Source organism: Rutidosis leptorrhynchoides, chromosome 5, assembly GCF_046630445.1.
Source record: "Rutidosis leptorrhynchoides isolate AG116_Rl617_1_P2 chromosome 5, CSIRO_AGI_Rlap_v1, whole genome shotgun sequence".
Taxonomy (NCBI): domain Eukaryota; kingdom Viridiplantae; phylum Streptophyta; class Magnoliopsida; order Asterales; family Asteraceae; genus Rutidosis; species Rutidosis leptorrhynchoides.
The window spans coordinates 421,210,181-421,282,269 of NC_092337.1; the positions used below are offsets into that span (position 1 = coordinate 421,210,181).

Consider the following 72,089-nt stretch of genomic DNA (forward strand, 5'->3'; position numbering starts at 1 on the left):
ATAATAAAAACGATCTTTTTATCTAAATCAATATCTTACAATATTTAAATTTCATCATGATACTTATACTCATTATTTCCTAATCGAATTGTTTAATAGGTTTTAGTCCTCTTTTATATCGCATTCATAATAATGATAATAATAGTAATTATAATAGTTAGATGATACTAATATTAGTTTTAATGATACTAATAATAATAGATATTATAATAATATTAATGATAATACTAATAATAATAATAATAATAATAGTAATAATAATAATAATAATAATAATAATAATAATGATAATATTAATAATAACCTTAATAATAATAACGATAGTAATAATAATAACAATAACAATTTTTAATGATGATAATACTTATATTAATAACGATAACGATAACGATAATAGTAAAAATAATAATTATTAGATAGTAATAATAACGATGATAATAACGACGATAGTAATAATAATCATTTTAATAATAATACTAAAATTAATGATAATTCAGTTGACTATATCTTTTAATCCGTTCATCAAAACCATACGCTTTCTAAATGAAAAGTTATTAATTTTTCGCCAGCTTTCCAACGACATGCATATCATATACCTTATCTCAGTAGTATATGTATTAAATTCATGAATTATCATAAAATATTTAACGACGAAACTAAGCATACAAGCATGCATAATCATATATACTCGAGCACTAGTCAGGGATACCCTATTAATATATAAAAGATAAGATATGAATGCTCACGTATCAATATTGAGATTCAATATTGCAGGAAAGTACGTAGATGCAACGGAGATGATAAACGCTAGGTTGACTCCACGAACAAAACCCATGAACATTACTCATAATCTCCATATCTATAACCCATAATTTCCTTAGCTCTATCCCACTAAAAAAAATTCGTTTTGAAAACACGCGAGCAAAACTTCGTCGTAGTATTTTATGTAATAATAATACTAATAATAATTCTAATACTATTATTAATAATAATATAATTAATCATAATAATAATAATAATAATAATAATAATAATAATAATATTATTATTATTATTATTATTAATATATATATAGATACGAGAGATATAGAAGATTGAATGAAATGAAAAAAACTGAAACGCGTTCGAGCTTTATAGCCATAATCTGGAATCCTTTGCTTCGCGATCGTGGTGCTTTTCAAGCATACACCTCCGCAATCGCTGAGGTTCCTGCCCCAGCTCAACCATGATTAAAAACGTGGGCTGACGACAGTTTTTATATTATTATATATAATATATTTAATTTATATAATTAATTATATATTATATTATATTTACGCGCATAGTAATCTTGTAATTTTTGTCCCGATGACTCGTACGTTGTCACTCGACTAATGCCCCGGTTCCGGTTTTATCAAAAGTATTTTCGTACGCTAAGAAAACTAGCACTTTACGTTTCGTGACTGTACTCTTGTCAAAATATAGACTTAGATTATCACTAAACTATATTACTTGAAATGTAATTTGTACGTTTAAGTGTTTTGGTCAGTTGCTTCTATACATCATCGACTCGTTATATATTAATACAAAATTATTTTTAAATCAAAATGTTTTATGACAAAATTATATTTAATCGCATTGTAAAATATGTATAAGTTTTCATTTAAAGACATAAGTTTGTACATATAATATAAGATTCAAAAATTTATTTAATAATATAATATTTTAGTTTTTCAAAAGTAATTATATTTTAAAATTCATTTATAATCGTTTAAATGATAGAAAATATTATATCATATTACGTTTACGTTTTTGAAACACTATATATATATATATATATATATATATATATATATATATATATATATATATATATATATATATATATATATATATATATATATATATATATATATATATATATATATATTTGCAATTTATAATATAAAGCTTTAATTAAGTTCTTCAAAATTCATTTAACAAAGTATCTTATAAAACGTTTTGATAATAAAGTTCTTTCTAAGCTGAAAAATGTTTTAGTAGAAAATCAAATAAATATGATAACTTTTGTTTTCCAAAACTAATATATATTTAAGAATCATTTTGTTAAAAGGTTAAAATAATGAAAATCGTTATATCATAAAATGTTTTCTAAAAGTAAGATCGTATATAATTCATAACAGGTTTTCAAGTTTTTAAATTACCGTTTGCTGGTGAAGCGTAAGATAAGGTTCGAAGATTAGATAAACGTATAAAATCATTTTAATGTAAAACGTCAATTTACCTAACTTATCAATATTCATTTTCTAAATTATCTATATTCCCCAATTTTACTTTTACATTAAATAATATGAAAGTTAAATAGTTTATCTTGACAAAAGTCACGAGACAATTATTGTAAGTCATGCATTGGAAATCAACAGGAATTTTCACCAATCAGTCTAGCTCTCGCTACTTGACACTTTGTCCTTACTCGAAGATCACTTTACCATTTATTCCGAATACCGTTAAAAAGGAAAGGTTTCCTAAATCAAAGTGGACCTCTCAACAGAGACTCGTAATCATACAATGTATCTGATAAATCAATCATTTGATATTATCTTCTAATTCCATCGATAAACATATTGAAACAAATACGTTCATGTAAAGTATTATACGCTTAATACTTTGTTAATATTCTCAAGTTATAATATATATATATATATATATATATATATATATATATATATATATATATATATATATATATAATCATATCCATTTATATAATGGTTCGTGAATCGTCGAAATTTGGTCGAGGTTAAAATGAATGTATGAACACAGTTTAAAAATTTTGAGATTAAACTTAACAAACATTGCTTATCATGTCGGAATAATATAAAGATAAAGTTTAAATTTGGTCAGAAATTTCCGGGTTGTCACAACATTCGTCGCCGCGACAGCTTAGTCAATGAAGTTGAAGCGCGACAAAGCAAGCTAGCAAAAAAGCTTCACGGCTTGAGAAAGAAAATGTGAAGTTAAAGAAAGAACTTGAAGCTGCGCAGACCGCACTCAAAGCCTCTGAGGCTCAAGTCACCACTCTTATCACGGCTGCATAATCTCAATCTCAGCATCCAACCGCAAACGATCAGTTTAAGTAGCTTGTCGCCTACTTACCCGAACTTGGTCATAAAATCATGGATTCCAAGCCCGTTACTGAGAAATTTCAATCATATCTCAACGCGGTTAAACTCCATGAACGTTGCGAGTGTTTAGCCACAATTTCAACTGCGTATGGTATTGGTGCACTATATCCAGAAGTGATTGAGAAGAAGATCTACGATACAGAGATTGCGAAAGATATTTACGCAGAAACCAGCAAAGCGGTAGAGCGTATTGACATTCGTGAGCTTATCGCGTTCAGCAACCAGGATGATGTCACTTTTAAAGATGTTGTGTAGTTAAAATTGTAACCTTTTAGTTATTTCGCAATAAACTTTGCGTTTCATTTTGTAACTTGTAACCGCCAACTTATGTGGTTTTATCAATGTTAATATTTTCTTATCAGTTGGAACTGTTTACTTTTATAGCGCTTAAGTTCTTTATCAATATTCATAATTACTAGCATTGTCCTTTACAATTTCATTGTTTATTATTGTGCACATAACAAACAATTACTTATGCGAAACAACTGCTCGTGCTTATGCACATTATGAATCTTCTAAGTTTGCCGAAACGATCCTTAGGAAAATATGTGTTTTATACGAAGCATCCAAGTATTGCTAAGTCAAATACTTTGGGAAATTTATAAGTATCAATCTTTTCGCATACCCTTTTCAATTATTGAAACAATAAGTGGGCTTTACCATCACTTACACAATTGCGAGCTTGTTACTTATGCAATGTTTTCAAGTCAACAAGTTTCACGTAAGCATATCTTTTTGATCATTATTTATTTCACACAAGATCATAAATGCGTTTTACAATACTAGGCTACTGATTACAATAGCATTATTTTCACATGATCAATTGCACACTGAATCTTATTATAATTCTGCATTAAGTGGGCTTTTCCATCACTTATGCCGTATTTATTAAATTTTTTCATTATTTCGTGAAGTCAACATGCATAATTTGCCATGTTACGTATCAACTATCACTATCGCAGTTTGCGCAATATAACTTTGCCCGCGTATAATGACATCAAAATAGAAACCAAAAAATACTTTCTTTATTTATTCACATTCTTGTATTTAATAAGCACCATACATTGCCAAGATACATTTGCCAGATTCTATGATACCCACTTCTAAACAATAATGTCTTCAACAACAACATTTGAACTATTGACATTCGCACTAACAACATTTGTGTTATAACATCTCATTTGAACTTCAAATTTTTGTTATCAAAATTGTTTGATCATCATCACATCTGCGTTAGCAACAATAACATAGCCTTCTGTTCCAATATTTTCATCCACCATTATAGATGCGCATAATGGTTTTGGAACCGCAGATGTAACCATCTCAATACCTTTGGAAGTTGCAAATTTTACCATGCCATGAATTGTTGAGGAAATTATACCCAGTTTACACACAGCCGTGCGCCCTAAAAGAATATTATCGCGCGGTACAGTGTTCATTACATACAGGTTTAATAAGGCCTTGCGCACTAACATTGCGTTTTGCTCATCCGTGATTTCAATTTCGAATTCCAACTGCCCTATAGGCCACGTGGATTCTCCTGAAAAACCTGACAAAGACATCGCGGTTGACTTGAGTTTTGACTGAATATCTTTTGGAAGTTTGTGAAAACATTGATTGTACATAACATCAACACTACTTCCAGCATCAACATGCACTTTCATTAATTGTATACCAGCTTACGCAATCTTGCACGATATTACTATTGGCTCCTCCGACAATTCGCAATCTTTTATCGACGTAAAAGTTATAGGCTCGAGCTGCCATTTTTCATAGTCTTCAAAAGGTTTCTGTTTTTGCACATTACCATTAATATTCACCATATTGATTACTTGAATTTCTTGCAAGCTGTCCTTCTTGCCTACCACCTTTGCACCCAAGTTCATGACTGCGGTGCTTTGCGTTCTTGTTGTACCACTGTATTAACATTTGGTGTCTTTGGCGTGCTTGCCAATGCGGGTATAGCTATTGCATCTATTGTGCTCGGTTCTTTGCTAAGTAACAGATGATTCAATTTCCCTTGCTCAACCGCGTTTGCAATTAGCTCAACAAGGTCGCGACATCTATTTGTATCGTGACCATAATCATCATGAAAGATACAAAATTTAGACTTGTCACGCCTATTATTATCACTCAACTGCGGAGGGTCTGGAAATGCCTTAGCAACACGCTCTTGTAGAAGTATCTCTTTTGGCGCTTTTGATAATGTTTAGATGATGGCAAAGGAATTATTATTCCATTGTCGCGTGTAATTCATGTCATGGTTATTATAACCTTGATTGCCACCATCCCCATTATTGCGTTGTCGATCATTGCGCCAACTTCCACCATTATTATTTCTTCGTTGCTGTCCAGATCCGCGGTTATAATCACGATACCCATCCTCGTTACCATCACGGTATGTATCATTATTATCGCGCCAACTCCTGTCCTTGCCCCAACTACAATTTTGAACTATATTGTTGTCTTCTGATATGCCTGAATCGGACGGTTTATTTATGCGGTGTCGTTAGGTCCCAAAACGTCAGTTCAGGATATCAATGGAAGAAGTTGATTGTTTAATTTATATATGTTGGGCCTAAATCTATTATTCCTTCCTATGGGTTAGCAAGGGCAAATATGACCTAGGGTCGTTCCTTGAGCGGTCGAATTTGAAACGGAGCTTATTCAGATAATTTAGTAATTAAGATTGGGTTTGTACACAATTTAGTATCCAAGACTAGTGGCCAGGTACACCTTGTGTGGAGAGGCAGGATCCTTTTGTTCCCAATAAATTGGCGACTGTTCGGAAAATCCAACAACCAAGTCTAACCAGTTTATTCTAGACACCACTTTATCCGAAATATCAAATTGTATAAATGCAATAGTTGGGTTGTTTAAATTTTTAACTGTATTTAAAATATTAAAGCAATATAATTAAAATAAGCTAGCTATCATGCAACAGCTAAGGACAGAGAAGACGTGGTTCGCCATGATTTTATATAACGTAGTGTTGGGATGATTATGAGACACTCCTTGGATAGATATACCTTGGTGTGAACACTAGATTCCCTACTAAGCGGTTTCCTGATTAGCATGTCACGGGGAACAAGGCTTTGAAGATTCTGATCGGATGGACTGTGCTCAACTCCCGACGCTTTGTCCGGTTTAAGGATATAAGTGGCCCATCTTTGTAGTGACCCGAACTTATCCATGATTATATATATATTAAATGAAAACTATTTTTTTTTGCATGATTAAATGTTTCCAATATGTTAAGCAATCAAACTTGTTAAGACTTGATTAATTGAAATGGATTTTGTGTTAACATTTGACCACCCAGTTTGTCCGATGATTCACGAACGTTATAACTTGTATATGACATGATATTATATATATGAACATATATATATGTTTAACATGATGAAATGATAAGTAAGTATCTTATTATGTATATTAACAATGAACCTTATACATAAAACAAGACTACTAACCTGAGAAATTCAAAACGATATCTATACGTAACGATTATCGTTGTAATAACGTCTTAATATTTATATATCATATTAAGATATATTAGTACATCATGTTATCATAATAATTTAATAATTTAACATCTCGTTAGATATAATAACAATGGGATTAATTACATTTAATGAAATCGTTAACTTACAGGTTCCGAAACAACATGTACATGTAACGACTAACGATGACTTAACGACTCAGTTAAAATGTATATACATGTAATGTATTAAGATGTATTGTTACACTTTTGAAAGACTTCATGACACATATCAAAGTACTTCTACTTAACAAAAATGCTTACAATTACATTCTCATTCATTTTCATCAACAATTCTACTCGTATGCACCAGTATTCGTACTCGTACAATACACAGCTCCTAGATGTACATACTATTGGTATATACACTTCAATGATCAGCTCTTAGCAGCCCTTAATGAGTCATCAAATATGTGGAAACCATTCTTTGTAATAGAGTATGAATCATTTAGCAAGATTACAAAAATATTATTAATCATTCATGACTTCTTTACAAGAAAACAAACTTACATATCCTTTATATCTAATCCATATATCACGACCTAAAACACATACAAACACCTTCATTCTTCAAATTTCTTCATCTAATTGAACTCTCTCAAGTTCTATCTTCAAGTTCTAAGTGTTCTTCATAAATTCTATAAGTTCTAGTTTCATAAAATCAAGAATACTTTCAAGTTTGCAAGTATACTTCCAAGCTTTCTAATCCATTCCAAGTAATCATCTAAGATCAAGAAACCTTTGTTACTTACAGTAGGTTATAATTCTAATTCAAGGTAATACTTATATTCAAACTTTGATTCAATTTCTATAACTATAAGTATCTTAATTCGAGTAAAAATCTTACTTGAATTTGTTTTCGTGTCATGATTCTACTTCAAGAACTTTCAAGCCATCCAAGATCCTTTGAAGCTAGATCATTTCTTATCACTTCCAGTAGTTTTACCTACTAAACTTGAGGTAGTAATGATGTTCATAACATCATTCGATTCATATATATATAACTATCTTATTCGAAGATTTAAACTTGTAATCACTAGAACATAGTTTAGTTAATTCTAAACTTGTTCGCAAACAAAGTTAATCCTTCTAACTTGACTTTTAAAATCAACTAAAAACATGTTATATATCTATATGATATGCTAACTTAATGATTTAAAACCTGGAAACACGAAGAACACCGTAAAACCGAACATACGCCGTCGTAGTGAAACCGGAGGCTGTTTTGGGTTAGATAATTAAAAACTATGATAAACTTTGATTTAAGAGTTGTTATTCTGGGAAAATGATTTTTCTTATGAACATGAAACTATAACCAAAAATCATGGTTAAACTCAAAGTGGAAATATGTTTTTCAAAATGGTCATCAAGACGTCGTTTTTTTGATTGAAATGACTACCTCTACAAAAACGACTTGTAACCTGTATTTCCGATTATAAACCTATATTTTTTCTGTTTAGTTTCATAAAATACAGTTCAATATAAAACCATAGCAAGTTGATTCACTCAAAACGGATTTAAAACGAAGAAGTTATGGGTAAAACAAAATTGGTTAAAAATGGTTAATTTGAATACGGGATGAATTGACAAAAATCTATACTAACGATATCCTAACTAACTTATATTGTATTATACATGTATTCTAACAAATATTATGTAATCTTGATAGACCATAGACACATATACTATGTTTTGACATATCATATCGACGTCATATATATATATATATATTATTTGGAACAACCATAGACACTCTATATGCGGTAATGTTCGAGTTAGCTATAAAGAGTTGAGATTGATTCCAAAATAATATATATACTTTGAGTTGTGATCGAGTTTGAGACTTGTATACACTGGGTCGTGGATTGATTCGAGATAATATATATTAATTTATTTCTGTACTACTAACTGTGGACAACTAATTGTGGACTACGAACGTTGGACTGTTAACTTAACACACTTAAATCATTAAAACATAATAAAACATATTGTGAATATATTTCGATCATACTTTGATATATACGTATATATTTGTTATAGGTTCGTGAATTGATCAGTGGCCAAGTGTTATTTTTCCGACGAAGTGATAATCTGTGAAAGTGAGTTATAGTCCCATTTTTACTATCGAATATTTTTGGGATGAGAATACATGCAGTTTTATAAATGATTTACAAAAGAGACACAAGTACTTGAAAATTACATTCTATGATTGAATTATCTTATTGAATATCACCCTTTTGTTTGGTAACCTAAGAATTAGTGAACGCCACTAATTGACGCGAATCCTGAAGATAGATCTATGGGCCTAACGAACCCCATCCAGGTTATGGATGCTTTAGTACTTCGATTTTTATATACAGATGAGTGTACCTGTATATTTGGGGATATTCTATATGCATTTGTTAATGTCGATTACCAGGTTTCTTCATATGAATGATTTTTATACAGATGAGTGTTCCTGTGTTATATTTTTTTGCAGATGAGTGTTCCTGCAGTTAATTATGAAAAATAAAATCTTATGGTCTATTAATATAATTTGATATATAGGTTAAACCTATAACTCACCAACATTTTTATTGACGTTTAAAGCATGTTTATTCTCAGGTGATTATTAAGAGCTTCCGTTATTGCATGCTAAATAAAGATAGGATTGGAGTCTGCATGCTTGTACAATATTGTTTAAAAAACTGCATTCGAAGACTTAAGTTGTTGTGTAATATTATTGTAAACTATTATGTAATGGTCGTGTGAAAACGCTACATTTTAGATTATCATTATTTGATAATCTTCGTAATATTTTAAACATTTATCGCAAACATAAAGGTTATGGTTTGTTTCAAAAATCGAATGCAGTCTTTGAAAAACGTCTCATATAGAGGTCAAAACCTCGCAACGAAATCAATTAATATGAAACGTTTATAATTATTATGAACGGAACATTTTAATCTTGGATGCAATGCATACCTTGGGCGCACGAATAAAGTAGCATAGCCATATATATAGAATATCCAACCTTTCTTAACACCTTAGTGTATCACCCAAGTGAGTGGTTATGATTGTGTTTCGATTCTTTTCTGTCAATGGTTTAGTAAAATCTAAGGGTTTGTAGACAAATTAGAACATCTAATAGTTCTCAGACATCCTTGAAGATTCATAAGCTTACTTTGTATTGTAGTGCGTTAAACTCCCATTTATGACTTAAACCAGCCCTTACTTAAATCTACCCAATAAATCCCTGAGTTATCCACCATGTACTAGACTTAAAGTGGTTCCATAGCTTCTAACATTGACCATGCCCAAGTGGTCCTATAGTACATCAACACTGTACTCTACTGTTACAACAGTATTTCCTCGAGTCTTATACTCTTGACCAATGTCTTGATCTGGTCCTACAGTAATTCTCCATGTACTATATAGTATTTCCGATGGGTTCATACCTTGACCAATGTATAAACATAGATAATTAATTACCTTATAATTGTCGACTTTATAAAAGGTTTTAATCACGTTTACTGGTGGAAGGACGATAATAACGAAGTTTAATATCATAGAGAGAAAATGAGTACGAAACGATAATCATCCCTAACTAACATTATTAAATCATGGCAAACAATCAAGCAATTACTCACACATCATGGCAACAAGCATTTCTAATATTAATAAATCACAAACATCCAACAAGAATATTATAATAAATTAATAAAAGAAAGGATAGATATTACCGAATAATGTCGGCAGAATAACACTTGTATTTCTTCATAATATCTGTAGCGTTACAATGCTCGATAGCTTCTACTACTAACTACATACTAATCTCCTATTGATCACTAGAGAGCGACAATAGAGAGATAATTATTTTCCTAATCTCTGTACTTTTCTCTCTCTAGAATATAGAGAGAGAAAGTAGAGAGAGAACTAATCTCCTATAGATCATTAGAGAGCGACTATAGAGAGATATTTGAGAGAGAAGTGAAGAATTGGTGTATTGAAATGGTGGGATGAAGCCCCCATTTATAGAAAATGTTTGGTGGCAAAATTGTAATTAAATTGCTGAAAAACCCTTGGCAGGCCGTTTGGCAAGGGGTTTGGAAAGCCGTTTTCCAAGGCCGTTTTTGATGCCCGTTTGCTCGGGCAAGTCGTTTTTGGTGCCCGTTTGCTGGCAGGCCATTTTCCATTATGGCAAGCCGTTTGGCAAGGGGTTTGCTGGATCGTATTGTAACACTCCAGCTTAACATGACCACAATATTGTCCGCTTTGCCCGCAGGCGCACGGCTTTTCCTTGGCGACCACACACGAGAAGCACTTTCCCAGGAGGTCACCCATCCTGGTAGTGCTCTCGCCCGAGCACGCTTAACCACAACGTACTCGCACTTTTACTCAGCCTGTGATCCCAAAACGCGTTGTGTCATTTAAGCGTGAGTATTACCTTATAATCCCATGATCACTCATGTTCGTGGGCGATGTGGGATTTGCCTAGGGTGTTACATTCACCCCCCCTTAGGGACTCATCGTCCTCGATGAGGTTTGCCCCACCACCCCCAATGGCACATGAGTGGCTCTGATACCATTCTGTAACACCCCAGCTTAACATGACCACAATATTGTCCGCTTTGCCCGCAGGCGCACGGCTTTTCCTTGGCGACCACACACGAGAAGCACTTTCCCAGGAGGTCACCCATCCTAGTAGTGCTCTCGCCCGAGCACGCTTAACCACAACGTACTCGCACTTTTACTCAGCCTGTGATCCCAAAACGCTTTGTGTCATTTAAGCGTGAGTATTACCTTATAATCCCATGATCACTCATGTTCGTGGGCGATGTGGGATTTGCCTAGGGTGTTACACGTATCTTGTCTTTCACCGTTTTCGCTCTAGAATCTTCGTTTTAGCTCCGTTTTTGACGATTCTTGCGCCCACGCGTTCGTAATTGAATATCATACAACATGAGATTAAGTAAATAAACTTTTTCAAAAATTATAAAATAAGTTATTTAAACGCGAGTTAATCGTCTTAGCCGGTTTTGCTCGTTTTTCCTCGTTTTTCATCCGTTTTTAGTGATTCTTGAAACATAGCCTTTGTAATTACTAAATCCACCAAATTAACCAACAAAGTGATTATTTTAGCGATAAAGTTTGGAACTTTATGGTTTTAGGGCTCAATATCGGGGATAAAAACGTGACTTTTTGGCCGATATCAACTTCTCCACAGCGAATATAGTCATATGCTTCTTGCATGACTTTACGAGGTACATCTCTTCGCAAACGACGTACAAGAGTTGGGTGCTTCTGCGGATTTATCGCATGCACAAATCCAGAAATTTTCCGGTCTTCATTGAGGTTTGAGATTTTCTGGCATTCATAAATGTATCTTGTCAACAAACTTCCCAACGTCTCTTTGAAGCCATGCTTGATATCATGGCACTCAATGTGCGTCTTCTTTTGCGGCAGCAGATTTTGAAATTGCAAAAGGAATTTTTCTCTTAAGTCCACGAATCCGACGATGCTTCTTGCGCTTAAATTGTGAAACCATTCACGCGCTAAGCCTTGTAGCACCATGGGGAATACGCGACATGCAACCGGTTCATCCCAATTATATGTGTTTACAACTCCTTCGAATCTCTGCAAAAAGTCGAGCGGATCTGTTAACCCCGAGTAAACACCCAGAGTTGCGGGCACAATGGGTGGTGTAGTAATCGGGTAATCAGATATGTGCTCTACAAACTTGTCTATTGCGAACGTTATTTCAGTTGCCTTTTTTGGTCGCGCTTCTTTGTTATCCGCGCAATACTTTTCAATCATTTGCTGAATAACATCTGGTCGTTCAAACTTGTGTTGCATATATTTTGGTGGCAACTTCTTGAACATATCCGCCAAAAATATCTGCGCATTCTCCATTTTTGAAGCTTGAGATGTTGCTCCTTCTTCAAAATAGCGCGGAACGGGCGTGAGAGGCCTTTTGCATTATAATTTGGCAATTTCAACCACCTCCTGATCACTTTCAGAATTTTCAGAATTATCAGAATTCTGCAATAGAGTTTTAGTGCTTCTTGCTTAATACCGGCGAGCCAAAAGCATTTTGGTCTTGAATTTCATCTCTCGCGCTTTCATCATGATTTATTATTAATCTTTGCGCATTCGGTGATATTTCACTGATCGGCCATTCATAGTTGTTTGGGATGCGGAGATCAAAACCTCTTTCCCTCAACAATTGTTTTGCCTCTAAGGGCGTAAGCACTCTTTTCGCAGTCTGTTTGGACATTTCCTTTTCCGCGTTTTCAGTGGTATTACACGCATTGATTTCATTGGCTAGACTTTTGTCCGCCTTTGCTTGTGCACTTGTAGAGGCTAATTTTAACCTCATTTCTTCTGCTTTTTGTTCCTCACGCGCTTGTTGAACATTTCGTTTTGCCATGTTCATTTTTTCAATCATAACATTTGATTGTGTTTCTTTATTTACTTTGGCGTTTGAGGATGCCTTTGTAAGTAACTCTTTAGTTTGTTGGCTAACTTCAGGACTTGCTTGAAAGTCAAAATTCGAGGCATTTTTCGGGTCAGATGCACCTATAATGCTTGTACTCTTCTTTTTGTTGCACGTAGTCATTTTAACTCAAGAATACTTTCAAGCTTTTCGCTTCTTTTTGATCAAGAACACTTTCCTGCAATGTAACAAAGATAATAACACGATTAGAATTAAGAAATGAGTTTAATAGCTCGATTAAAATGAACGTGAATTTCTCATTTCAATTCTATTCGGGTCCCACAGATGGCGCCAATTGATCAATCCTAGATTATCCAATAAAGGCTAATCAAAGATTGAGTGCAATGAGGGGTTACAATGGATGTCGATTAGGATTTTGGGACCTAATTGTCATATTTCGTTAAGTGCTAAACGATCAACAACCATGTCCCGGTCTTCATAAATTACCTTAGCCAACAAAGATCAAGTCTCGGGCGAATTCACAAGAGAGATCAATATGGCTAGGGCAATCCTTCCAGAATCAACAACAACAAATGAGAGGCCAAACTCCCTATTTATAGGTTTGAGACCTGCACGGAAGTAAGATGCACGCGCACTTAGGCATTCCGCACAAGTACTGCGAGAAGCCTACGCACTCTTAAATATTCCGCGCAGTCCCACCGCGTACATTTATACTTACTGCGGTTTAATATCTTGTGTCTTTTGCATTTAAGTAGCTTTTCGCACTAAAAATATACATATACATGTGTATGTATATGATCATGGCTCGTAAAGCCTTTGTAATTTTTCCCTCTTTGCGCCATGCTAGGGAGCGTTCTATAATATATTAGATATCTTGGTCGTAAAAAAACAAATACACAATACACATTACAAATGTGGAGTAATAAATCATTCAGGCTTGCCTGAGTGGCCACCGAGTTGCCCAATGAAGCACACCACCCGGGTTCAATTCCTGGCTAAGCCAAATTGTTCAAAAAGGGAGTGTGACCAGAGGGTGCGCATAATGCGCAATTCACCCGGTACCAGGTCTCGCACTCGGGGGGCTTGATTACCCGAGGTTTTACCTTCTATGGGGGAGCCAATGTGATCGTTCATAGAAGGGTTTCCTCGCTTACCAAAAAGAAAAAAAAAATATGGAGTAATCAATATTAGACAAACATGGCAATTGCTACATTCAAATTCGATACGTACATCGTGTCCCATCTTAGTCCAAATAACTACGCGAATGAAAAGAACAATCCATGATGACCGTACAGTACACACTGAGGGAGCTCAATTTTGGCTAGCGGTTCACCCTCAAGGTTCTTGGCATCAACTACTAACACATGTGACCAAAATAATTAAATTTGTGAGCAAATGTTACAGTCCAACTATCATCTTCTACTACAGCTTCTGGCTTTGCTACAAATACTGATCCGGTGCAGAAGTTGTTTTTTGGTAGCCAATGATACTCCATCTTTACGTTTCTTTCGCCACAAGACGTTGTTTGCTTCTCATTTTCTTCTTCCAAGTATAATTTTGTTAGTCCACCATATTTTGTTTATCCTGAATTATACAATTTTGACTTAGTTATGATCGAAAATCTACTATGTGGACCAAACTTCCAAAACTTCTAAATTTCGGTCATTGCTAGGGTAAACGGATAAAGTTTTCTCTGTTCAGACTACCTGAAAAGTATTTTTACTCAGATGTACGCCGTCTAACTGGGTTATCCCGTGACCATTTCTGACCACTCCGAATATTGAGGTTTGAACTTAAGTCCTATATAAACTACCAAGTCACATTCACTCGGATTATCATGTTACAAATTTACATACAGATCACATTAGTATCCTGAGAGCAGTATATATATTTAATTAAACTGTTGAATCAAGTTAGTTGTTTTAAAGTCTTCTATTTTTTTGGTAGCCTAATTATAGAAGCACTTTAAAATGATGGTGCTCTATTGGTATATAGAGTAATATGTAATATGTAATTCTTTGGTATTCTAGCTATTTTATACTATTTGCAGGCTAATTTACTTCAACATAAACATCCTAAAATGCTAAATTACTAGTAATTGAAGATTACCTGATTTGGAGCTGTTGAGGGAGTCAATAACCTGACCGTATTCATATTAATGCTCAATACCTACGAAGTTTTCGTTGATCATTGGAAAGTCGATCGAATGTTTTGTTCCAGTTAAGTCCCTTTCCTTAACCTCCATTGTCTTCAAGTTCAATCTCCATTCTCTAACACTGGTAAACAGCTCCTCGACTCCATTATCATTCTTAGAGGACGTCACTGGCTTAAAATTAAAGCCCCTCGGGGTTCCACTCATATTTGTCCTCACCCCACCCAGGTCCTGGAAGAATGGGGATATTGGCCACACATGCTCTCACAACCTCCTTTTATTAAACGCATAATGTTAGGGTGTCGAACAATTTTTTTGAATTAAAACGGATAAGGTTCTATTTCCGATCCTTTCCCTGTTCACCCTAAGATATGCAAACGGTGAGGTTTGAACCTGAGACCTCTTGTGAGGATATCAAGGCTCGAACCACTAGACTATCTTGAAATAGTTGCAGTTAATTTGAAGTCTTTCTATTAAAAACAATAGTATAAAAAAAATCAGGCACCTCATTTCCATCTTCAAAGATGTTCAATAGGTGAAAATTACAACATAGTTCTATACGAAACCACTTAATGGAGTCTACATCACCATATCTATGATTAACTGCAATCTTGGCATCCTTCTCCTTGCCGTACTTTAATAACTGTTAGGAAGAGGGGATCGCCTGGACGTTGGGAGATATAAATTTTAGAGAAAAACAACTCTATTACTCACAAGAATAGATTTACAGAGTATTACAAAACTCTTACAAAAAAAACTCTCAAGCTCACACACACTCTCTAGGTTGTGATTACACTTCTCTGAGTGATTTGGGATGATTTACAATTGAGGTTTGCACCTCTATTTATAGTAAAAAATTCTATGGCGGTGGAATGGTGTGAACGGAGATGGTGGGCGGCCGTCATCGTGTTCATCTTTGCTTCTTCTACATGGTGTTCAAAGAAGGCTACTTTGAACATCTAGAAGGTGAGCTTCTAGATTGTAGGCTGGAAACTTTCAATTCTCCCCCTCCAGCCGAATCCACGAACATTCCAGTTATGTCTCTGCATAACTTCAACTTCTCTCGAGTCACCACCTTTGTTAACATATCCGCAGGATTCTCCTTTGTATGGATCTTCACTAGTCTCAACAGTTGTCGATCAATTACCTCGCGTATCCAATGATAGCGAATATCAATATGTTTTGTACGGGAATGGTACATGGAGTTCTTGCTCAAATCTAGAGCACTCTGACTGTCACAATGTACCTTGTACTCCTTTTGCTTGATTTCAAATTCTTGGAGATAACGCTTTAACCACAACATTTCTTTTCCAGCTTCTGCGGCAGCAATATACAGTGCTTTAGTTGTGGATAATGCAACACACTTCTGTAGTCTTGACTGCCATGAAACAACTCCCCCTGCAAAAGTGTAAATGAATCCTGAAGTAGATTTCCTACTATCAGGATCTCCGGCCATATCCGCATCTGTATAGCCTTCCAAGATTGGATCAGCTCCCCCGTAACAAAGACATAGATTATTTGTACCTTTAAGATATCTGAGAATCCATTTTACCGCCTCTAATGCTCTTTCCCGGGGTTCGAGAGAAAACGACTCACCGTTCCCACTGCGTGAGCAATATCGGGCCTTGTACACACCATTGCATACATCAAACTTCCAACTGCTGAGGAATATGGTACTGACGACATCTCCCCGATCTCTTCCTTGGATGAGGGACAAGAACTCTTGCTTAACTTGAAATGGTTGGCTAATGGAATGCTAACAGGTTTGGCATTGTTCATATTGAAACGTGAAAGCACTCGTTCAATATACTTCTCCTGAGATAGCCATAACCTTTTATTCTTCCTATCTCGGGTTATCTGCATTCCCAAAATCTGTTGAGCCTGTCCTAAGTCTTTCATGTCAAAAGACTTAGAGAGTTCCTTCTTCAGCTGGTTGATCTTCGTTACGTCTTTCCCTACGATCAAAATATCGTCTACATAAAGTAGAAGAGCAACGAAATCTCCTTCAGAAAACTTCTGAATGTAGACACACTCATCTGCTGCAGTTTTCTTATACCCGTGACTCACCATGCACGAGTCAAACTTCTTGTACCACTGCCTAGGTGCCTGCTTCAAACCGTACAAACTTTTCTTCAGCTTGCATACGAGGTTATCTCCTGAAACCTCAAAACCTTCTGGCTGCTCCATGTAAATTTCTTCATGTAAATCTCCATGAAGAAAAGCTGTCTTTACATCCATCTGTTCAAGCTCCAAGTTCATACTTGCGACCAATCTAAGTATGACTCTAATTGAAGTCATCTTGACTACTGGTGAAAATATCTCGTCAAAATCAATCCCTTTATTCTGTTGGAATCCTTTGACTACAAGTCGTGCTTTGTATTTCACCACTTTTCCACTACCATCCATTTTCAGCTTGAACACCCATTTATTTTTCAGTGCCTTCTTCCCGCGTGGAAGTTCTACAATCTCATAAGTTTGATTTTTCTGCAGAGAATCCATCTCATCCTGCATTGCGAGCAACCATTTTTCTTTATCCTTATGAGTTACTGCTTCATGAAAACTCTCCGGTTCTCCATCTTCAGTAAGTAGAAGGTACTCGGATTCTGGATATCTACTCGATGGAATCCGACCTCGTTCAGATCTACGAACTTCTGGAACATTCTGAGGAGATCCACTATCATCTTGACCTTGTGATGGTGCTGGAACGTCTGGCAGATGGGGTTGTGGCTCCCCCTGCTCAGCACCGTCATTTTCCTCATTATCTTCTACTTCTGGCATTTCTTCTTGCACTGAAAATTCATTTCTCATGAATGATTCTGTTGTTGCCTCTGGCACCTGTAACATCCTCAAGTGGGCCTAGATGTAAGATTACTAGATTGCCCTTAAGTTGGTGTTGCGTTATTATATGCTTTTATTTTTATTTAATGTTTATTATTAATTAATGATGAGGTTAGGACCAGTTTGTGACAAGGGTCACAGAACAGGTTTGTTTATTTAATTTGGACTTCGTTTGGTTTGTCAAATGATGTACGAAAGATATCAGATAACTAATAAATACCCGTGTGTCACTCAGTGTGGGAATTAAACCCAATTAAGTGACTAAGTGCTGGCTTCCCTTCTCATTTTCTAGAAAACTCCCAAACCCTCCCGTACCTTCATCTCTTTCACATACCAAACCCTAATTTCTAATCTTTGTTCTTGAGCTCAAATCATTTACATTTTCGTGTTCCTTATGATCTACTGATTCTATCAAGGTAAGAATCACAAGTTTTCATGATTTAATCTTCAAGAAAATTGGGTTTTTGTGATAGTTTTTACAAAGTGGGTAATTTGGGTCAAAAAAGTTGAATTTGATGTTGTTTGAGTCCAAATCTTGTGGGTTTATGTTTCTTGATGTATAGTGTCTTAGATTTGGTCAGTTTTGAGGTAAAAATCGAGCTCTAGAGCAAGAATTGGATGAATTTGGGTGAAACCCGTCACTTTGGCTTCAGCTTCTGCAGATGAACACGGTCGGCCGAGTGTCTCGAGACACTCGACCGACTGACTCGACCATCGACCGAGTGAGTGAGACCCACGGCCGAGTGTGTCTGTGAAAGACCATCGACCGAGTGACTTGTCAATCGGCCGAGTGTGTGTAGACAATCGGCCGACTGTCTCTGACAGTCGACCGAGTGTCTTGGGCAGTGGAAATTTTACCAAGTGTTGATTTCTAGCCGTTATGCTGCCCGTTTGTATTTTGAGATTTTGATGAAAATTTCAAAAGTGCACAAGTGTTAAACAAAAAAAATTTTAGCGGACAGATTTTCTGACAAAATTTCTATATTTGTGTTATTTGGTGTTTATGGACATAAACTAACTCGTGTATATGTATTTCTCAGGAGAAAAGGAGAAAGAGAAGGTTCAGTGATTAGATAGCTGAACACCTTCTCGTTTGCTGGTAATCGGTGAGTGGGACTAACTGTAGAATTTAGTATAGAGTAGCATGTTATATTATGACTGCCATGCTAGTTAGTTGTACTTATTGATACAGTTAGTTAGTTTATTGTGATGACTGCATGTTAGTTGATGCTTGTCTGCTGGAGCCCAGTGCATCCCTATTGTGTGGTAGCCTCGGTAGGAGAGATCAACCTGCGGGTTGGGTTCCTCTGTGGTAGCCTAGACAGCCGTGGTGTATATATATGTGAATGACGCGTCCGTCGCGTGTGGATTATGTATATACATACGGTGGTGGAGGAACTTCTGGTAAGCCCCAGCCCGATCAACTGGTGGTTAATGGTTTGGCCGAGCCGCCAGAGTCTCTGTAGACGGCACTTGGGTGATGTTTGTGTGTTAGCTCTTTGTGACATGATTAGTATAACTGTTCTGTATACTATTGCCTGTGGTTAGTCGTACTCACTTAGCTTCGTGCTAATTCCCCTCCATCTCCTCCCTGCAGGTTATTAGCTTTTGTAGAGATGATGCTTTTGGGGAGAAGACGGGGCATGCTGATGTTATGTTTGACAGGAGCCAACTCTGATGTGTCTTTTCCTATAAAACTAAACTTTTGTTGAAACGTCACGTGACACCATATATATTAGTTAAATGCTAGCTGTCAACTGCTTTGGTTATGTAATTATGATATGTTTATATTATTATAATGGTTTAATTAACGTTAATGCTTCCGCCACGTATTTATAAAAAAAAATCAGCGGTGTCACAAGTTGGTATCAGAGCTGAGTTTGGCAGCATGTGCATTGTGATCTGAATGTCATGTTCCCAAACTTAGTAAAGTCATGTCAAACATAACATGTCGGGGATGGGTTAAGTGAGTACTAGGACAGGTTGTGTGTTAGTTGGTAGTACTAACCGAGTTTATACTAAGCTTTGGTGTGAGTGTTGTGGTAGTGCAGTAATGGCAGATAATGAAGCTAACGCTACTGGCCCTACCGCCCCCGGAACTGGTACATTCAGAGCCCCTGACGAAGATGGGCACGTTTCATCAGAGGAAGAAACCTCCCAAGAAGTTATAAACCTACAGAGTCGATTATTAGAAGCTCAGGAGAAAATAAAGGAACTAGAACAAGAACGGGCGCAATGAAACCCTAATACCACTGCATTAAACACAACTTTTCCTCCAAACTATTATAACCAAGCTGGTGGTAGTTCCCAATCCCAGTTTCCACAAAACACTTACCAAAATCTCCAAATGCCATTCCCGTTTAACCAGGCATTTCCAAACCAAATGATGTACCCATTCCAAGTTCCTGAAACAAGAAAGAAGTGTACTTATAAACAGTTTATTGATTGCAAACCTCCAGAATATCATGGTCACACGAACCCTACCGTGACACTTAATTGGCTAAGAGAAGTAGAAAGAGCATTAGAAGCGTGTTTCTGTGAACCTGAATCTATGGTACTGTTTGCAAGTAGACTTCTCAAGGGTGAAGCGATGGAGTGGTGGGATTCTATTACAGCATACTTGCCTAGGGAACAGATCAGTCAGATTACCTGGGAACAATTTGCTGCTAAAGTTCGTGAGCAGTATTGTTCTGAGTATGAAATGGAAAGGTTGAAAACTGAGTTTTTGAATATGAGGATGACAGAAAGTATGACGATTGATGTGTAGTGACCCGAACTTTTCCATGTTTATATATATTAATTGAGATTGATGTTTACATGATTAAATGTTTCCAACATGTTAAGCAATCAAACTTGTTAAGACTTGATTAATTGAAATAGGTTTCATATAGACAATTGACCACCCAAGTTGACCGTTGATTCACGAACGTTAAAACTTGTAAAAAAACTAAATGATGACATATATATGGTTATATATATAGTTAACATGATATTATGATAAGTAAACATATCATTAATTATATTAACAATGAACTACATATGTAAAAACAAGACTACTAACTTAATGATTTTGAAACGAGACATATATGTAACGATTATCGTTGTAACGACATTTAACTGTATATACATCATACTGAGATATATTATATATCATAATATCATGATAATATAATAATTTAAAATCTCTTTTGATATTATAAACATTGGGTTAACAACATTTAACAAGATCGTTAACCTAAAGGTTTCAAAACAACACTTACATGTAACGACTAACGATGACTTAACGACTCAGTTAAAATGTATATACATGTAGTGTTTTAATATGTATTTATACACTTTTGAAAGACTTCAATACACTTATCAAAATACTTCTACTTAACAAAAATGCTTACAATTACATTCTCGTTCAGTTTCATCAACAATTCTACTCGTATGCACCCGTATTCGTACTCGTACAATACACAGCTTTTAGATGTATGTACTATTGGTATATACACTCCAATGATCAGCTCTTAGCAGCCCATGTGAGTCACCTAACACATGTGGGAACCATCATTTGGCAACTAGCATGAAATATCTCATAAGATTACAAAAATATGAGTAATCATTCATGACTTATTTACATGAAAACAAAATTACATATCCTTTATATCTAATCCATACACCAACGACCAAAAACACCTACAAACACTTTCATTCTTCAATTTTCTTCATCTAATTGAACTCTCTCAAGTTCTATCTTCAAGTTCTAAGTGTTCTTCATAAATTCCAAAAGTTCTAGTTTCATAAAATCAAGAATACTTTCAAGTTTGCTAGCTCACTTCCAATCTTGTAAGGTGATCATCCAACCTCAAGAAATCTTTGTTTCTTACAGTAGGTTATCATTCTAATACAAGGTAATAATTATATTCAAACTTTGGTTCAATTTCTATAACTATAACAATCTTATTTCAAGTGATGATCTTACTTGAACTTGTTTTCGTGTCATGATTTTGCTTCAAGAACTTTGAGCCATCCAAGGATCCATTGAAGCTAGATCCATTTTTCTCTTTTCCAGTAGGTTCATCCAAGGAACTTAAGGTAGTAATGATGTTCATAACATCATTCGATTCATACATATAAAGCTATCTTATTCGAAGGTTTAAACTTGTAATCACTAGAACATAGTTTAGTTAATTCTAAACTTGTTCGCAAACAAAAGTTAATCCTTCTAACTTGACTTTTAAAATCAACTAAACACATGTTCTATATCTATATGATATGCTAACTTAATGATTTAAAACCTGGAAACACGAAAAACACCGTAAAACCGGATTTACGCCGTCGTAGTAACACCGCGGGCTGTTTTGGGTTAGTTAATTAAAAACTATGATAAACTTTGATTTAAAAGTTGTTATTCTGAGAAAATGATTTTTATTATGAACATGAAACTATATCCAAAAATTATGGTTAAACTCAAAGTGGAAGTATGTTTTCTAAAATGGTCATCTAGACGTCGTTCTTTCGACTGAAATGACTACCTTTACAAAAACGACTTGTAACTTATTTTTCCGACTAGAAACCTATACTTTTTTTGTTTAGATTCATAAAATAGAGTTCAATATGAAACCATAGCAATTTGATTCACTCAAAACGGATTTAAAATGAAGAAGTTATGGGTAAAACAAGATTGGATAATTTTTCTCATTTTAGCTACGTGAAAATTGGTAACAAATCTATTCCAACCATAACTTAATCAACTTGTATTATATATTATGTAATCTTGAGATACCATAGACACGTATACAATGTTTCGACCTATCATGTCGACACATCTATATATATTTCGGAACAACCATAGACACTCTATATGTGAATGTTGGAGTTAGCTATACAGGGTTGAGGTTGATTCCAAAATATATATAGTTTGAGTTGTGATCAATACTGAGATACGTATACACTGGGTCGTGGATTGATTCAAGATAATATTTATCAATTTATTTCTGTACATCTAACTGTGGACAACTAGTTGTAGGTTACTAACGAGGACAGCTGACTTAATAAACTTAAAACATCAAAATATATTAAAAGTGTTGTAAATATATTTTGAACATACTTTGATATATATATATGTATATATTGTTATAGGTTCGTGAATCAACCAGTGGCCAAGTCTTACTTCCCGACGAAGTAAAAATCTGTGAAAGTGAGTTATAGTCCCACTTTTAAAATCTAATATTTTTGGGATGAGAATACATGCAGGTTTTATAAATGATTTACAAAATAGACACAAGTACGTGAAACTACATTCTATGGTTGAATTATCGAAATCGAATATGCCCCTTTTTATTAAGTCTGGTAATCTAAGAATTAGGGAACAGACACCCTAATTGACGCGAATCCTAAAGATAGATCTATTGGGCCTAACAAACCCCATCCAAAGTACCGGATGCTTTAGTACTTCGAAATTTATATCATATCCGAAGGGTGTCCCGGAATGATGGGGATATTCTTATATATGCATCTTGTTATTGTCGGTTACCAGGTGTTCACCATATGAATGATTTTTATCTCTATGTATGGGATGTGTATTGAAATATGAAATCTTGTGGTCTATTGTTACGATTTGATATATATAGGTTAAACCTATAACTCACCAACATTTTTGTTGACGTTTTAAGCATGTTTATTCTCAGGTGATTATTAAGAGCTTCCGCTGTCGCATACTTAAATAAGGACAAGATTTGGAGTCCATGCTTGTATGATATTGTGTAAAAACTGCATTCAAGAAACTTATTTTGTTGTAACATATTTGTATTGTAAACCATTATGTAATGGTCGTGTGTAAACAGGATATTTTAGATTATCATTATTTGATAATCTACGTAAAGCTTTTTAAACCTTTATTGATGAAATAAAGGTTATGGTTTGTTTAAAAATGAATGCAGTCTTTGAAAAACGTCTCATATAGAGGTCAAAACCTCGCAACGAAATCAATTAATATGGAACGTTTTTAATCAATAAGAACGGGACATTTCAGTTGGTATCCGAGCGTTGGTCTTAGAGAACCAGAAAATTTGCATTAGTGTGTCTTATCGAGTTTGTTAGGATGCATTAGTGAGTCTGGACTTCGACCGTGTTTTCTTTAAAAATGATTGCTTAACATTTTTGTTGAAAACTATATATTTTTAACATATGAATATTATGTGATATATTAATCTCTTAACGTGTTTGATATTATGTGATAGATGTCTATCTCTAGAACAAGTCCCATTAACTCACCTAATAATAATGAAGAGTCAAATATAAATTGGAATGATTTGTGGACTGATTCACAAGTTCCCGAAGAGGAACCGGAAGAAGAGTCGGAACCGGAAGAAGAATCGGAACCGGAAGAAGAATCGGAACCGGATGAAGAAATAGAACCGGTGGGAGAAATAATAAAACGGTTAAGTAAAAGAAAATCCTCAACCAACCGACCAAAGTTAATTATGGTCAATGGTGTTTCCGCCAAGGAAGCAAAATATTGGGAGGATTACCAATTCTCCGATGAATCGGATTCCGACGAGAATTCCGATGATGTTATAGAAATTACCCCAACTGAATTTAAAAAGGCAAAAGAAAATAATAAGGGAAAGGGCATAAAAATAGAGAAATCTAATTCCAACCCCGATGAACTTTATATGTATCGTCAACCCCCGAAGTCCTTAAGTTGTAACAATGACCCGGGAACCTCTAAACCACCAGGTTTTTCTAAACCAATGTGGACAACGACGGCTCGTATTAGGGGAACATCATATATCCCTAGAAACTTGGCAAAACGAACCAAAACCGAAGAAGAAGAAACGAGCGAGTCGGAATAAGATAGTTGTATTCGTGTGGTGTAATATATGGAATATAGTGTTCTTATGCTTTATGATATATGTAAAAATTGCTTGTATTAATAAGTATTTTTTTTTTATGAATCTAACTCTTGTCTATTTTACAGTTTAAAAACACAAAATGGATAGACAACCCAATATTTTAAGAGACCTACCCGGAGACATGATTGATGAAATCTTGTCTAGAGTCGGCCAGAATTCTTCGGCACAACTATTTAAGGCGAGATCAGTTTGTAAGACATTCGAAGAACGTTCCAAGAATGTCTTGGTTTATAAGAGACTTTCGTTTGAAAGATGGGGGATATCACATTGGGAAACCCATAAGTTACGATGTGTTTACTTTGACGCATATATTGCGGGGAACCCAAATGCTATTTTACGCAACGGGTTAAGAAATTATTTTGACTCAATATATCCGAATATTGGACTTCGTGATTTAGAAAAAGCGGCTAACATGCAACATAAAGAAGCATGTTATGCTTACGGATTAGTAATGTTCGCTTCTCACCAAAGTGAGAATAAGAACATCGGGCTACAACTATTAAACAAAACGTTTCCACAAGTGACGGAGTCGGTAATTGGGGTAAGAAATGAGGTTTTTAGATTATTACGGGACTGTTGGACATTACGTAACCCTCGTCCCTTTGATGACGTTACAACACGCTGTCTTATCAACGGCCATAACGGTTATGTTGCACAAGACCAAGGATGGGAAGTAGTCCTAGTAAAACCAGAATGCATAACTTGTTTCTGGACGTATGAATTACGTGTCTTTATTGCCTTTGCTGAACGACTTGTGTACTAGCTAGAATTGTCTTCACAACTATCTTGTATCAAAGTTATTGTGTGCTATATTTCATGCTTTATGTAAAATAAGCGGTATTGTAAGTTTGTAAAATATTGTATAAAAGTTTGAACGCGAAATATTATTATAATCAGTTTTTCATATAGAATTGTAGTAGTTGAATTGTATATTAGCTACTAAGTATGAACTTAACGGGTAGGTACTACCCGAATTTAAACTTATAAAACGCTAATATGAAGAAAAAGCTTTTATAAATGAGTTCATATTATGCTACGAAATACTATTAACTACTCTTAATATTCTGTATGATTAACTTGTTCCATTTAACTATTTTGAAGGAAATGGCACCGACTACTCGACACACCGTGAATATGAATGAAGAGGAATTCCGTACTTTTCTAGCTTCAAACATAGCCGCAGTACAGGCTGCGCTACATACCAACAATAACCTTGGATCTAGCAGTACAGGAAATCGTGTAGGATGCACCTACAAAGAATTCACTGCCTGCAAACCTTTGGAATTTGATGGAACCGAAGGACCGATCGGATTGAAACGGTGGACCGAGAAGGTTGAATCGGTGTTTGCCATAAGTAAGTGTACTGAAGAGGACAAAGTGAAGTACGCTACGCATACCTTCACAGGTTCTGCGTTAACATGGTGGAATACCTATCTAGAGCAAGTGGGACAAGATGATGCGTACGCACTACCGTGGTCACCATTCAAGCACTTGATGAACGAGAAGTACCGTCCCAGAACCGAGGTCAATAAGCTCAAGACAGAACTTAGAGGGTTACGAACCCAAGGATTTGATATTACCACGTACGAAAGACGATTCACAGAATTGTGCCTATTGTGTCCGGGAGCATTCGAAGATGAGGAAGAGAAGATCGACGCGTTTGTGAAAGGATTACCGGAAAGAATCCAAGAAGATATAAGTTCACACGAGCCCGCCTCCATACAACAGGCATGTAGAATGGCTCACAAACTAGTGAACCAGATTGAAGAAAGAATTAAAGAACAGACTGCTGAAGAGGCCAATGTGAAGCAAGTCAAAAGAAAGTGGGAGGAAAACGGTGATAAGAATCACCAATACAACAACAACAGCAATTACAACAATAATCGCAACAATTATCCCAACAATCGCAACATCAATCGCAACTACAACAAACGGCCCAACAACAACAACAACAACAACAACAACAACAACAGCAACTACAACAATCATCCCAACAACAATAATAACCGCAACAACAACAACAATCAGAAGCAACTATGCCAAAGGTGTGAAAAGAATCACTCGGGGTTCTGCACCAAATTTTGCAACAAGTGTAAAAGAAATGGTCATAGCGCGGCGAAGTGTGAGGTCTACGGACCAGGGGTTAATAGAACGAAAGGAACAAATGGTGTCGGAACGAGTAATGGCGGAGCAAGTAGTGTCGGAGCAAGTTATGCCAATGTAGTTTGTTATAAATGTGGAAAACCAGGCCACATTATTAGAAATTGCCCGAACCAGGAGAACACGAATGGACAAGGCCGTGGAAGAGTTTTCAATATTAATGCGGTAGAGGCACAGGAAGACCCGGAGCTTGTTACGGGTACGTTTCTTATTGACAATAAATCTGCTTACGTTTTATTTGATTCGGGTGCGGATAGAAGCTATATGAGTAGAGATTTTTGTGCTAAATTAAGTTGTCCATTGACGCCTTTGGATAGTAAATTTTTACTCGAATTAGCAAATGGTAAATTAATTTCAGCAGATAATATATGTCGGAATCGAGAAATTAAACTGGTTAGCGAAACATTTAAGATTGATTTGATACCAGTAGAGTTAGGGAGTTTTGATGTGATAATCGGTATGGACTGGTTGAAAGAAGTAAAAGCGGAGATCGTTTGTTACAAAAATGCAATTCGCATTATACGAGAAAAAGGAAAACCCTTAATGGTGTACGGAGAAAAGGGCAACACGAAGCTACATCTTATTAGTAATTTGAAGGCACAAAAACTAATAAGAAAAGGTTGCTATGCTGTTCTAGCACACGTCGAGAAAGTACAAACTGAAGAAAAGAGCATCAATGATGTTCCCATTGCAAAAGAATTTCCCGATGTATTCCCGAAAGAATTACCGGGATTACCCCCACATCGATCCGTTGAATTTCAAATAGATCTTGTACCAGGAGCTGCACCAATAGCTCGTGCTCCTTACAGACTCGCACCCAGCGAGATGAAAGAACTGCAAAGCCAATTACAAGAACTTTTAGAGCGTGGTTTCATTCGACCAAGCACATCACCGTGGGGAGCTCCTGTTTTGTTTGTCAAGAAGAAAGATGGTACATTCAGGTTGTGTATCGACTACCGAGAGTTGAACAAACTTACCATCAAGAACCGCTACCCACTACCAAGAATCGACGACTTATTTGATCAACTACAAGGCTCGTCTGTTTATTCAAAGATTGACTTACGTTCCGGGTATCATCAAATGCGGGTGAAAGAAGATGATATTCCAAAGACTGCTTTCAGAACACGTTACGGTCATTACGAGTTTATGGTCATGCCGTTTGGTTTAACTAATGCACCAGCTGTGTTCATGGACCTTATGAACCGAGTGTGTGGACCATACCTTGACAAGTTTGTCATTGTTTTCATTGATGACATACTTATTTACTCAAAGAATGACCAAGAACACGGTGAACATTTGAGAAAGGTGTTAGAAGTATTGAGGAAGGAAGAATTGTACGCTAAGTTTTCAAAGTGTGCATTTTGGTTGGAAGAAGTTCAATTCCTCGGTCACATAGTGAACAAAGAAGGTATTAAGGTGGATCCGGCAAAGATAGAAACTGTTGAAAAGTGGGAAACCCCGAAAACTCCGAAACACATACGCCAGTTTTTAGGACTAGCTGGTTACTACAGAAGGTTCATCCAAGACTTTTCCAGAATAGCAAAACCCTTGACTGCATTAACGCATAAAGGGAAGAAATTTGAATGGAATGATGAACAAGAGAAAGCGTTTCAGTTATTGAAGAAAAAGCTAACTACGGCACCTATATTGTCATTGCCTGAAGGGAATGATGATTTTGTGATTTATTGTGACGCATCAAAGCAAGGTCTCGGTTGTGTATTAATGCAACGAACGAAGGTGATTGCTTATGCGTCTAGACAATTGAAGATTCACGAACAAAATTATACGACGCATGATTTGGAATTAGGCGCGGTTGTTTTTGCATTAAAGACTTGGAGGCACTACTTATATGGGGTCAAAAGTATTATATATACCGACCACAAAAGTCTTCAACACATATTTAATCAGAAACAACTGAATATGAGGCAGCGTAGGTGGATTGAATTATTGAATGATTACGATTTTGAGATTCGTTACCACCCGGGGAAGGCAAATGTGGTAGCCGATGCCTTGAGCAGGAAGGATAGAGAACCCATTCGAGTAAAATCTATGAATATAATGATTCATAATAACATTACTACTCAAATAAAGGAGGCGCAACAAGGAGTTTTAAAAGAGGGAAATTTAAAGGATGAAATACCCAAAGGATCGGAGAAGCATCTTAATATTCGGGAAGACGGAACCCGGTATAGGGCTGAAAGGATTTGGGTACCAAAATTTGGAGATATGAGAGAAATGGTACTTAGAGAAGCTCATAAAACCAGATACTCAATACATCCTGGAACGGGGAAGATGTACAAGGATCTCAAGAAACATTTTTGGTGGCCGGGTATGAAAGCCGATGTTGCTAAATACGTAGGAGAATGTTTGACGTGTTCTAAGGTCAAAGCTGAGCATCAGAAACCATCAGGTCTACTTCAACAACCCGAAATCCCGGAATGGAAATGGGAAAACATTACCATGGATTTCATCACTAAATTGCCAAGGACTGCAAGTGGTTTTGATACTATTTGGGTAATAGTTGATCGTCTCACCAAATCAGCACACTTCCTACCAATAAGAGAAGATGATAAAATGGAGAAGTTAGGACGACTGTATTTGAAGGAAGTCATCTCCAGACATGGAATACCAATCTCTATTATCTCTGATAGGGATGGCAGATTTATTTCAAGATTCTGGCAGACATTACAGCAAGCATTAGGAACTCGTCTAGACATGAGTACTGCCTATCATCCACAAACTGATGGGCAGAGCGAAAGGACGATACAAACGCTTGAAGACATGCTACGAGCATGTGTTATTGATTTCGGAAACAGTTGGGATCGACATCTACCGTTAGCAGAATTTTCCTACAACAACAGCTACCATTCAAGCATTGAGATGGCGCCGTTTGAAGCACTTTATGGTAGAAAGTGCAGGTCTCCGATTTGTTGGAGTGAGGTGGGGGATAGACAGATTACGGGTCCGGAGATTATACAAGAAACTACCGAGAAGATCATCCAAATTCAACAACGGTTGAAAACCGCCCAAAGTCGACAAAAGAGCTACGCTGACATTAAAAGAAAAGATATAGAATTTGAAATTGGAGAGATGGTCATGCTTAAAGTTTCACCTTGGAAAGGCGTTGTTCGATTTGGTAAACGAGGGAAATTAAATCCAAGGTATATTGGACCATTCAAGATTATTGATCGTGTCGGACCAGTAGCTTACCGACTTGAGTTACCTCAACAACTCGCGGCTGTACATAACACTTTCCACGTCTCGAATTTGAAGAAATGTTTTGCTAAAGAAGATCTCACTATTCCGTTAGATGAAATCCAAATCAACGAAAAACTCCAATTCATCGAAGAACCCGTCGAAATAATGGATCGTGAGGTTAAAAGACTTAAGCAAAACAAGATACCAATTGTTAAGGTTCGATGGAATGCTCGTAGAGGACCCGAGTTCACCTGGGAGCGTGAAGATCAGATGAAGAAGAAATACCCGCATCTATTTCCAGAAGATTCGTCAACACCTTCAACAGCTTAAAATTTCGGGACGAAATTTATTTAACGGGTAGGTACTGTAGTGACCCGAACTTTTCCATGTTTATATATATTAATTGAGATTGATGTTTACATGATTAAATGTTTCCAACATGTTAAGCAATCAAACTTGTTAAGACTTGATTAATTGAAATAGGTTTCATATAGACAATTGACCACCCAAGTTGACCGTTGATTCACGAACGTTAAAACTTGTAAAAAAACTAAATGATGACATATATATGGTTATATATATAGTTAACATGATATTATGATAAGTAAACATATCATTAATTATATTAACAATGAACTACATATGTAAAAACAAGACTACTAACTTAATGATTTTGAAACGAGACATATATGTAACGATTATCGTTGTAACGACATTTAACTGTATATACATCATACTGAGATATATTATATATCATAATATCATGATAATATAATAATTTAAAATCTCTTTTGATATTATAAACATTGGGTTAACAACATTTAACAAGATCGTTAACCTAAAGGTTTCAAAACAACACTTACATGTAACGACTAACGATGACTTAACGACTCAGTTAAAATGTATATACATGTAGTGTTTTAATATGTATTTATACACTTTTGAAAGACTTCAATACACTTATCAAAATACTTCTACTTAACAAAAATGCTTACAATTACATTCTCGTTCAGTTTCATCAACAATTCTACTCGTATGCACCCGTATTCGTACTCGTACAATACACAGCTTTTAGATGTATGTACTATTGGTATATACACTCCAATGATCAGCTCTTAGCAGCCCATGTGAGTCACCTAACACATGTGGGAACCATCATTTGGCAACTAGCATGAAATATCTCATAAGATTACAAAAATATGAGTAATCATTCATGACTTATTTACATGAAAACAAAATTACATATCCTTTATATCTAATCCATACACCAACGACCAAAAACACCTACAAACACTTTCATTCTTCAATTTTCTTCATCTAATTGAACTCTCTCAAGTTCTATCTTCAAGTTCTAAGTGTTCTTCATAAATTCCAAAAGTTCTAGTTTCATAAAATCAAGAATACTTTCAAGTTTGCTAGCTCACTTCCAATCTTGTAAGGTGATCATCCAACCTCAAGAAATCTTTGTTTCTTACAGTAGGTTATCATTCTAATACAAGGTAATAATTATATTCAAACTTTGGTTCAATTTCTATAACTATAACAATCTTATTTCAAGTGATGATCTTACTTGAACTTGTTTTCGTGTCATGATTTTGCTTCAAGAACTTTGAGCCATCCAAGGATCCATTGAAGCTAGATCCATTTTTCTCTTTTCCAGTAGGTTCATCCAAGGAACTTAAGGTAGTAATGATGTTCATAACATCATTCGATTCATACATATAAAGCTATCTTATTCGAAGGTTTAAACTTGTAATCACTAGAACATAGTTTAGTTAATTCTAAACTTGTTCGCAAACAAAAGTTAATCCTTCTAACTTGACTTTTAAAATCAACTAAACACATGTTCTATATCTATATGATATGCTAACTTAATGATTTAAAACCTGGAAACACGAAAAACACCGTAAAACCGGATTTACGCCGTCGTAGTAACACCGCGGGCTGTTTTGGGTTAGTTAATTAAAAACTATGATAAACTTTGATTTAAAAGTTGTTATTCTGAGAAAATGATTTTTATTATGAACATGAAACTATATCCAAAAATTATGGTTAAACTCAAAGTGGAAGTATGTTTTCTAAAATGGTCATCTAGACGTCGTTCTTTCGACTGAAATGACTACCTTTACAAAAACGACTTGTAACTTATTTTTCCGACTAGAAACCTATACTTTTTTTGTTTAGATTCATAAAATAGAGTTCAATATGAAACCATAGCAATTTGATTCACTCAAAACGGATTTAAAATGAAGAAGTTATGGGTAAAACAAGATTGGATAATTTTTCTCATTTTAGCTACGTGAAAATTGGTAACAAATCTATTCCAACCATAACTTAATCAACTTGTATTATATATTATGTAATCTTGAGATACCATAGACACGTATACAATGTTTCGACCTATCATGTCGACACATCTATATATATTTCGGAACAACCATAGACACTCTATATGTGAATGTTGGAGTTAGCTATACAGGGTTGAGGTTGATTCCAAAATATATATAGTTTGAGTTGTGATCAATACTGAGATACGTATACACTGGGTCGTGGATTGATTCAAGATAATATTTATCAATTTATTTCTGTACATCTAACTGTGGACAACTAGTTGTAGGTTACTAACGAGGACAGCTGACTTAATAAACTTAAAACATCAAAATATATTAAAAGTGTTGTAAATATATTTTGAACATACTTTGATATATATATATGTATATATTGTTATAGGTTCGTGAATCAACCAGTGGCCAAGTCTTACTTCCCGACGAAGTAAAAATCTGTGAAAGTGAGTTATAGTCCCACTTTTAAAATCTAATATTTTTGGGATGAGAATACATGCAGGTTTTATAAATGATTTACAAAATAGACACAAGTACGTGAAACTACATTCTATGGTTGAATTATCGAAATCGAATATGCCCCTTTTTATTAAGTCTGGTAATCTAAGAATTAGGGAACAGACACCCTAATTGACGCGAATCCTAAAGATAGATCTATTGGGCCTAACAAACCCCATCCAAAGTACCGGATGCTTTAGTACTTCGAAATTTATATCATATCCGAAGGGTGTCCCGGAATGATGGGGATATTCTTATATATGCATCTTGTTATTGTCGGTTACCAGGTGTTCACCATATGAATGATTTTTATCTCTATGTATGGGATGTGTATTGAAATATGAAATCTTGTGGTCTATTGTTACGATTTGATATATATAGGTTAAACCTATAACTCACCAACATTTTTGTTGACGTTTTAAGCATGTTTATTCTCAGGTGATTATTAAGAGCTTCCGCTGTCGCATACTTAAATAAGGACAAGATTTGGAGTCCATGCTTGTATGATATTGTGTAAAAACTGCATTCAAGAAACTTATTTTGTTGTAACATATTTGTATTGTAAACCATTATGTAATGGTCGTGTGTAAACAGGATATTTTAGATTATCATTATTTGATAATCTACGTAAAGCTTTTTAAACCTTTATTGATGAAATAAAGGTTATGGTTTGTTTAAAAATGAATGCAGTCTTTGAAAAACGTCTCATATAGAGGTCAAAACCTCGCAACGAAATCAATTAATATGGAACGTTTTTAATCAATAAGAACGGGACATTTCATGATGAAGTTTTCAGAGACTTCACATCTAAGTTAAGGTTTGTTCAGCAATGGGTACCAACTGAGAAGGATAAGATTCAGCATTTCATGCGGGTAATTAAACCAGAATATAGAACAGTTGCGAGATTTGCAACAACCTTGGCACAGGCTCATGAAATGGCTAAGGTTACTGAAGGTGATGTAATGGCAGCAAGAAGAGAAAGTTCACAAAGTGGATCTATTGGGGGAAAATCAGAAAGTCAATCAGGTGGTCAGTCTGTTCAACAATCAAGTAAACAATCTGGTTTTCGTGGTAAAAAGTCAGGTGGGTTTAAACAGAAAAGTAAATCTGGTATGAGTGGATCGGGTTCTACTCAGTCTGGTTGGTGCAATGTTTGTAAGTCAACCCATACAGGCCCGTGTTCTCCAATGACTAGAAGGTGTTTGAAATGCGGAGTGTTAGGTCATGAATCAACAGCTTGTTCCTTTAAGTCAAATGTTTGTTGGAGTTGCCATCAAGAGGGGCATAGATCAGCAAATTGTCCAACTGCGTCAAGATCCGGTTCTGGGGCAGGGTCAGGGGCGAGGTCGACTACTTCTGGGGGATCTTCTGCTTCTACTGCCGGGCAGAAGAGAAAGAATCCTCCAACAGCAGAGGCGAGGGCGTTTCAGATGACGGTAGATGCTGCAACCGCTACCGATGATGTCATTACCGGTATGTTCTTGGTTAACTCCTTGCCAGCTCGTGTGTTGTTTGATTCAGGAGCGAATCGTTCTTTTATGTCCTTAGGCTTCTGTGATAAGTTGAAGTTGCCTGTTAGGAAGTTAGATGAACCTTTAGGAATAGAAGTAGCTGATGGTAAGAGGGTTCCATGCACATCATCTGTGTCTGGACTTACCATCGAGATTGACGGCCATTCTTTTCCTTTAACCTGTTTGTTGATGCCTATACCTAGCTTTGTTGTAGTCATAGGCATGAATTGGTTAAGAGCTAATAGGGCTAATATTAAGTGTGATAAGAAGATGCTTTCTTTCCGTTTGGCCGACGGATCCCGAGTGATAGCTAGGGGAGAGCGCAGTGGATTTAACTTCCCTATGGTTTCCCTAATGAAAGCTCAGAAGGCGATATCGAAAGGGTGTGATACGTTTTTAGCTTATGTGATTGATGTTAAGAAAGAAAAGAAACAGGTGACCGATATTCCCGTTGTGTCAGAATTTCCCGAAGTGTTTCCAGATGATCTACCCGGGTTACCTCCAGTACGTGAAGTAGAGTATAAAATCGATTTGGTTCCAGGTGCTACGCCAGTTGCAAAAGCTCCTTACAGATTAGCTCCGTCAGAAATCCGAGAAATGATGTCTCAGATTCAGGAACTGTTAGATAAGGGGTTTATCCGACCAAGTTCTTCACCATGGGGTGCTCCTGTTCTGTTTGTGAAAAAGAAAGATGGGTCGCTTCGTATGTGTATAGATTACCGCGATTTGAATAAGAGAACAATAAAGAATAAGTATCCGATACCGAGAATAGATGATTTATTTGATCAGTTACAGGGTGCTTCCTACTTTTCAAAGATTGATCTACGTTCAGGGTATCATCAGGTACGTGTTGCAGAGAACGATATACCGAAAACAGCGTTCAGAACTAGATATGGTCATTATGAGTTTTTAGTTATGCCATTCGGGTTAACAAACGCGCCAGCAGTGTTTATGGATTTAATGAACAGGGTGTGTCGTCAGTATCTTGACAAATTTGTGATTGTCTTCATAGATGATATCTTGATATATTCGAAAACCGAGAAAGATCATGCTACGCATCTGAGGTTAGTATTAGAGCTTTTGAAACAGGAACAATTGTACGCTAAGTTCTCCAAGTGTGAATTTTGGTTACGAGAAGTACAGTTTCTGGGTCATGTGATTTGTGAGCAGGGTATCAAAGTAGATCAGTCAAAAATAGAAGCTGTAATGAATTGGAACTCGCCGAAAACGCCAACAGAAATTAAGAGTTTTCTGGGTTTAGCAGGTTATTACCGCAGATTTATCAAAGACTTTTCTAAAATAGCAGGTCCGTTGACTAAGTTAACCAGAAAAGATGTAGCCTTTCGATGGACTGATGAACAAGAAAAGGCTTTTCAGACTCTCAAACAGTTGTTATGTCAAGCGCCAGTTTTAGCTTTACCAGAAGGAACAGAAGATTTTGTAGTCTATTGCGATGCATCACGTGCAGGTCTGGGATGTGTTTTGATGCAAAGAAATAAAGTTATAGCGTATGCTTCACGACAGTTAAAGAATCATGAACGAAACTACCCTACTCATGATTTAGAGTTAACTGCAGTTGTGTTTGCTTTGAAGCTTTGGAGACACTATTTGTATGGTACACATTGTGAAATTTATACAGATCATCACAGCCTTCAATATCTCTTTTCGCAGAAGGAAGTCAATATGCGTCAACTACGAGGTTTAGAATTGATTAAAGACTATGATTGTGAGATTAAATACCATCCGGGTAAAGCAAATGTGGTTGCAGATGCTCTGAGTCGCAAGAAAACAGTCGAAAATGTCAGATTTATGAGAATTGAGCTAGTTTCAGACTTGATCGATCGTTTGAAAACCGTTCAGTTAGTAGCATTAAATGATGAAAACCTAAAGACTGAGCTAATGAAGAAAAGAAAATTTGACCTATGCAATGATTCTAGAGGATTAAAGACCTATAAAGACCGAATTTGGGTGCCTATGCTTGGAGATTTGAGGGATTTAATCCTTACTGAAGCGCATAAATCTCGATTGACCGTTCATCCAGGTAGTACAAAGATGTATAGAGACTTGAAAACGTTGTATTGGTGGCCGACAATGAAGACAGATGTTGCAAGTTTCGTCGAAAAATGTCATATTTGTGCACAAGTTAAAGCAGAACATCAGAAATCGTATGGGTCTTTACGACAGTTAGAAATTCCTCAGTGGAAATGGGATCACATAACGATGGATTTTGTAACCAAGTTACCCCGAACCCAGAAAGGACATGACATGATCTGGGTGATAGTGGATTGTCTGACAAAGAGTGCTCACTTTTTAGCTACTCGTGAAACAGCTTCGTTGAGTGATTTAGCAGAATTGTACTTGAAAGAGATTGTTAGCCGACATGGTGTGCCGTTGTCTATAGTTTCCGACAGAGATACTAGGTTTGTATCGAACTTCTGGAACAGTTTGCAGCAGAATCTGGGTACGCGTGTGAATCTTAGTACAGCTTATCATCCTCAGACAGATGGTCAGAGTGAGCGAACAATTCAGACATTAGAAGACATGTTGAGAGCGTGTGTCTTAGAATATGGTGGTTCTTGGGATTCGCATCTTCCTTTGATAGAGTTTGCTTACAACAATTCATATCACTCGAGTATCGGTATGCCGCCGTATGAAATGTTGTATGGTCGAAAGTGCAGAACTCCTACATGTTGGTTAGAAGCAGGTGAGAAACAATTTGCAGGTCCCGAAATTGTTCAGATAACCGCAGAAAAAGTTGAAATTGCACGTGAGAAGTTAAAAGCAGCTAGAGATAGACAAAATATGTATGCTGATCCGCGCAGGCGTCCGGTAACATTTGATGTAGGTGATCGTGTTTACTTGAAGGTTTCGCCATGGAAAGGGGTTATCAGATTTGGTAAACGTGGTAAGTTAGCGCCGAGATTTATTGGACCATTTCCAATCAAAGAGATTTTAAATGATCAGACCGTTGTTTTGGATCTTCCTTCAGAGTTAGCAGGGATTCATAACACCTTCAATGTGTGCTATTTGAGAAAATGCAAGGTAGAGGATGAAAGTTTGATTCTTCCGCTGAAGGATTTGAAAGTGGATTTAAGTAAAAAGTTAGTAGAAGAACCGATTAAGATAGTGGACAAGAAAGTCACCAAGTTAAGAAGGAAGCTGATTCCAATGGTGTTAGTAGAGTGGCGACACAGTTTAGGTTCCAACCTAACGTGGGAAACCGAGGAGTTAATGAGGACGCGCTATCCCCAGTTGTTTGACCTTGATCAGATTCCGAGGACGGAATCTTCTTAAGGGGGGTAGATTTGTAACATCCTCAAGTGGGCCTAGATGTAAGATTACTAGATTGCCCTTAAGTTGGTGTTGCGTTATTATATGCTTTTATTTTTATTTAATGTTTATTATTAATTAATGATGAGGTTAGGACCAGTTTGTGACAAGGGTCACAGAACAGATTTGTTTATTTAATTTGGACTTCGTTTGGTTTGCCAAATGATGTACGAAAGATATCAGATAACTGATAAATACCCGTGTGTCACTCAGTGTGGGAATTAAACCCAATTAAGTGACTAAGTGCTGGCTTCCCTTCTCATTTTCTAGAAAACTCCCAAACCCTCCCGTACCTTCATCTCTTTCACATACCAAACCCTAATTTCTAATCTTTGTTCTTGAGCTCAAATCATTTACATTTTCGTGTTCCTTATGATCTACTGATTCTATCAAGGTAAGAATCACAAGTTTTCATGATTTAATCTTCAAGAAAATTGGGTTTTTGTGATAGTTTTTACAAAGTGGGTAATTTGGGTCAAAAGAGTTGAATTTGATGTTGTTTGAGTCCAAATCTTGTGGGTTTATGTTTCTTGATGTATAGTGTCTTAGATTTGGTCAGTTTTGAGGTAAAAATCGAGCTCTAGAGCAAGAATTGGATGAATTTGGGTGAAACCCGTCACTTTGGCTTCAGCTTCTGCAGATGAACACGGTCGGCCGAGTGTCTCGAGACACTCGACCGACTGACTCGACCATCGACCGAGTGAGTGAGACCCACGGCCGAGTGTGTCTGTGAAAGACCATCGACCGAGTGACTTGTCAATCGGCCGAGTGTGTGTAGACAATCGGCCGACTGTCTCTGACAGTCGACCGAGTGTCTTGGGCAGTGGAAATTTTACCAAGTGTTGATTTCTAGCCGTTATGCTGCCCGTTTGTATTTTGAGATTTTGATGAAAATTTCAAAAGTGCACAAGTGTTAAACAAAAAAAAATTTAGCGGACAGATTTTCTAACAAAATTTCTATATTTGTGTTATTTGGTGTTTATGGACATAAACTAACTCGTGTATATGTATTTCTCAGGAGAAAAGGAGAAAGAGAAGGTTCAGTGATTAGATAGCTGAACACCTTCTCGTTTGCTGGTAATCGGTGAGTGGGACTAACTGTGGAATTTAGTATAGAGTAGCATGTTATATTATGACTGCCATGCTAGTTAGTTGTACTTATTGATACAGTTAGTTAGTTTATTGTGATGACTGCATGTTAGTTGATGCTTGTCTGCTGGAGCCCAGTGCGTCCCTATTGTGTGGTAGCCTCGGTAGGAGAGATCAACCTGCGGGTTGGGTTCCTCTGTGGTAGCCTAGACAGCCGTGGTGTATATATATGTGAATGACGCGTCCGTCGCATGTGGATTATGTATATACATACGGTGGTGGAGGAACTTCTGGTAAGTCCCAGCCCGATCAACTGGTGGTTAATGGTTTGGCCGAGCCGCCAGAGTCTCTGTAGACGGCACTTGGGTGATGTTTGTGTGTTAGCTCTTTGTGACATGATTAGTATAACTGTTCTGTATACTATTGCCTGTGGTTAGTCGTACTCACTTAGCTTCGTGCTAATTCCCCTCCATCTCCTCCCTGCAGGTTATTAGCTTTTGTAGAGATGATGCTTTTGGGGAGAAGACGGGGCATGCTGATGTTATGTTTGACAGGAGCCAACTCTGATGTGTCTTTTCCTATAAAACTAAACTTTTGTTGAAACATCACGTGACACCATATGTATTAGTTAAATGCTAGCTGTCAACTGCTTTGGTTATGTAATTATGATATGTTTATATTATTATAATGGTTTAATTAACGTTAATGCTTCCGCCACGTATTTATAAAAAAAAAAAAAAATCAGCGGTGTCACAGCACCTGAGCAGCAACATTTGACTTCTGAGATATTGTGGGTTTTTCAATATCTTCTATTGTCTGGCTTTCATGGAACACCACGTCCCTACTTCTGATCACCTTTTTCTCCTTTGGATCCCATAATCTGTATCCAAATTCTTCATCTCCATAGCCTATGAATATGCATGGAGTGGTCCTTGCATCCAGCTTCTGCCTGAGCTCCTTGGATACATGTGCTTACGCCAAACATCCAAATACTCTTAAGTGAGAGTATGATGGATCCTTTCCAGACCAAAGTTTCTCCGGAACTTCAAAATTCAGTGGTACTGATGGAGATCGGTTGATCAAATAACAAGCAGCTCTGACTGCTTCTCCCCAGAATGGCTTTGGCAGCTTAGCCATACTGAGCATGCTCCGAACACGTTCCATGATTGTTCGGTTCATTCTTTCTGCTATACCATTATGTTGAGGGGTACGTGGGACCGTTTTCTCATGTCGGATGCCATATGATCTGCAATAGGCATCGAACTGTCTGGAAGAGTATTCACCGCCGTTGTCGGATCGAAGACACTTTAACTTCTTTCCTGTCTCTCGTTCTACCATGACATGGAACTGTTTGAAGTAATCGAACACCTGGTCCTTCGTCCGCAAGAAATATACCCACACCTTTCGAGAAGCATCATCGATAAACGTTAGAAAGTATCGGTTGCCGCCAATTGATTCAACCTCTAAGGGACCGCAAACATCAGAGTGTACCAGACTGAGTAACTCTGATCTTCTCGTTGAAGAGGAATTAAACGAGACTCTATGCTGCTTACCAAACAGACAATGATTGCAAGAATCTAGTGCAGCATCCTTGTCTACATTGATAAGCTCCTTCTTTATTAGGGTAGACAACCCTTTCTCACTCATGTGACCGAGTCTCTGGTGCCATAAATTTTGTGAAGCCTCCTTTTCTGCAACATTAATACTGTCTGTGCAGATCTTCACATGAGTCTTGTACAGTGTGCCACAAATGTGTCCTCGAGCGACTATCATAGCGCCTCTTGACAATTTCCATGTGCCTTTACTGAAATGACTATCATAGCCATGTTTGTCGAGAGCTATCCCAGAAAGTAAATTCAGACGAAGATCTGGCACATGGCGGACATCCTTCAGAGTGATTGTGCTCCCGGAACTTGTCTTTATCTTGACATCACCAATTCCGACAATCTCAGCGGAACTGGAATTTCCCATCTTCACAGCTCCAAAGTCACCAGCTTTGTATGTTGTGAAGTATTCCTTGTATGGAGTCACGTGGTAGGAAGCTGCAGTATCTACCACCCATTCTGTTTCTTCTCGTGAGACGTGAAGGCATGTCTCATCATGGGTTGAACAATAAGCTACATCACCAGAGATAGTCACTAATGTTTCTCCACCCTTATTCTTCGGCTGTGAACTGCTACCTTGTTCCTCTTTTAATCTATAGCAGTTCTTCTTCATATGTCCCTCTAATCCACAATGATGGCATTTATATGTTGGTTTTCTGCCATCAGCTAACCTGCCCCTGCTCTTGCTTCTGCCTCTCCATTTATTTTTGCTACTCATTCGCTGTCTCCCCCGATTCTCTGTGACAAAGGCATGGGTCTGATCTGTGCCCATGTCTTTTCTCCTTGCCTCTTCACTGAATAGGGCATCCTTGACCATTGACATGGTAAGTTTGCCATTCGGGGCTGAGTTGCTGAGTGTTACTACCAGCGTTTCCCAACTATCGGGAAGGGAACTAAGTAGCAGTAGCGCCTGAACTTCATCGCCAAGCGGCATCTCTACAGACGATAACTGGTTGACCAAGCTCTGGAACTCACTGGTATGCTCAGCAACTGAAGTTCCACTTTTGAGCTTCATGTTGACTAAACGCCTCATCAGCAGGGCTTTATTCCGAGCAGTCTTGGCCTAGTACATGTCCTCCAACTTTTTCCAGAGGACATATGCGTCTGTCTCTTGTGCAACATGGTGGAAGACACTATGATCAATCCATTGACGGATCTGACCAATAGTTTTTCGGTTTGATTTCTTCCACTCTTTCTCTTTGGCGGAATCAGGGTTTATACCCTTCAATTCAATAGGATCGAACAAATCCTTACAGCTGAGGAGATCTTCCATTCGAGGTTTCCACAGCGTGTAGTTTGTGGCTATGAGCATAATCATAGCTCCGAAAGATGATGTTGACTCTTCTGTGGACATTATCACCTTACAAATAATTTTTTAACACAAAACGGGGTTGAATTGTAGAAAACAGAGATCACCGTTACGTCCGGAACGGTTGAAAATGGTGGAATAGACACTTCGCGGCTTAAATTCCACTTACGGGGCAAAATTATAATTTTTATAAACTTCAGGGACCAAGAATGAAATTCTGAAAATTTCAGGGACCAAATTGTAAAATTTCAGAATTGCTACAGTACCGCTACCACTGTTGTAAACGGCGTCCATTGCGTCCGTTGCGGCGTTTTGGTGGCTAAACCGTTTCGACCCCGTCCCGTTTTCTTATAAGCCGGTCAACGGTCAAAAGTCAGGTCAAATGCAGGAAAAATTGGGTCAACGCCGGTCAAAACTCAGAAATTCTATTAAAATCGGTCATAAGTCGGTCAAATCAATCAAAATTGACTTAGTTTAGTATTCCATTTTGTATTATATTAACGCTAATAGCAATTATAGGTACAAACTTGTCAACGAAGATTTTTTAGCTCTAAAATATGTGTAAATATATATTTATATATATAAAAGTCAACATTAGTCAACATCCGTTTCGACCCCGTCTCGGCCCCGTTTTTCCCGTTTCGACGTTTTGAGGTCGCTACCGTTTCGGCCCCGTCTCGCGTCTTTTTCAACCTTGACCGCTACAGTACTGCTACAGTGACTTGCTACATTGCCGCCAGCTGCTACAGTGAATTGCTACAGTGATCGTCTTCTCCGGCAAAAATTCCGGCACCGGTCGTCTTCTCCGGCGAGATTCCGGCGAGTTGGCCAAATTTTGACCGCGTTTTCTGGGCTCGTTATAACTCCGTTTAAGTCGCCGTTTTTTGCGTTGGACTCGGTTCGACAAGACGAATCCAATGGTACACTCAAAATTGAATTTTGAGAAAACTTCAGAAGACCCAAAAACTCAACCAACGTCTCTAACCAAGCTCTTGATACCACTTGTTAGGAAGAGGGGATCGCCTGGACGTTGGGAGATATAAATTTTAGAGAAAAACAACTCTATTACTCACAAGAATAGATTTACAGAGTATTACAAAACTCTTACAAAAAAAACTCTCAAGCTCACACACACTCTCTAGGTTGTAATTACACTTCTCTGAGTGATTTGGGATGATTTACAATTGAGGTTTGCACCTCTATTTATAGTAAAAATTCTATGGCGGTGGAATGGTGTAAACGGAGATGGTGGGCGGCCGTCATCGTGTTCATCTTTGCTTCTTCTACATGGTGTTTAAAGAAGGCTACTTTGAACATCTAGAAGGTGAGCTTCTAGATTGTAGGCTGGAAACTTTCAATAACCTACCAAACGTTAATGAAAATATTATATATTTCTTTATAATTTCATACCGTTATCATTGTGTTTGAGGAAAGAATTTTGTTAAGTGTTATTGATCATAAGGCTAGTGGTAGAACTTGAATTTTTTTTTTTTTTTTCGGAGTGGGAAAAAAGTAACATGAACTATGACTATAATTGGGAAGGGCGATTAAGGTATAATTTGTCTTACCCTTATATTTTGTAATTATTACATTAATAACCCAAATGTTTGGGGGCACATCCCCCCCCCCCCCACCACCACCACCACCCCCCTCCCCCTTCTCTCTTTTTTCTCCACCAAGACTAACAGAAACTGTGTAAAAGTCCAAAGAGTCAAAAGGTACTTATTGGCCACCTTTTGCTACCCTTTTTGTGCTCAATGTGATCATATAATCAATTACAGTAATATGTTGTACCTAAATATCACATAAGTATAATGCAAAACTGAGTACAAATTTATCCGAATTAATGTAGAATATGAAATAACTCTATGTATACTCACTTATTCATCACACCGACTTCATGGAAAACAGAACAATGATCCAGTTGTAGGTCCAACTTGTGAAGAAGATCCTTTCCATCAACTACAAAATAAAAAATAAAATTAAATAAAAAAAATAAGTAATCAGAAACCAAATATGATGAATTAAGCAACTATCATTATATATTACGCAAAATATATTCAAGTACCTGAAATAACACCCACAACACAGTAAATATTTTTTGGTTCATATCCAACAGTAACCAATTCCCTAGTTCCTGGAACTTTCTACACACAACAGAATATGTTCTTCCTTTAATCATAATGCCGTTATAATTTTTTATCGATCAACGTTTAAATCTTTGTACCAGTTATGTAAAACCTTAATTAATTTAATAACTAGTGTAAGACCCGCAACCTTGCGGGTTTTCTTACAGAAAATTCTCCATAATAACTTTTTGAGACAGATTCAAGAAAGTAATGAAACGGGCAGGGTTTGAGCTTAGTAGCTGATTATCAGTTTATCACACTTTTGATTTATAAAAGCATTAAAAATGTATTCGACGTGTTTAGTTATAAAATGTTAATAAAAATGAATACATATAGAATAAACTGCAAGAATTGGAACCCTCATTCGAAATTCTGTGATGTTAATGTAGTAAGTAATAGTTGTAAATGAATGATAGTTCATGAGGGTTAAAGTTACCACGTAAAATACGTTAACAAATTGAATTTAATAAATAAATATAAACAATACAACAAACTACTTGAACCTGTATCAACTTGGCTAGAAATTATGGGTGTTCATCGGTTCAGTTTTTAGTTTCTTCAGTTTATTGGTGTGGTTTTCTCGATTTTGAATATTTTAGGACCAACACCGAAAACCAAACCGGAAAACCGAATTCAATTTCAAAACTGAAACCGCATCAAAAATCAAATTTGAATTTGGTTCCGTTCGATTTCGGTTAAAATCGAAAAAAATCATAACTTAATTAAATTTTCATAAAAATTCACTTTGGTTTCCTATTTTGAGTTTTTAAACTAAATTTTTGTTTCAATAAATTAATAATTTAATATATTATTCATCAAATTCGGTTTTCGGAAAAACCTAAAACTGAACCGGATATCAAATTCAGATTTGAAAACCGAATTCAAATTCGGTTCGTTTTCTTCCGGTTTGGATTCGATTTGTTTTTCAGTTTAAACGGATTGAAATCAAATATTGAACACCCCTAGGCTAGATGGTTAGTTTATAGTAGCTCTTAATGTAGCAAACTGAAAGTGTGCTTTCGAAATTTTGTTTGTTGTAGTTGTTTGAAGTTTTTATTGTGTATACGTTCTCAAATAAGTTTATGTATTTGTTAGCATAAGAAATATCACATGTTCAAATATTTATGCACAAACTACTCTTGATTCACAGCATACCCAAATAAAAAGGTAGAAGGTTTGTCATGTTCGAGCTACTCGGGATGACGAGTAATCCGACATCATACTCTGATGTACGTAGTCCAGCATGATCGCCCCCTGGCTGTTTCTAACCCATCTCTGACCACCACTAAATATTCGTCATAGACAAGATGCGAACCTGACACCCTTTGCAAGGAACTTGGGATCACAACCACTACGTATCAACCATACCCAAATAAATTTGTCATAAATATAGCGGTAGGATTGTAGGAACTAAAGTAGCGTTTGATTTGTATTCGTAAAACTAAATAACCTATTTGAGATTATTACATCCAAGAAACAACATTTGATTATTATAGGGTCGTAGGTTTGGGAACTTATCATATAAATCAAGTTCTAATTGGCACGCAGATTTATGGTTTTGGTGCTATAATCTGGGTTACTACGATCTCATTGTACATGAGATTATCGAAAGTTAGAGTCTATGTTATCACAAATTATATGAGCATACAATGTATTAAGTATGGTCTCATTGCTTTCAGATGAACCGATTTTAAAATTATTATAGAGATGAACGAATTTTAAAATTATAGTAGAGCTATTAATACTCAAAAAAAAAAAAAAAAAAATGGAAAGCAAACGATCAATATTATTGATATTAGAATATAGAGAACGTATACAGGTAGGACATGCATGAGGGGTGAGGCATCACGCATCACAATTACATGCCAACAAACACGAAACCACAGGATCACGAATATATACAGAAAAATACAACCCAAGCTAAATACAGTGACTTAATTCACCCAGGAAATAAACGCTCAACCTGGGTCAACTAAATCTATGCGTACAGAACCAATATTACTTGGATTCGAAAGCCAATCAAACCAATCTATTCGAAAATTCTTTACTCTTCTATTCATATGAAACTCTTAGCTTGAACCTCGTTTAGAGCTAGAGGATCATTCCAATTCAAAATCAAATAACTCGAAATCCATACTATGGCAACCCTTGTAGAATCCGAAACATTCAAACTTATTTTACCTTGGAGGATGTCTTCCATTAGCAAGGGTGGAGTAAAGAAGACACCCAACCAATTAAACACACGCCACCAAACATATACAGCAACATTGCACGAAAAGATAATATGGAGTCCAAGTCAATGCCTCTCTTGTCAAGTTCCATACGAGTCGGGATACTTTGCCTCTTTAAACGCCAAACAAAGACCTCGACCTTAAGAAGACCAGTTTTGTTTCTCACGGTTCCTTTACTTCTTTGTTTTGTACTCGACAACTGACTTGTTATTAAACTCGTGAGCTTCTTTGAAGTGAACATCTTGTGTGCACTTAAATTCAATCTTCACACGTCTTGGCCCCTGTTATTGAAATCACACAACATAAAAATGTTGGTAATTGCTTCGATATCTCCTGCTGCGCGTCCAGTAGGTGCTCGGATCCACGACCAATTTCCGGTCCAGCTGCTGCCATCTCAAATAATCTATCACACATTCATCAAAATCAAGACTGCCCCTTTTTTTTATGTTAGGTTGGGAAATAGGTGATACAACAAAGCAAGAATAGAGGTATAAAGGTTATAAGAATATAAGAATAATGAAAATGGCAACATCTTAGAAACAATTTACATACCACCAAACACATGCATTATGAGAGTCTAACATACAGATACATACAAATATATACACTACCGTCGTAAAATCCTTTTGTTGTGCAAACATGAAACTTCTGAACGATTGTGTACATATTAATCTTTCCAGTACATACAACAAAAGAGTTAGGTATGAACATTTTTAGTAATTATAAATAACAAAAACACCAAACCATGCGAATGACATTAACCTGAATTGTTAGTAACATCAACACTCCAAAGATTAAACTGATTGATTGATTCTAACATGCTGCTGACATGAAAAATAAAATAGATAACTAAACCAAAAGTGACAGAAATCCAGGAAACGACCATAAGAAAGTGTGATGATCATAAAAATACGTTAACAACTAATGATCTAATCCAAAGCTGTCAAACAGTAAAATAATAAATGGAAATTACAACTGATGATCTTTGGGGGTGCTCTGCACAATAATGGCTACACATTCCACACCACTTTTTTGAATTTCAAAATGAAGGGATATATAAAAGAATCACAAAGTATAATGAAGTAATTTGAATTTAACATACAAATGGAAGGCAGCGATTTTTACCTGCAGTTGAACAAAATCAACCATCAAATAGGCCCTTCTGTAGCTAAGACAGCAACATGGTAATTTAGAACATAAAAAGTTACTATAATAATGGTAATCGTAATTGATGGGTGTTCAACAAATAAGATGAAGAAGAATAATAGCAAATTATTTAAGGCATAGTAACCATCTTTATCAAGAAGTTGAAACAAAATTCATCATCCCTAACTGAATTAACACCTATTATAACTGATAATTATAAACCCTAACTGAAATAGGGTTAATTATAAACCCTAACTGAAATAGGGTTAATTGATAACGTAGTTTTATTCAAAAATCTATAAAAAAAATGGGAAAATCACATACCACCATCACTGTTATAAAATTTCGGAAATCACAATAATCGGATAAATGTGTTTTCTACATCAACTTTCAATTAGTATGGAGTCGAAAATGAATACATCTGAGCCGCTCCAATTGATTGTAGGAAATTTTCATTCAACAGGTTGCTTATTTTGATTGGCGAATGAACATTAATCACACAAAAAAATCATCATATCGGATCATATCGGATGTTCATGGTACCAAAACCGTAATAAAATTACAGATTACGCAAAACCCTAAGTGAAACTTACAGATTACGAAGATGGTGATATTTCGATCCAATTGAAGGCCACCTATAATGGTGTTTCTTCTTGAATCGATGCCTCTTCTCTGTTGATTAGACTTAAAAGACAAGCACATGATCTGCGATCTTCGTAATCTTTGAAGAGATAAACAATTAAAATTGATGCTGTGTAGAGGAGCCGATTATAATCTGAATTTTGGAAGAAGCGTGTCTTTTTTTTATTCTCAGTTCAAAGATTTATGGGACATTTTTTTTTTTTATCCTCGCACACAAAGTATTATTAGTTAAGTAAAAGGTTAAAATAGGTGTGTGAGGATCAAAAAAGTGTGTGTGAGAATCATCCCCTCCTTTACATTATGATTAGCTAATGTCTCATATTTGTTAGCTAATACCTTTAATGAATGGTTAAGATTAGTTTTTTTAACATAATCCTATGGTCATAAATGGATTTGATCTTTTAATGAAGAGAGATAATACTCCTTTTTTAATGTATAAAAGAGAAAAGAGATACGTACATATACTCTAATATATACTAACCTTTGGATGTTGATGTGAAAGGCCAAAACCAAGCTCCATCCAGGTTCCAATTACTATAAGTTCCAGGCGTAATTGGATCGATCTCTTGTGGCACAAAATTTTCAGCACATGAATAGAGCTTTTTCCCCATACTCAAAACCACTGGTGTTACTAAAAATTTGTACACTTGCCCAAACTTCAAATGCCAAAGTGAAAAAGTAACCAATTTTTCAGGAGACATATATGAAAGTTTTTTCATAAATTTGAGAATTAATCGGCCCTACCATATTAAAAAAAGACGAAGCCTATGCAGCTGCAGGGTCTCCTTCAACAACAAAAAATTAAAACATATGTTTGTTTCAAAGGATAAATTTCTTAAAATCATTTTTAATATAACATACATCACTTGGCTTTATATGTACCACCGAAGCTTGACTTGAGCGATATGAGGTGAGATTCAACTTGAGGTAGTGTCAATTCAAATTCGATTCTCACTCCAAGCAGGGAGTTTTTAACTTTTGATGTTACTGTCAACATCAATACGATTTGGAAAGGTCTCAGGGTGGTGTTTCTCAACCTTCGATAGTACTGCCAACATCGTCGTGAATTGGGTTTCCTCCTAAACGCGTGTTTGGGTGACAAATGAGAACATTCGATGTCGATATCGCCGTTAAAAAAACTTGGCTTTATACGTAGCATCTATCAACAAAATATGCGAAATATTTCATATGAAACTGGATGGATCCAAAATAATTCTTCTAATTGATTAGTAGAATTATTTGCATGATACTGAAAGTCATACCCATTTATCTTCAAAAATAACATTACCACCTGTATAGGAGTCAGAATTGATTGACTAATTGCGCGAAATTTTGCTTTTGGAATATATCTCGTCATATTTGAAGAAGCATTTTCAGGATTCCGCTGCTTCAACGTTGCAAGGACTGAACTTGGCTTTACATAACTACTTGACATATCCTTAACTTAACATGCTTTATCATTAGTCAATCGCATTACATATGCATGAGTGCATGACCTTCCATATACATTATACGATCATGATTACGTACTGGATCTTTCATCGTTATCGACCAAATCCCATTTCTCCTTGAAAATTTTGCTACCATTTTTAAACTTACAATCAATTTTTTCTTACGTGGTTTACTTTTTTCCGTGGTTGATTTACTCACTGATATCCCGCCACGCTCACACATAAATAAAATTTTGACTAAGTAGCCATATTTTTTTTCGATCTCCTTCCTGATGACAATAACTTGACTATGGGAACGTGCTCCATTCTTCACCCATTCAGTCAATTCTTCGCAATTATTGAACACCTGAATTTGAGACGTTAGTTACTCTGAACATGATAACAGGATATAATTTAGAGTACTATTATTTGAAATATTATACATGATCGCTGGAAAAATCAGACACACTTGACAGATCTTTCTCTTTGAAGGTTATGAATCGATATAAGATTGAAATGTTATGAAAACTATTCACTATAAATTTCCTTATATAGTTGTCATAATTTTAGCTTTTGCTTAGTAGCGTCAAATAATTTCTGCTTTTGCTTTAGTCGCGTCAAATAAATCTAGCTTTTGCTTTAGTCTCGTCAAATAATTTCAGCTTTTGCTTTAGTCGATTAACTAACACCCTATAGGAGGGGTTGATTACTTGTGTACGATAAATAATAAAATTATATATTAATATCATATATCAATTAATAAATATAATATATATATATATATATATATATATATATATATATATATATATATATATATAAACCAAAAGTTTTTTGTGAATTGTGGTTGAAAGTTATTTTAGGATGTTTGTATCTATATATTATATTATATCTATATTATATTATATATATTATTAAATTAATTACAAATTAATTAATGGCAAATTAATTACGGTATATTCATTATATGGGGAATTACGGTATCTATATTTTAGGAATCATATTATTGGTTCTTTATATAAGATGCAGGGAATTAAAGAATGCATTATACTAACTTGTACGCCTGTGATATATGTCATATATGGTATTTTCAGAAAATTTAAAGGTTTTTAAATACCGGAATTTAATTGATGCTCGCACAAAAAGGTAAATAACGGATTGAATCAATAAGTGTAAAAACCTTCGACATTAAGTATTCTTGTACACTTTTTGATAAAAAAAAAAATTTAATTTTTTACTATGGGTGTATTTGATTTTCATTAAACTAAAATGATTTGATTTTCATTAAACTAAAATGTTCAGGATCGTCTCAACAATTTAAAGGTCCTAGACGAAAATAAAAGTGAGCTCACATATATATTAAAATTTTTTTACTACGCATAAAAAATAATACTTCAATTTATCTATTTATTTACTTACATTGTATTTAACTATTATAAATAAGGTATTTTAACTTTAATTGATAATTTTTTATTTGATTAATTAAATATATTGAGAAAAATACTTATATATTCAAAATTTTGGGTCTTTCTAAATTTATGGGCCCTAGGAGGTTGCCTATATTGCCTATGCTCGAAGACACCTCTGAACATGTCAATTAAACTCAAAAAAACTTTTAAAATTCGTCAACACCATGTGCTCTTAAACTCAAAAGAATTTATAAAAATTTCCAACACCACGGGTTCTTAAACAATTCTTATACTTTTCCTATTTTTTTAATATCACTATTTACATACCAATATTAACTGCAAATTACATTTTTTGCACGGTATTTTCATTAACACCATCCAAAAGAACTTTTAAAATTTGTTAATACCACGGGCTGTTAAACTCAAAAGAACTTATAAAATTCTTCAACACCACGGGCTCTTAAACTCAAAAGAATTTTTAAAATTTGTCAACACCACGAACTCTTAAACTTAAAAGAATTTTTAAAATTTTTCAACACCACAGGCTCTTAAATAATTTTTATACTTTTCGTATTTTTTTAGAATCGCTATTTACATATCAATATGAACTGTAATTTACATTTTTTGCACGGTTTTTTACACACCCGTGCTTAGGGCCCAGTATTTTCAGGGGCCCAATTTTTCTATGACATAATCGGAGATTTGAGAAGCAAGGGAACTAGGAAAACACAACTGAAGTAGCGCAGACAAAGCACAATAGGCCCAAAAACAACAATCAAAGGCCCCGAAAGAAAATAAATCAAATTCCACTAACATTCTAGCAAAGTCGAAAGGGCCTTTTTAAAAAATAGTTTATATTATTCGTTAGGACCTAAGGGCTTTTTTTTTCATTTCGTTCTAGTCCCTTAAATTCTTGGGACGTACCCCGCGCGATTAGTCAACAACATCTTGAGGCTTGCGCGATTAGTCAACAACATCTTGAGGCTTCACCATCTTACAGAATCATTATGTTCAATTGAAATTCATTCAGAGCATAAACAAATACTGATCACCCGAACACGTAAATATTTTGAGTTTGTGGTACTTAAGTTTGTGGTGGTTGGATACCAAATGAATACGTAGTTGGATGAATTTGTTCGGGATAACTATCGTTAAAGTTAGACCAATTCCAAATTTCCAATTGTGACTGAAAGCGTTGATGTTGTTGTATATGTAGTTGGGATGTTTTGGATTGTTTGAGTTTGGATACTTGATTAAAATGATTAAAATGATTAAAATGATTTTAGATTAGATAGAGAGAAGAGGAAGATGAGGTTGAATGCATGAAATAATGATAATATGGTTGCATATATATAAGGATAAATAGATAAGGAAAAGAAAAAACAAAAAAATATTACATTGTGATTTCTCATCTCTTGAAACATATGTCAATACAAGAGAGAGATATATATATATATATATATATATATATATATATATATATATATATATATATATATATATATATATATATATATATATATATATATATAGTGGTAGGATCAAGGGGGAAGTAACCATTCGGGGGAAGCGGGGGGAAGCAAAAACTTTTTTTTTTTTCGTTTTTTGAAAAAACTTTGTTCACGAACATTATAGATGAGATGAAAATATGAACATTTAGTAGAGACACTTTGTGATAAATGTTTTTATTTTGGCGGGAAAACGCTCGAAGAAGTAATATATAACAATTATCGTGTTTTTCGAGCGTATTTTGAGGTTTTAGCTATTGGGGTTTAGATATTAGGGTTTAGATATTAGGGTTTAGAAATTTAGGGTTTAGATTTAGGGGTTAGATTTAGGATTTAGATTGAGTTTTTAACACGAACGGTTTAGAGTTTAGGGTTTAGGGTTTAGTGTTTAGGGTTTGGTGTTTTGGGTTTATGGAATAAACCCAAAACACCAAACCCTAAACCCTAAACCCTAAACCCTAAACTCTAAATCGGGCTAAATTTTACTTCACAAAACATGGAAAAAAAAAACGTTCATATTCTTTACGAACAATATTATCTTGAATGTTATTTTTGTCGATCGTTTTCCCGCCTAAATAATAACATTCATCACGAAGTGTCTCTTCTAAATGTTCATATTTTCGTGTGATCTTGATGCTGGGAAAAAAAATTTCAAAAAAAAATGAATTTTTTTTTTTTTTTTTGCTTTCCCCCGCTTCCCCCCGATTGGTTACTTCCCCATTGATCCTGCCCATATATATATATATATATATATATATATATATATATATATATATATATATATATATATATATATATATATATATATATTTTGCACGGTTTTTTACACACCCGTGCAACGCACGGGCTCAAAAACCTAATATATATATATATATATATATATATATATATATATATATATATATATATATATATATATATATATATATATTAGGTTTTTGAGCCCGTGCGTTGCACGGGTGTGTAAAAAACCGTGCAAAAAATGTAATTTGCAGTTCATATTGGTATGTAAATAGTGATACTAAAAAATAGGAAAAGTATAAGAATTATTTAAGAGCCCGTGGTGTTGACAAATTTTAAACATTCTTTTGAGTTTAAGAGTCCGTGGTGTTGACAAATTTTGAAAATTCCTTTTCAGTTTAAGAGCATGTGGTGTTGACGAATTTTAAAAGTTCTTTTGAGTTTAAGAGCCCGTGATGTTGACAAAATTTGAAAATTCCTTTTCAGTTTAAGAGTCTGTGGTGTTGACGAATTTTAAAAGTTCTTTTGAGTTTAAGAGCCCGTGGTGTTGAAATATTTTAAAAGTGGTTTTCGGGTGGTATTAGTAACTTAATGTCTACAATTTGTTTTCTCACCATTACTATCTTTTTAATATATAAATTATATACTACGTAATATTTAGAGTCCATTGAAAATTTCTCATGGAACGTAACATTAGTAAAGTATAAGTTATATTATATTAGAATTATTATATACAATTATTTTTTGAATTAAAGTATAACCCGCGAGTTTAATTTTAAAAAAGTTGTTAGTCATTTCAGTAAAATAATGGTAATCGAGGGAGTCGACGTGTATAATTAATATTATAATAGTTATATTTGCGTGTTTATAAACGTGTTCATTATAAATCATGATCATAAAATATTATAAATGATGATCATAAATATAATATAAATATAAATATAAATAAAGTATTCAATAAAAATATATTATTATGAAATAAAAAATGAACAAAGCTTTAACGGAAGTACGGAAACCTTATTCACACTTCCTGCATTTAGTTGATTACTCGGTATATTTCAATTTCAACTAAATTATATATAATATATAAATCAATAATTCGTTAATAATAAAATAAAAAAAATCTTTCCTTATACTATATGATAGATAGATACAATATATACATATTAATATCCTTAAATAACTTTCAACCACAATCAACAAAAACTTTTTGATATATATATATATATATAGCCACATAACGTACAATCCAAAAGGCGATGACAACACATAATACAATACAATAACTTAGATAATAATCACTAGTGCATAATGACCCATAAAGATATCCATTAACAAAAAAAAAAAAAAATGAAATAGCCGTTTGTTAACTGCTAAAATTCAAAAATTCAATCAGCAACAGTCATTTGGTCCGGCGTTTGTGGCTCGACGATGTCAACCGACGACGAGATCGACGCCAACGCCTCGACGATGTCAACCGACGACGAGATCGACGCCGGCCCGGTACCGACCGATGGTCGATCTCAGCAGCGTCAATTTAAGGCGACGGCGAAAAAACTCCGGACACCGAGTGCTCTAAGAAACCTATATACTATACTTATATTTTTGAAATTTTGTATTAACAACTTGCGTGCAACAATGCGCGATTAGTTAACAACATTTTGAGGCTTCACTATCTTATAGATTCATTATATTCAATGGAATTATATTCAATGGAAATTCATTCAGAGTATAAAACAAATACTGATCACCCGAACGGAACAAATATTAAATTAAACCAAACAATAAGTTATAACAAACCCATGTACAATGACTATGATGCACACATATCTATCATACTATGGAATACTATATTTCCTTTTTGTTGGGGGCTATTATCTATGTATTACAAACATACAACAGCTAGCCTTCAAGGACAGATGCGCAACTCTTTACATACAGTCTCAACGTGCAGATCATATCAGTTCTTTCTGCAAAACACAAAAAACAAATATTACGCACGAGTAAAATGACCAAAAATAAAATAAGATCTCAAATCCTAGTAACTTGGTGCTAATCAAACGTTAGTCAAGACCCATATTCCCATTCCTAATCAATATCGAAAAAGATTTAATAAAAAATGTTCTATTTACTGATAATTTTTAGTATATAGGCCGTATCATGTCATTTCATTTATAAGTTAAAGGAACTGCCTACCTTAAATTCATGTCAACCAAAAGGCATTGATCTTTGGTGTATTACTACTACTTGTCTTGGTGGGCACGTTTAGTCTTGCGACGTTGTTGGTTTGGAGCATTTGATCTTATAGCCTTTTTACTGTACCCAAAGCGAATTTGAAAATGATTTACTTTCTTGACTAAAGATAGATGAAGTAAAATATCAACCATCAGAAGTTGTTTATTACACTACATTTGATTTTTTTTAAGAGAGATGAAAAAAACAAATGAACTTACAAACAGATTGCTGATAGAGTTTTCAACAGGAAGATTATAGGAAGGGCCAACAATGCAGAAGCCTGCAACAAAATATAGGTGAGATACAATTATAATTATTATAATTAATCAATTGAAAATGTTACATATGTTACTGAGATAATATAATATCTGTAAATATGTGATCAACCAACCAAACCCATATTATTATATTGCCCATTTTTAACTTTAAACTAAGCCTTGTAACTAGCCATTTTCTTGAGGAAAAATCACACACACACACACAGAGGACTTACAGAAAACCACACTAACTCTTTAGTTGCAAGAGCTTTGCTGATGTCATGCTTTTTCAGTGACTCCTCAACGACGCCTTGAACCTTCATTATTTATATACTTTGAGATATAGTTCAGGATTCAAACAAATATAACCAACATATGTACATGTATCACTTTTAAATACATACTTGCACTAAAAAAAGCTACCCGTTTTCTTACACGTCTTATTAAGTTACATAGGAAGAAAAAACTACGAACCAAAAGCAGTTGCTAAACCCGTGTATATCTTACATGATTATGGTATCTGGTTGCATATTCTAGAAACTTTGTGTAAGCTACAACTGCTTCCTTCGTGTAAGGAGCTACTGCTTCCCGTGCTTTATCAATATGAGGCTTTGTTGCAGTGGCAATATGATCAATGTACGGGTTGCAGACATTTTTTACACTCTGATCCCCAGATAATCTTCTAATTAGGACATAATGAAGTAATCAAGGAAAAAGCAAGGTTGATTAAATGTACCTGATAGTGAGGGCCTACGGATTCTTTAATTTTAATCATATGCGGAGTTAAAGCATCCTTAGATTTAACATAAACCTCTTTCGTCTTTTTGGTCAGCGATTTTAGTTGTGGTTCAACGTTCGTTGTTATCAATACCCATTGTTCCTTTGCAGCTGGAACCCATTTCTGTGTGTAGGTATAAAACATCCGATAAAGAGCTTCAGCAATCCATTCAATTTTGAATAAAGAAATTTACTATATTTAGTTCATTTGTTACCCAGGTAGCCTGAACAGGACAAACCTTATCCGTTTATACAAGATCCGCGAGTAGTTTTTGCCTGAACAGGACAAACCTTATCCGTTTATACAATGTCCGCGAGTAGTTTTTCCAACAGTTGCAGAATTGCACTCTAATTTTATATTTCACTACCACTAAAGAATTACTATTTTTTAGGGTCAAGTGTCTAAAAATGTATTAAACTTAATCCTTAGTGCTATTATGTGTATCAATGACTGCTTCATCAGGTGACCGGTATCATTATTTTAATGGTGTGGCAGCCATATAAGTTGCCAGTTCATCCGCACATTACAAGTTCTAAATCGTAAGAAATCGACTTCATACAGTAGCAAGATAACTGGAAAAAAAAAGTCTGTCACTTACAGTTTTGATTATCTGCACATGTGGTTCAGCCCATTTTTCAGCTTGTGCCTTTTTCTCCAATGCCTGCCACAACAATAATAAAAAAAATGAATGACGAGTGCTACCAAAATGAGTAAAATACCTTTTAGCAAATGCAGAATGCAATAAAAAGGTATATCCAAATACTACCTTTTGCTTAAATGAATCAAAAGCAGGTTTACCATGCTTTTTCCAATGGTTCTCTGCATTAGACTGCAACATAGTAATGCAAGTCAAAGTCAAAATTGATCTTTCTAGTCAAAAATGCCATACTCTAAAAACAATTATTTGAAAACTGACCAATCGAGCAGCAAGCCAAGGTGGTAGCCATGCGCCATGAATCTGAAGAGGGTCAATAAAATCAAAATAAGGTTTTTAAAAAGAACCATATGGCAGTCAACTTTTGTATAAAATCAAAATCGATAAACATGAACAGTTGTGTGAGGTAATGGCATTAAGAGATAGCTAAATTTCAGGTTTTACCTCAGTTAGTTCTTTGAGTTTCGACGTTGCTTCAAATTTAGCCTTCTTAAGCTCCTCCTGCATATGATTAGACATGTTCATACATTGCCTGATCTCATATTTAGAGCAGTATACCAAACGCAATTCTTGTGAACATACCTCTGCTATTTTAAGAGCACGCTCAGTTTTATGAAGTTTTGCTTTCTGTTCATCAACAACTCGTTGGAGCTAAAATAAAATAAAATACTAATTAAGAGCAGAAAATATTATAACTTCACGATAAATTCAAATGTAATCCAATAAACTAGCATTTTTGCTTCTTTGATAGGTATCCCATTTGCTTTTCATCATTTAACTTATTTCTATATTCATAAAGTCATCCAAGGGGTAATCCTCTTTACTAAAAAAAAAAACTAGCCTTTGTGGCAACAAAATATGCAATTTAAGATGGTCTAAAATATTTTTAAATTGCGAAACAACTTACCTCGTGATGTTTGGGGGTTAAATCTTGCACTTGCTTCTCCAATTCTTTAGTCCGGGTTTCTAAGGTTTCCCTCAAGTCGTTTTTCAACTTTATCTCCGTTTGAAGTTTCTCCACCTGCAATAACATTAACATTTATTTAACAATATTAACAATAATAAATTAATAATTATACAACACAACTAATCATAACAAATTTAGATAAAACGATACAAACCTGTTTCTCCAACTCATTAGCTCGTGTATGCACTTTATTAACCTCTTCATCACCATCTAATGACCCTTTAGCCTGTTGAACAAACCAATGGGCAATTGCTTAACACTTAACGTACCAGCTTAATTCATTTAACTCGGTATAAAACCAAAGGTCGGAGCGTCCGAAAATTTATTAAATTTTACCCAACGTTCCTTTGTGTTTATCCAACTCCACTAAGTATTAGGGTGCGTTTGATAAAACTGAATGATTTAGATTTAGCGATGAATGGTTCATAATCTGAATAATTCAAAGGTTTTGAATGAAAATAACTTGTTAGATAATCGTTCTGAAAGAATAATGTGAATGATGTAAAATTACTTTATTAACATTTGACATGAACAAAAACTACAATATAGTAGTTTAATAAGTGTTTTTGATATGATTTAAAGAGCATATCACATAAAATTTAAGTGCTTAATGGTTAAGAGATAGTTCAAGCTCCGAATGGTTCAACACTGAATGCTAAATGCTGAAACAAACGCACTGAATGGTTCAGCACCATCAATCATTCAGAGGTCAGAAACAAACGCGTTGAATACTGAATGGTTCAGCGCTGAACCATTCAATTAAGAAGTAAACAAACAAACCCTTAGTAACTTCTATTCTATGTAGAGTATCAAAATTCCAATTATCGTTACTTTGTATATCTAACTAAACTTATATACTGGTGAGGTGGCACCGGTATTGATGACTTGCTGGATGACATGGCAAATCATGTGGATCCCATGTCAGTAAAAAATAGTGGCCACCTTACAAAGTAGTAATCGGATTGGATACATACATTTTTCCCTGAACAGCAGTACGGGATCACACAAGGGACGTAACCACCCACGAGTTCATCTCTCACAGTTGCATAACCCGCCCCCGACGAGGAAACCCGGCCCAATCCGAGGGCATGCCTCTCACCCACTGCCCCACAACGCAATGTGCGAAAGGCACACTTAGGTGGAATTCAAGGGTAAAGGGGAAACTTGTGTGCAATGTTACACCCTACAGGAGTCGAACTTCTGACCTCTCCCTCTCCCTAAGACGCTAAGAAAAGCAGGCCACTACCGCATGAAAATAACTAAAATTTGATGAAGTTAACCCTAAAAAAGATTTGAAACCCAAAACACATTGAAAATTTACCTCAAGCGAAGCGATCTCACTCCGTAACGATGCAATACTATCAGATTTCGCTTCAATAATCTTCTCTTTTTCTAAAATTGCCTTTTCTATCTGAACAATTGCTTCATCTTTACTTCTTAGCTCATTATTCTTCTTCTCAACAAGTGATTCTACAAAAACATAAAAGTTGTAAAAAAAATAGCTTAATATATATTAAAAAAAAAATCCTACAATTCCGATGCTGACACGTGCACGCACGGTCTACAATTTGTACTTAACCCTCAAGTGAACTGCATAACATTAGTAAATACTTAAACAGGCAACGATAATTTAATAAAGGATGTTCAGCAGAAGTAAGAGGACAAACCAAGTGATTGGATCTTGGAATTAAGTTGATCAAATTCAACTGGAACTTGTTCATCAAGAGTGTAGGCTTTACATAGAGTTAGAACTATCGAAATTAAAAGGAAGACATGGCATAGTTTTGAGGCTGTCATAATTGGGGAGTGTAAGATATGATAAAGCAGAAGCAGAAGCAGAAGCAGAAGCAGAATTGGGGTTTTGGTGGGTGAAGTTAATTTGGTGGAAGTAGTTGGGACTTTTGCAAGGACTGGTGGTGTTGAATCGATCTCCGTTTGTCAAATTTTTATATTTGTGTATGTGTTTGAAAACGTGGCGTTCCGTGAAAGTAACAAATTTAGTGTACACGTGGCATGACGATACGCACCGCTCAATATCCCTATCATGACACGAACATGTTAAACTAACCAAATCATATGTCATTGCATTTTTCGGTGAAAAAATTGGATTTACCTTTATAAATTTAAATTGCTAAATTTTGATGTTAAATATAGTAATTTGGTAAAATTTGATTAAAAATTGAGGTGATAGAAATAGAAAAATACTTTAAATGAAAAGAAATAAAGTGTGAATTTGTGATTGGATATTCAAAATCTGACCCTTCTGTCAGTTTGATAACAAACACTTTTAAACGTTAGTGTTTACTGCTGTGTTAATTCCTTCTCTCGACGTCAATGGTCATCCAACTCATGTAACGCATTTTTGTGACACTACTTTATTGAAGTTGAAATTTGAAAAAGATTTTACTGTGTTTGTTCAAGATCACTCTAAACCATGACATCGTGCTTTTCAATTACATATATCCACATCAACATTTTTTTCTATTTTCTCCTCATCACATGATCGTCAGATACCACTTTCAATCTTGACATACTTTTCCTCATCAGATATTGTGATGACCCGAAAATTTCTGACCAAATTTAAACTTAATCTTTAACATTTTCGACACGATAAGTAAAGTCTATGAAGTTGAATCTCAAAATTTTTGAACTACTTTTATATATTTAAATACCCTTCGGTTGTTTTCGACGTTTCGCGAACAATTATATGTAAATAGATACATATATACTGTAACTTGAAAAGTTAACAATGTATTAATTGTTTGATATCGTACATTAAACTTATTGGTTTATATATCTAATTGAAAATATATGATTTCAAGTTATTTATTAAACGATAGTAACATTCGATTATTGATTCGATTAATATTTAGATAAGTTAACTAAAACGTTTAAGACGAACCAGTAAAACACTAATTTGCTATAGTATTTTCAAATTGCTACAGTACCCAAAATGCTACAGTGTTTTCGAAAATCACTATTTACTACAGTGAATTGCTACAGTGAAACACTATTTTAAAATGTATTTTAACAAATATCGAGACGATGATTTATAGAAGTAAATGACCAAAACACTCAAATGTATAAGTTATATTTCGAGTGATATAGTTTATGGATAATTTAAGGCTATATTTTGACAAAGGTACGTGACACGAAAAGTAAAATGCAAGTTTTCTAAATGTACGAAAGGACATTCGAAAAACCGGAACCGGGACATAAGTCAAGTGATGACGTACGACTTATCGGAACAAAAATTACAAGTCAACTATGCATGTAAATTTAATATAATATATAATTAATTATATAAATTAAATATATTATATATATATATATATATATATATATATATATTATATTAATATAAAATCATGTCGACAAGCTAATTGACAAAAAGTTCTGAGCTGGAAATCTTAGCCATGCGATCGCATGGCTATCCAGTACAAACCCCATGCGATCGCATGGGGTGTAAAAATGGGTCAGGTGCTATAAATTCTCGAGTTTTGGCCAGTTAATCACACACACACATACACAAATATACATATTACTCCGTATTTATTTTATTTATTATTATTATTATTATTATTATTAATAAGATTATTATTAATCTTATTATTTTTATTATTAGTATTATTATTTTTGCGATACAAAAATAATAATGTACATAAAATATTACGACGGAGTGTTGTCCAAGTAATTTTCAAAACAAGTTTCCGAGCGAGCTAGAGCTAAGGAAAATATGGGTTATTGCCAAGGAAATTATGGGTAATGTTCGAGGGTATTTTTGTGAATCAAACCTCGTGTTTATCATCTCCGATGCGTCTACATGCTTTCCTACAATATTGTATATCAATATTAAACAGTGAGTTTCATAAGATCCCTTTTACTCTCTACATTTTTGGGCTGAGAATACATGCAAATGCTTTATTAACCGATATACAATATTTATATGCGTGAGTTTCATTTGCTCTTTTTTTAATTGCTTTTGCAATCTATATTTTTGGGCTGAGAATGCATGCACTTTATTTTAAACGCAATGGATACAAGTACATACTAAATTCTACATTGAGTTTGAACCGAAAATTCCTTAGCTTTGGTAACTAGTAACTGCCAGTTATAAGAACTGGTGGGCGCGAGTAGTAGTATATGGATCCATAGGGCTTGATATCCCCGTCCGAGCTAGAGCGCTAGCCTTTTAACGGACGTATGCTATTTAAGAAGCGTACACGTTGGTTTGCGTGTATTATTAAGATGATTATACAAAGGGTACAAATTATATAAACGTTAAAGTTTAGTTACCAGGGTGCTCAATTTTGTAGAACCGATTGATAAACGTTTCGGATGAAACAACTGAAATCTTGTGATCCACCTTTTATGTAAAACCTATTGATAAACGTTTTGAATAAAACAACTGAACTTTTGTAATCCACATTGATATACGGATTATGTGTAATATTAAAACTATGAACTCACCAACCTTTGTGTTGACACTTGAAGCATGTTTATTCTCAGGTTTCTAGAAGGCTTCTGCTGTTTGCTTATACGTGATACAAGATATGTGTTTGGAGTCATACATGCTATATACAAGAAACTTGCATTCACCAAACCATTACCATGTATCTTATTTTGACTGTATTGTCAACAGATGTATTATTGTAAACCATTTAAATGGAGATTGTCTATACGTAGGAATCATCAGATGTTAAAAACCTGGAATTTATATATTCATTTATGAAATACCTTTTCAAACGAATGCAATGTTACAATGTATCACATAGAGGTCAAATACCTCGCAATGAAATCAATGAATGACGTGTTCGTCCATATGGATTTGGAGCGATCATCACAGATATCTCCACATTTTATTATTTAATATTTAAACTAAATATTTCTAATAATTATTTATTTAATATTAAACTTATAAATTAAAATTAAAACAATTAACTAATACAATCAAAAAGACCATTACATAATACTATTAAATAGATTAAAATTATGATTACAAAAATAAAATAAAATAAATCCTAGGATACTAAGCGTTACATAAATAATTAGAAATTAGAAAGTACAACAACAACAACAACAACAAAACTCAATCTCACATTTACTTCATCGTTTTTTCTAATTCATTTACTTCAAGATTGGTTATGAACGCCGTGTATCATCAGCTTCAACCAATCACCATGTAGGTAATGAAGAAGGTAAAATGTAGACAATTATTCCCCTATCATAGAATAAAGAGAAGTTATTTATTCATCTATAGTGATATACCCCAAAAGTAGTGAACGTTCTCCTCTCAATGTTCTATAGATAAAGAGATCGACTCTGAATGGAACTCCGATCAATAAGTATGTTTAAAAAAACGTATTAGGTGCCATTAAAATGATATAATCAAACTTTTATAAGTTTTAAACTTGACTAAAGTTCAATTTAGATTTTTAACAGCAGTCAAGTCGCCAATAAATTAACATCTGATGTTGACTCTCGATTGATAGAGCCTAATAAATAATTGGAAAGTATATTCAAATATTAAAAAAATACACTAACTAATTTAAATTAAAATAATTTCATTTAAAAATAAAAATTATAGTAAGAAATACTACGTACGGTATAATTAAAGTTAATTTATACGGAGTCGTTTTTTTGGGATTTGTCCTTTTTAGAAATTACGAGAAAGTTTGAGGACCATTTTAGTCCAAAACTAAAACCCAATCAAAACAAATACAGTTACACCGATCAAACCCAATTTCTCCGACCACCACAAAACCCTCATAACATCTGATCTCCGATGACAATATCAGTGGGGTTTACAACCCCAAAATTCACGTGCAAAGCATTATCTCCAATCATCAATCAATTCAATGACCAACACCACGCGCTTGACGCCTCGTATATCAAACGCGCCGCCGAGTTATCCGACAAATCCGCTTGTTTCACTTCACCACATCCTAATTTTGGTTGCGTGATAGCAATTACAGGGAAAAATGTCGTTGGAGAAGGGTATCTATATGCGCAAGGAACAAAGCCGGCGGAAGTTCAGGCGGTTGAAGCTGCCGGAGAATATTGCCGTGGTGCAACTGCTTATGTTAATATGGAACCCGGTGATTGTCATGGAGATTATACTGCTGTGTCTTCTTTTATTCAGGTTTTTTCATTCCATTTACTTTGATATGTTTATAATAATTAAGTATTGTGTAAGAATGTTTTGATATACTCCTCTTTTGTAGTGTATGATGATGATGCACGAGTAAAGAAATCTTTGACTCTTTTAAATGGATATAATGATTCAAAACATGTTTTAACAATTCGATTGAGATTAATTAGTATACTAGTGAAATGACCCGTTGAATCACGGATTTGTTTAAACGAAACAGTTTAATGATATGTTTTAGGTATTAGGTGAACGTACATGCTAAAGTCATTTACTTTAATGACCCGTGGAACCACATAGTCCTACTAAGAAACTCGTCAGCTGAACATTTCATCAGGGCCGGTCCCGAGAATTTGAGTGCCCTGAGCGAGGCGAAAAAAAAGGCCCTAGTGAACAATATAAACTATTTAAAAAAACGCAGTGAGCTTGTAAGGATTTATATTTATATTTGGATCGGGAAAAGTCAAGCACTTGTGTAAGGATTTATTTAAAAAAAAAAAAAAAGGCCTTAGTGAGCTTGTAGGCTGTGATCCAACCTCAAAACACTTAAAAATCATGTACGTAACAGTGTTGTAGAGCTTTGATTACCCAAAAGAGCATGTCAGATCAAACATAAATTATAAATTATAATAATTATTGTAAAAGTGTACTTATATGTATGTGGTAGTAAGTAGAGGTTTATACCTCTGATTTCAAGCTTATTGGACACCAAATAGCTTAACAGGAGTAGACCTAATGATACAAGCATGAAGATAACCCACATCCAGGCTAACAAATATATATTTATACAATACGTATACGCTTAACATAAATAAATATCATTGAGTTGAAGAAATTGGGATTGGTTAGCGTGAATTTAATTGCTTTAGTTTGCCTCAAATTAAAGCCACGAAAATAAATATGAATGTAGATAGATAAGTGAAGAGAAAAGGTGATACAGTAATATATGAGTTTCATTCCCACATCGCTGACCATATAATGTTTTAAGTGGTATTTAATCATTAGTCTGATGGCATTTTGATAATATTACAATGTTGGGCCAGAGTGTTTAAGATCTTAGCCTATTTCAAAGCATGGCCTATTACGTTGTTTGGAAAAAATAGTCAGGGCTGTTGTTGGGCTTTAGATTATTTTGGGCCCCTTAAAAATTTGGGCCCTGTGCAAATGTACAACTTGTACTACCCTCAGGGCCGAGCCTGCATTTCATCAACCATTTAAAATGCATATTAAACAATCCACATCAAATCATAAGAGATAATATTAGTTGTCATTTTATTTTAAAGGTGTAAATTAAAATATAAATTTAGAATTGGTTTCCTTCTGCGTAACTTTTATATCTTCTCGTATTCAATTCAAATTAATTAATTAAATTAATTCAAAATTATTTAATTTTAGTAATTAAAACAATTCAAAATTATTTAATATTAGTAATTAAAGTAATTATTAATAAGATTTAATAATAATAATTAATTAATAAGTTTAATTTTAATTCAAAATTATTTAGATTTTAATGATATCACCCACCATGCTTAGATTTTTTTTTCTTTTGTTTTTTGATTTACTTTTAACAAAAGAATTAGCCTAATAATGACATCATCATTATAGGATTTTAATAGAAACTATAGATAGATATAGATATTGGGAAAAAATTTGAGATACATTGATAATTGAAGTCGACTAAATTAAAAACGTGAAATTAAATAAATAGTAGAATTATTCTTGGTCAGATTGCTCGAGATCTTTGTCAAAAAAATTTTAACTTTGCCCTCTCCCTCATTTGTCGTACTCTTCGGGGCAAGTCACTTGACACCGGCTTGGATAGAAGTTTTAAACCTTTTGACATTGTACAAGTAGAAGTTTCTTCGTATATCTTATCCATTGTTTGCCTCGTAGCTGTTGCGGAATCAACAATCTTTTATCGGTCTTCGTCTGAAAGACAGTCAAGAAGCCGCGTCCGAAGAGCCCGAACTTTTTTGGCATTTAGCACGACCTGGTGGACGTCGTAGTGGTTTTTGACTAAATAAAGGAGCGAATTAACTTGCGGGTTGGACGTCGGTTTGGATTTTTCTCCGTCAAATCGATAGGATTTGATTCAAATACTTCTTCGTCGATTGTCTTTCTTTTGTTGACGGAGACACCTTCTGTGGCTAAAAACTTGGGACAATCTTTTAAAATGCGCGACGCTTCTTCGTATACAAAAGATCGATTGAGTTGTTGCTTAAATTTCGCGCGTGCCGCATCCAAAATATCTTTGTCGGGTGCCTCGCTCGGCCAATGTGCTTGAAATTCGGTGTAGTAGCCAATAAACAATTTAATGTCTTTTTGCTTTTTACTCCATTTTAAGCTCATTTGATCGGGTCGACGGGGCTCGGTTACTTGCGCGTTGTCCTCTTTTCGAACCACGTCCAAAATGAGTCCCTCGATTGTGCGGTTCCAACAAGCGGATTTAATGTTTTGGCCATAATGTGGCTCTCCGCGTCGGACCAAGGATATTTTTGGTGTACCTTTTTTCCTTTTGGATCTTCAGTTGTGGCTACATTTTGGGTTTCGGGTACGTTTTGGGTTACGGGTACGTTTTTGGGGCTGGATTTTTCAACTTCTTCGTCGGGTATGTGAGATAATTGAAAATTTGTGATGTAGGGTTGGTAAGCGCGATTTGTTGTTGTGATTGCTAATATATATGCATGTACATTTTAGCTACGTGGGTCGTCGGGTGGGAATGAGAAAAGATTGATGAGTGGTGAAAATTGAGATTGAAGTAATAAACAGCTTTGCGGGTTGGAGGATGAACCGGATGGTGACGCGAAAGTTTGTTGAGATTCAAGTAATTGTTTGAAAGAAAGGATCACATTGTTGAGAAGTTGGAATTTGCACGTCTTGTTTGGGTTGTGATTTGGTATTCTTTTGGGGCATTTTGTAGTGAAATTTTTTGGAGGAGGGATAGAAATTTAAGTGTGAAATTGTATAAAAAATGACATGATATGGATTTTATAATGTTTGAGGTAGGATAAAGTTAAATTAAAAAAACACAAAAAAAAAAAAAATAAAAAAAAAAATTATCCGTTGCAAACGGCTCTTTCCTTTTCTTTTTTTTTTCTTTTTTTTTTTAATTTTCGTTTTCTTTTTTATAAAACCCAACGGTCGAAAGGGTATATTCTAGGAATATCCCTTTAATCTTCTTTATCGGATATGCTTTGTGACCACACTTTGAATCACAAAATGCTAATGGCGGCCCGATGGCGATGAAATGCCATCGAGTGTGGTCGATGGCTAGGTGAATAACGGACCAATAACCCGCCGATGGGAATGGTCATATTTTGGTGTATATGCACGACTTGGTTTAACGAAGTAATAGTTGTAGTTTCATTGGCTTTTTTGCTTAAAATGCTATAAAACTTTAATAGACTTATAAAAACTAATAGTTATAAAACTATAAAGTAAGCTAGATCCATTGGCTTATATGATCCAAACTAGGAAAAACTCCATATCGTTACCGTTCTTACACACACACACATGTGTCTGATGATAAATTCATAGGCAGGAATCAGTAGAGTTGTTATAGGTATCAGACATCCATTACAACATTTACGTGGAAAAGCAATACAAACATTAAGAAATGAAGGACTGCAAGTTGATGTTCTCGGTGAGGACATACGAAATGTCTCCATAGAGGTAAACAAACTTGATAGTATTATATCCTTATTTTATTTTATTTATTTATTTATTTTTTTTTTTTTTTTTTTTTGTAATATATAGTTACTCATACACTTATTGATGTTATATTTGTAATTCTATAGGATGCTCTAAAATCCTGTCTCGTTGTCAATGCTCCTTTGTTATATAGATCGGCTTCTCGAGTCCCATTCTCTGTTCTAAAGTATGCAATGACCCTTGACGGTTAGTATTATACATTTACATTACTTTTTTAGTTTAATTATTATTAAGTTAATTTATTCACTGATTCTTCTTATTATAATAGGGAAGATTGCTGCTAGTAGCGGTCATGCATCGTGGATAAGTAGTAAACAGTCACGATCTCGAGTTTTCGAATTACGTGGTCGAAGTGATGCAGTTATTGTAGGAGGAAATACTGTACGCAACGATAGTATGCAACTTTTAATATCTCTTAAGTTTATTATCACTGCCAATTTTGGATGTATCTTTGATTAAATCCTACTTTTGATTATACATATAGATCCACGTTTAACTCCGAGACATGGAGGTGGACATTTACCTATGCGAATTGTTATGTCACAAACTCTCGATCTTCCCGAAGTTGCTCATTTATGGGATGTTCGAGAGGTGCCGACAATAGTCGCTACTCAGAGAGGTGCAAGAAGAAGTTTCCAGAAGTTTCTTGCATCTAAAGGCGTTGAAGTTGTTGAATTTGACATTTTAAACCCTAAAGATGTCGTTGACTATCTTTATGATCGGGGGCATCTTTCGATACTGTGGGAATGCGGTGGGACGTTATCGGCATCGGCGATATCGTCTGGCGTCATACACAAGGTGCACACTTTTGTTGCTCCGAAAATAATTGGCGGGAAAAACGCTCCGTCACCAGTTGGGGAACTTGGGATGGTTGAAATGACACAAGCGTTAGAGTTAGTTGATGTCTCGTATGAGCAGGTTGGTTATAATTTTTTTTTTTTATTTTATTTTTTTTAAATGGAAAGTTTTTATAAGATGTTGAGTATTGAATTCTTGATTGAAAATGCAGATAGGACCTGATATGCTTATTAGTGGATACTTGCAACCGATACCTGATTTGACACCTGTCATTCCATCAGTTGATGAAACCACAACCATTGATCCATCTTTATCGCCTTATGATTCTCCGATTATATTTTTCTATAAGACGTGGGACCTATATGGGAGTTTCTCGAACTTTTCTCCTCATCCAATCAAACTGCCTGATGAAACTGGAGATTATGTAACTTGGTCAAGTGTAGAGCACTTTTATCAGGTGATAATTTGAAATTTTGAACCACTTGTAGCTGTTCATGTTATGACTTATAGGTTGAAGTTGTTGAATTTAATATTTTTTATAATTAGATTTATTCGAAATATTTTTGTTAATGTGTAGTATATATGATCAATTTATTTATTACTGAAAGTCAACATTGGTCAACGCCCGACCCGTCCCTCCAAGGTCCCTACCAACTGATCCCCGACTCGCGACTTTTACAATATTGATAATGATTCCTATGATGTTGATTTATTTTTTTTTCTTCACAATAAGCAGGCACATAAGTTTATGGGGTCAAGTAATCCTGATGCTAAAAGTTACGTTGAAGCAATATATTTAACAGAGAGTCCTGAAGAAGCTGCACGAATGGGAAGGAAATTACAAAGGGAGTATCCAGCCATGGTATGTTATATACTCTTTAAATTCAGTTTTCCAATATCTGTAGTTTTCTTTACGCGTTTCATATATATCTGTAGTTTTTAATATAAATATTGTGCTAAATATGAATAATGTTAGATTAATATTCTAGTTTATTGACTAAATCAAGTTATCGGGTTGTGTATGGAGTAAAAATACACTTTGGGTGACTTTTGACTTGTTAACCCGTTACCTAATTAGGTAATGTTTGGTATCTGACCCGGCTGAAGTATTTGACCCATTCATAAGCAAATGAATAAACACATTGGTTATGCAGGTAAGGTCTGATTGGGAAAGTGTGAAGACAGAGGTGATGTATAAAGCTTTAAAATGCAAGTTCTCAATTTACCCACATTTGCATTCGATGCTTTTATCGACAGCAGGGTGTGTGCTCGTTGAAGCTTCTCCGCACGATCTTTTTTGGGGCGGTGGTCGAGACGGCGAAGGTCTCAATTATTTAGGTCGATTACTTATGAAGTTAAGATCTGAGTTTCTAGATGATGTTGACACACATAAGCCTGAAATCTCTGCAGTTTACCGTGAATCCTAATCATAAACTTAATTAAAGTCCTGTTGCTTGTATTTTAAGCAAAAGTTATACATTTTTGTTAATCAAGTTTGTATCAATTCATAATGTATACAATTAATAATGTATACAAAAATAGATGTTATACTTGAATACTTTACATTTTTATTAAATGCATGGTTTTTTTTTTTTTTTTTTTTTTTTTTTTTTTTTTTTACGAATAGAAGCCCTTTAGAAGATTTACCAAATAGCCTAGCTGTAGCTTCAAAACCAAAATATTGGCCGATTAAAATGGGTTGGCAGACCGACTATTTCAACCCAATCCCCAACAGAAACATGTTAATTTCTAGTCAAATTTTAATAAAATTCGCCGTTAAAAAAAATAAATAAAAAATTCTAGTCAAATTTTTGTCTATCAGCTTAGTATGAATTTGTTTCAAGTCAGTTCATATGATATTCTATGCTATTTTATAACTCTGCAGAAACTTTTGTCAAAACATAGCACATGATGGGATTGAAAAAACCCTTTAAAAACAGAACATCACAACTAATCTTATAATATCAGTCACATATAACTACATGAACTTACATATATTATTCAATTAATATTTTCTCTACAATTTAATATACTGTAAATTAGTGATGTGATACTGTGATTACATGTAAGGTTCATGCCTGATTGTGAGCTGTTTCGATTTAAATGAGTGTTATTAAAATATATATTTGTACTATACATTTATGTGATGCTTTGCTTTAAAATTAACAAAATAGGCATGAAAAGTCATGCGATCACTGCCAATTAATAGATACATTAAAAAAAAGAGATATACTCACACACTCAATATTGATCCTTACTTACAATAATAGAGATTCAAGTCCCAAGATAAATTTAAGGACATAATTGTAAGTTTTATGGTAAAAAGTGTGTATGAATCAAAAACTGGTATGTGAGTATCACCTCCCATTAAAAAAGTACGTAGTATATTTTTTAATTTGCTGATACTACGCTTTCTATATTTTGACCAAAATGAAGGAGCATAAAATTTAAAAAATGTTTTATTTATATTCAATGTTTTAAGATCATAATAACTATTTATTTGGATTGAAATAGATATTTGTCTGTCAGCTTAGTATGAGTTTGTTTCAGATAGGTTCATACAATGTTCTAGCTCTGTTATTACACTCTGCAGTCACTCTTGGCAATACATAGCACGAGATGCGATCCAAAAACCGTTCGAAACAACAAACAGAACATCACAACTGATCTACATTCGATGAGAAACATAACATAAACTACAAATAGTTTACAGATGTCTCGTAATGACATCCTCTTCAAACTTCAAAACAATTATACACCGCAAAGTTTAAGTATGATAACTATCATGAGTCGATACATAAACTAAAGGCTAAAGCCTACTTTTACACATGTACTTTTTGTCACATAAAACATACTGCTATCTAACCGATTCAGCTGAACTTTGACGCCCTAATTGGTTCAGCTGATTCAGCTGACCTTTGGCGCCCTAGTCGGTTCAGCTGAACATTGGCGCCATAGTTGGTTCAGTTGAATTTTGGCGATACGAGACTTTCAACATAAGTACCACAAACTTTAAAATCTTTCAGATCTCGAGTATCAACAAGTCTACAACTTTTACCTTCTTCAACATCATACATCCACATTTGATCTCGCGTGAACAGCAACATCTTTCCATTGTCATACAAAATCGACTCGACAACATTAACATCATTGAATCCATGGAGTATAATCTTAGTCCAAGATTCTTTTACCCCATACTCATTCATCAACCATATCATACCACCCACTTC

General features: G+C 35.0%; 4 protein-coding genes and 1 pseudogene across 4 annotated transcripts in view; 1 reads left to right on the forward strand and 4 right to left on the reverse strand.

The window, feature by feature from the left end:
- Positions 1–14,397: 14,397 nt before the first annotated feature.
- On the reverse strand, positions 14,398–48,923 carry LOC139850005 (carotenoid 9,10(9',10')-cleavage dioxygenase-like; annotated as a pseudogene).
- Positions 48,924–55,506: 6,583 nt separating this feature from the next.
- LOC139850006 (uncharacterized) lies at positions 55,507–57,651 on the reverse strand. Its single transcript, XM_071839607.1, has 9 exons — positions 57,625–57,651; positions 57,497–57,538; positions 57,347–57,409; positions 57,179–57,241; positions 56,539–56,703; positions 56,310–56,465; positions 56,039–56,119; positions 55,764–55,825; positions 55,507–55,626 (listed from the first exon to the last, which is right to left on the reverse strand). Exons 1-9 carry the CDS (start codon positions 57,649–57,651, stop codon positions 55,554–55,556), a joined length of 732 nt encoding a protein of 243 aa, XP_071695708.1. The 3' UTR covers positions 55,507–55,553.
- Positions 57,652–57,661: 10 nt separating this feature from the next.
- LOC139850007 (uncharacterized) lies at positions 57,662–59,999 on the reverse strand. The gene is made up of 6 exons (XM_071839608.1): positions 59,870–59,999; positions 59,524–59,672; positions 58,357–58,428; positions 58,143–58,256; positions 57,818–57,886; positions 57,662–57,736 (listed from the first exon to the last, which is right to left on the reverse strand). The coding sequence occupies exons 1-6, from the start codon at positions 59,997–59,999 to the stop codon at positions 57,662–57,664; spliced, it is 609 nt and encodes a 202-aa protein (XP_071695709.1).
- Positions 60,000–63,942: 3,943 nt separating this feature from the next.
- On the forward strand, positions 63,943–70,430 carry LOC139847892 (riboflavin biosynthesis protein PYRR, chloroplastic). The gene is made up of 8 exons (XM_071837622.1): positions 63,943–64,344; positions 67,888–68,022; positions 68,148–68,247; positions 68,330–68,455; positions 68,546–68,979; positions 69,071–69,316; positions 69,596–69,721; positions 70,014–70,430. Exons 1-8 carry the CDS (start codon positions 63,988–63,990, stop codon positions 70,284–70,286), a joined length of 1,797 nt encoding a protein of 598 aa, XP_071693723.1. The 5' UTR covers positions 63,943–63,987; the 3' UTR covers positions 70,287–70,430.
- A 1,093-nt stretch (positions 70,431–71,523) lies between these two features.
- The window catches only part of LOC139847978 (F-box/kelch-repeat protein At3g06240-like), a 1,433-nt gene continuing 867 nt past the window's right edge, over positions 71,524–72,089 (reverse strand). The window contains exon 1 of the mRNA XM_071837719.1: positions 71,524–72,089. This exon is cut by the window's right edge and continues 867 nt beyond it. Coding sequence (XP_071693820.1) covers positions 71,823–72,089 — 267 coding nt within the window. The 3' untranslated portion in view covers positions 71,524–71,822.

Bases quoted from the DNA above. Each gene is read 5' to 3' on its own strand.
- LOC139850006 (XM_071839607.1), bottom strand. From the start codon at position 57,651: ATGCCATTACCTCACACAACTGTTCAT. The intron at 57,242-57,346 runs GTAGTATTTGGA...TTGTTGTGGCAG, and splicing joins TTGATTCATTTAAGCAAAAG to GCATTGGAGAAAAAGGCACA. The intron at 55,826-56,038 runs GTAAGTCCTCTG...ATTTTGTTGCAG, and splicing joins AAGAGTTAGTGTGGTTTTCT to GCTTCTGCATTGTTGGCCCT.
- LOC139847892 (XM_071837622.1), top strand. From the start codon at position 63,988: ATGACAATATCAGTGGGGTTTACAACCCCAAAATTCACGTGCAAAGCA. The intron at 68,456-68,545 runs GTATGCAACTTT...TTATACATATAG, and splicing joins AAATACTGTACGCAACGATA to ATCCACGTTTAACTCCGAGA. The intron at 69,722-70,013 runs GTATGTTATATA...TTGGTTATGCAG, and splicing joins AAAGGGAGTATCCAGCCATG to GTAAGGTCTGATTGGGAAAG.
- LOC139850007 (XM_071839608.1), bottom strand. From the start codon at position 59,999: ATGACAGCCTCAAAACTATGCCATGTCTTCCTTTTAATTTCGATAGTT. The intron at 58,257-58,356 runs GTTTGTATCGTT...ATGTTATTGCAG, and splicing joins CTAATGAGTTGGAGAAACAG to GTGGAGAAACTTCAAACGGA. The intron at 57,887-58,142 runs GTAAGTTGTTTC...ATTTTATTTTAG, and splicing joins TAACCCCCAAACATCACGAG to CTCCAACGAGTTGTTGATGA.